Here is a 61613-nt window from a genome sequence, read left to right as displayed (position 1 = left end):
TCAGAAATCAGTGGCAGATGTGGTTTCAGTTTCATTTCTGGTGCACACTGCAGTCCTTGTAACCTTGTAACCAGGAGATTATAGTTCCTTTTCCACAGGGAGGGTTTTAGTGACAGGAACTCACATTGTTATTTTATTCTATATTTGCCCCCCCTCAGGGCACTGTCTGATGGAGGATGTGAGGACAGCATTAAATGGCAAAGATGGCATTTAGTCGCCTCTTGTGATCAGTGTTAAATGTGACCCGGACGCTCTTTGTCCCCGGACACAGGCGTCCAGAGGCACTTCTGTGGGTTTGTGCTGAGCTTCCATGCTCATTCTGACCATGTTGTGTGACACACACTCTCGCCCTCATCCAGTTATTGCTGCACACTCAGCTCTTTATGCCATCAGCTCTCTCCAGATTCCCTCCACCTGCCTTGGCCCATTTCCTCCCCTCTCTGTCATTTTCACACCTGAAGACCTTCCTCCTGGACCGTACCTACGTTACCTCCTCCCCCCCCCCCCCCCCCCCGCTCAGTGTCAGGCTCCACCAATCTTAAGCACTCCCTCTAAAAGGACAGGCTCTGACTCTCGCTGCCTATAAAAAAGATAATAATTTGGTCACTCAATCCATGACTGTTTGTGGGACGCTGCTGTACACAATTGGCTGCCACATTGCGCCCACAAATATGCAGTCTTCCAATATATGCACTTTACAGTGTATTCTGTGAAGTGCTTTGAGACGTCTCGAAGACGTGATAAGGCTCTGTATCAAATGCAAGGATTATAGATTACTATAGACCGAGAGGAAGTTCTGAAAAGATTGACTGGGCTCAAAATTGATAAGTCACCAGGACCAGATGGGTTTCACCCAAGGTGCTGTGGGAGATACGGGTTCAAATAGCGGAGGCTTTGGCCATTATATTTCAATCGTCATTGGACACAGGAGTGGTGCCAAGAGACTGGAAAGTTGCTAATGTTACCCCACTCTACAAAAAGGGGAAGAAGGACAACTCGGAAATTACTGGCCAGTCAGCCTAACTCTGGTAATAGGAAAGCTACTGGAGACCGTAATCCGGGACAAAATAAATCTCTAGTTAGAGGAACACGAGGTAATTAGAGACCCCCAACATGGATTTGTTAAAGGCAAATCTTGCCTAACAAATCTAATAGAATTTTTTGAAGAGGTGACTGCGAGGGTTGATGAGGGAAATGCGGTGGACATTATTTACATGGATTTTAAAAAGGCTTTTGACACAGTACCGCATAAGAGGTTAATAAAAAAACTGGAGGCCCACGGTATTAAGGGGACAGTAGCCGTTTGGATTAGGAACTGACTGAGTGACAGAGCAGAGGGTGGTGGTTAATGGGTGTTTCTCGCAATGGAAGGAGGTGTGCAGCGGTGTCCCCCAGGGATCGGTATTGGGACCACTGCTCTTTCTAATATATTAATGATCTGGACTTGGGCATAGGAGCACTATTTCCAAGTTTGCAGATGATACCAAGTTAGGTCGGGTAGTAAATAGTGAAGAAGATTGTGACGGACTGCAGGCAGACATACACAGAATGGTGGAATGGGCTGACATGTGGCAGATGGATTTCAATGTGGATAAGTGTGAGTGATACAATTAGGTGGGAAAAATGATAGGAGGCAATATAGACTTGGAGCTCAATCTTAAGGGGGTGAACGTACAGAGAGATCTGGGCGTTCAAGTAAGCGAATCATTAAAGGTAGTGGGACAGGTAGATAAGGCAGTAAAAAAGGCATTTGGTGTACTGAGCTTCATTAGTAGGGCATAGAGTATAAGAGTATAGGGGTTATGGTTAATCTATACAAAACACTGGTTAGGCCTCAGCTGGAGTACTGCGTCCAGTTCTGGGCACCTTACCTCAGGAAGGATATTAAGGCACTGGAAAGGGTGCAGAGGAGATTCACGAGAATGATACCAGGAATGGGGAACCTTAGCTATGGACAGGCTGGAAAAGTTAGGACTTTTCCTATTAGTGCAGAGAAGGTTACGCGGGGACCTGATAGAGGTCTTCAAGATCATGAAAGGTTTTGACAGGTGAGATAGGGAAAAGCTGTTTCCGCTGGTAGGTGTGTCTGTGACTCGTGGTCACAGTCTGAAGATATCTACCAAAAGAAGCAGAGGGGAGGTTAGAAGAAATGTTTTCACTCAGTGAGTTGTTAGAATTTGGAATGATCCGCCCGAAAGGGCAGTAAAGTCCTATTCGATAACAGCTTTTAAGAGAGAACTGGACAGGTATCTGGAGAAGACAGGTTTGCAGGGTTATGGGGAGAAAGCTGGTGAGTGGGGTTAATAAGTCAGTTGCTCTGTCAAAGAGCCGCACAGACTCGATGGGCCGAATGGCCTCCTTGTGCCGTAACATTCTCTGATTCTATGAGTCTATGTTTATTATTATTATCCACCTTTCACTACGCCACGCCCCGTATCTCCCACAGCACCTTGGGTGAAACCCATCTGGTCCTGGTGACTTATCAATTTTGAGCCCAGTCAATCTTTTCAGAACTTCCTCTCGGTCTATAGTAATCTATAATCCTTGCATTTGATACAGAGCCTTATCACGTCTTCGAGACGTCTCAAAGCACTTCACAGAATACACTGTAAAGTGCATATATTGGAAGACTGCATATTTGAGGGCGCAATGTGGCAGCCAATTGTGTACAGCAGCGTCCCACAAACAGTCATGGATTGAGTGACCAAATTATTATCTTCAAGCAGTTGATGGGCAGCTCACAGCTGGAGCCTCAGAGATCCCCTCAGGCCGCCTGGGTGTAAGCAGGAGCGGAGACAGGACCCTGAACCTGTGCAATCGCATGTGGCTCCAAGCGGATCCAGTGATCAGATTTACACAGTCACTACACTTTACAGACATTGTAAAATACGCCACTATATTAAATATAAGGGTTAATACAATAAAGAAAAATCCTTACATTTAATACAGAGCCTTATCGTGTCTTCTGGACATCTCAGAGCACTTCACAGAATATACTGTAAAGTGAATTGACTATATTTTGTGGGCGAACGCAGCAGCCAATTGCGCACAGCAGCGTCCCACAAACAATGGTCGAAGGGTTTATCATCTCCAGGAAAACGATCCGCCAACGGAATGTCAACAAGGTTCCTACTTACTACTACATCAACAGAGGTGTGTGGAGGAAGGAAACCTGCCCAACGTTTAGCCTTGTGTGGGAATTGAACCAGGTCTTCTCGCTTGCGAGGCGAGTTCTCTAACCACTAAGCTACAGGACTCCATTATTTTATTTGAAATAATTCTGACAATCAGAGAATTGATGAAAAAGGTGGAAGCATTCTTAAACTGTGCTGAGTGACAAGGAACTCAGAACAGAAGGAACCATTTAATGTGTGTGTAACCCTGCACTTAGTGGTATAAAATCCAAAAGTCCAGGAGATAAACACACTCTTAAAGTGCAGTGAAAACGTTGACTTGAGCAACACAATGGGAGGTATAAAGCTTTAATTCCATGAAAAGCATACCAATACAATGATTCCGTACTTTGATTGGAAGCGTTACAAGAACACTTTCCTAAATCCTTTTGAAGACCTTGATCACAAACAATCATTGAGCTCTGTATATCATTCACAAAGCAAACCCAAGCAAAAGTCCTGAAAGAAGAAAAAGTCCACACAGTCAAGATGATCTTCAACGTCAAACACAAAACACAAAACCTCAAGTAAGCTTGCAGTTCCTTGATCAGCCATTGTGCACAGTGTGACCTGTTAGAATTGGAAAGATGTACACCTGGTCATTCCTGTAATGTGTAAATGTAGCTTTACGCAGTCACTCCACTTTACAATATATTCTGTGAAGCGCTTTGAGACGTCTCAACGATGTGATAAGGCGCTATATCAAATGCAAGGATTGTCGTTATTTCTGTTGGGAGTGCAGGAGTAACGTTGACATTAGACTTAGCAACTCCATATAATGGGATCGGATGATTGGCTTTGCAACATAATACAAATTTGCATTTATATACCACCTTTCACATCAGGGGGACGTCCCAAAGCGCTGGAGAGTTGAGGGGTTGCCCCCGAGGTGAGGGTTGGTTGGTGGGTGTGGGGGACGGAGGAGGGGGCAACAAGGAATGTGTTTAGACGGCCCTTAAAGGAGGTGAGGGAAGGGGTGAGGCTGAGGGACTGCGAGATGGAGTTCCAGAGAGTGGGGCAGACACGCTGACTGCTGATGGTGGGGTGCGTGGGGATGTGAAGCAGGCCGGTACCTGCTGAGCGGAGGGAGCGACCAGGTTAGTACTGTTTGTTGTCGTGTGAAAAGCTTGAATATCAACATCTAAATTCCCAAATAGCAATCAGAGGCAGTTATAGGTGAAGCTTGACATTTACAGCCACACTGGAATGTCACTTTTATCCCAATCACAAGGAACAGAGTCACTGCTCAATGGTGACTCGAGAACAACCAGGAATACAAGTTACATCTCAGTCTCTGTGCTGTATTCTTTACAACGATTTAAGATTCTTTAGTCACTGTCAAAAGCCTTTTTAATACCGTAGCCAGTCGCAGCCCCTACTGTCCCGACCACAGCACTGCCAGCAGCTGAGAGTCCAGCCGCTCCTTCAGGGGGAGAAAGAAGAAAAAATCGACTTTTTAGTGATAATTTATCAATTCCAATAAAGTTAATACTTTCCCTCAATTCATTTCTAAACTTAGCTAAAATGAGGGGTGTAGGCACAAGCCCCACGTCGAGACTCTCAAGTTGTGTCTAGGCTTAGGCTCTTGTTCAGAACGGGGGACTGGATACCTGACCAGTTGAAAATGGTTCTACTGGAGGGGTATATAAATGGGAGACTTGTGTGAGCCTCACTCGTGCAGAGAGCCCAACGGAGTGAGGGCTGAACAACAGGTGAGAGTAGGAATTCAATGCCGAGGGGAAGGAGGTGCAGTGTAGACGCCTTTCATGTCGGGAGAACGTCCCAACGCGCTCCACATCTTCTCTCTGAAATCACTCTCCTCCCCCATTCCTGTCTCACCTCCTCTCTCTCTCTCTCTCTCTCTCTCAAACCCTTATTTATCAGGCTGGATCTGTCGAACCTGATGAATTAGACTCTGAGCGCTATCCCCTCTCTCTCCCCCGGAGCTGTCTCTCCCAGTCCCCTCCATGCCCTGCTAATCGCTCCCTCCAGGTCTCTCGGCGTACGCATTTTGGCTGCCGCCCCCCAATTCGAAATCCGCCCTTAAAATGACCACATTTCTCCTCCCCCCACCCACCCACTAGTCGACCTCTGTCGTTCTCTCCCACCACCCTCCTCGCACACTCCTCTCTCTTAGACTCTCTGCCATCGGCCTCCGAAATGTCCGCTTCCTCTCAAACGAAGACCTCGCCATCCATGACCTCATCCTGGATTGAGGATATCGACATCCTAGAGTTCACAGAAACCTGGCTGTCCCCCGATGACCTGTCCCCTCATCGAAGCCTCATCCCCTCCCCCACCGGCTACACTTTCCCCGACACCCCGCCTCAACTATCGCGGTGATGGGGTGGCGCTCATCTCTAAACCTCCTTTGTTCTATCCCCCTACTCCTCCCGCGCCTAAAGACCTTTTCGATCATGCTGAAGGATACCTCCCCCCGCCCCTCCCTCTCCCCTTGGCTCGTTGTCAGACTCCGCCACTGTGAAGCGCCCCCATGAAGGGCGCAATATAAATGTAAGTTGTTGTTGTCTAAGCTGATGCTCCAATGCAGCGCTGGGCGCAGGTTGCATTGTCGGAAGTTCCGTCCTTTGGATGAGGCGTTAAACCTGGTCTTCACCTTCAAAGGCTTCCATGATCTTGCTCCCCACTCTGTGACCCACTACCACCCTGCTTGCTCCCTCTGCTCAGTGGACTCCGGCCTGCTTCACATCCCCGCCTCGCCCACCCCCTATTGAAAGGCGCTAGATCAAATGCAAGAATTATTATTATTACCTGCAGACTGTAGGACAGCCACCAAACCACCTGCTGCTATTCCTCCTCCATTGGCTATGGCAGCCGCTGACATGGTTTTCGCTGCTATGGATCCTGCTACAATTCCAGCACCAGTGAAGCCAGCAGCACCGAGCACCACTGGAGCAGCCACCACTGCAACAACTGTGTGAGAGAGAGAGAGAGAGAGAGAGATATAGAGAGAGGAGAACAAGAGTAGAGAGAGAAAGAAGCAAGAGTAAAGAGAGTGAGTGACAATATAGCACTTTCACGTCTTCTAGATGTCTCAAAGTGCTTCACAGAATATGCAGTAAAGTGAATTGACAGAATACTTTGGGTGAAAGAGAGCGAGACAAGGCTTGTACAAGGGATAGACTGGGACAATAATAAAAAATAACCCTTATATTTGATACAGGGCCTTTCACATCAGGAGGACATCTCGACCCCCGAGATTATCAGCTGAACAGAGCATTAAGGCTTCACCTGTCTATGCCTCCCAGGATCAACAGTCAGTAATTTGGTTAATGGCTGTATTACTGGCTGTGCCTTCTAACGAAGCCAACCAGGAGATGTTCACCTACTGCCAGGAGTTGTGCATCCATGCTTGCACACTCCACCTTCTAAGCCAGTCTGGAACCTTGACATCTCGCTGGACCCCCAACTTTCCTTCCTACCCCACATCCATGCCATGTGCCGCTCTGCCTTCCCCCACCTCCATGACATTGCCCGGCTCCACCACTGTCTCACACCACAGGCCCCAAAACTCTCATACACATATTCATAACATCCAGGCTCAACTACACAAACTCACTGCTTGTCGGCCCCCAATTCCTCCCTCCATAGGCTGCAGATCATCCAGACTCTGCACGCCCGTGTCCTCTCCCGCACCAGGCTCAGCGACCCTATCACCCCCAACTCGCCCGACTCCACCGGCTTCCCATCACACAGAGGATACCGTTCAACATTCTTGGTCTTGCTTCCCCTACCTCTGAGATCTTCTATCCCCCCACCAGCCTGTTGTTTCCTCTGCTCAGCAGGTTCTGGCCTGCTTCACGTCGCCCGCCTCACTTGCCCGAAGATTGACCTTCTGCCACTCTGCCCCCATCCTCTGGAACTCCATCCTGCAGTCCCTCCGCCTCGCCCCCTCCCTTGCCTCCTTCAACACCAGTCTAAAGATCCTCCTCTTCGACTGTGCCTTCGATCATCCTCCTTTCCCCCTACCCTCCACCCTCCCCGATCCCGACCCCCAGCTCGGGTCTGAACTTGAACACTGATTGTCCTCACAGAGCTGTTGGGATGTGGTTAGGGCAACAACCTACATTTGAATAATGCCCTTCACGTCGGGAGGACGTCCCAAGGTGCTGGACCGTCAGGGTTTGAACCCGAGCAGGGGTTGGGATCAGGGAGCGGTGGAGGGTGGCTGAAGGCACGGTCAAACGGGAGGGTCTTGAGATGTAATTTGAAGGAGGTAACGGAGGGAGCAAGGTGAAGGGACTGTGGGATGGAGTTCCAAAGGGTGGAGGCAGAGAGGCAAAAGGCCCGACCATCTACGTTAGCTTTCAGGCGGAAACGGATAGACGGGGGTGGAGAGGCAGGTACACGGGACAGCGGGAAGCAATCTTTGGGGAGACAGTGCAGACACGATGCGCCGAGCGGCCTGATTCTGCGCTGTGGATATCTGTGGTGACGGTTAATATCCTACCTGCTCCTCCTGCAGTCCACAGAGCTGTAGCGCTCCAAAGTGCGGATCCTGGGGACAATAAAAAGACTTTCAACTCATCTGATGTTAAGCAACAGAGCGATTGAATCGGCAGCAGTCAAAATTAAACATTTTATCGTGCCAATCAGGATGTTATTAAGTGGAGTTTGCTCTTTGCTCTCAGTCAAGACAGCATAACTTTGTATCGCTATTTATATAAACCGTTTATTATTAAAGAGTTGACTATTTCCATCCTGGAATCCCTCCACTCGCTCACTCACTCCATCCTGCATTCAAACACCATCTCAAGACTTATTGTCGACCGCACCTTTCATCATCTTTCCCCTGACCACCCTCCTTACTGCCCTCCCCAGCTCGGCTGCCAACTCCTCCAATCATCCCGGTTCCTAAAGTGTGCGGGAACCTCAGATGCTGGGAATGGCTGCTGGCTTCCTCAGGTCTCCAGGCCTCACCTGTGTGGAAGCAAGCGGACACGATGAGCAGGATGTAGACCCGGTGCCACATTTTTCAGTCCTTTCAAGAAGTGGTTCAGTGAGATCTGGTCGAGGCTGTGACCACACGACCTGCACAAACAGCAGCAATGATTTCAGGCTGACATTACCAGCAAAGACCCAAACCAGCTCCTCAAGCACTCATCCCACCACTGGCTTTGTAACCTCTGCTGAGTTGGAGAAGCATTAGTTAGTACTCCAAGTACTCCATTGTTCCCCTCCCCACTCCAACCGTTTGAAAACCTCAAGGGGCGTATGAGTGTCATTGCTGTCTGTCACGCGCAAGAATTCTGTTTTTCAAGCTTCACAATAAATTGCCAACATTCTTATGTATTGAAGCTAAATGTCACTGGCAGAGCTGGTTTTGATTCTGTGACGTGAAGAAACCAAAACTGAAACACAAGGGTTTGTTCAGGAAAGAAAACACATACAAATGCTGTTTTTGTTTTTGGAGTTGTATCTTGTATTGTTGCAGTTCTTCTATTCTTTTATTTTGCTTTTTGCCTTTTCCGATATTGCTGGAATGTCACGAACCTTGGAACAGTCGAGGCTAAATGTTCTGAGCCACAGAGCAAGAGAAGAGATACCCTCACTCTCACCAGCTCAGCCAAACACTCAGACGAGCAACTCTGACTGAACACAGTGTAACTTAGCGACACCTCTATTATAATTGTCTTTTTGTTAAACATCAGGATGGTCCGTGCGAGTCTGTACGTTCTCACCCACCTGAGAGCTGTTTTCAGGCTGGTTTAAACAAGCTTGGCCTTGGCCTTGAGTATGTGACCCATCAGCTGATTCTAACTAAAATAGGAGCATTACATCAACAACTAACAAGAAAGCTGGTGCTGTAACAAACACACTGCTTACTGCTGAACCAATTTAACTCTTGTTTCTAAGAAGTTCCCCGTCAGTTGCTGATCTCAGTCGGGAAGGTATTAAGAGGTGCTAGTGGGAGTCCAGACATTGCCTCACACAGGGGAGTAACAGAGAGAGAATGAGCCTGGGATTATCAAGTTCCTCGTCAGTTGCACTTGTTTGAAAACTTCAAGGAGCGCATGAGTATCATTGCTGTCTGTCACGCGGCAACGGGCAGAGAGCCCAACAGAGCAAGCGGGGACCGGAGTGAGCTGGGAACGGGGTGAGGCCTATTTAACAGGAATTTGGAGAGAGTGGGAATTTAGTAGTAAAATAGTACAGAATCTCTTCACTTATTGTTTTCTAATGTGTTTCTCATCAACAGGAATTAGGCCAGGTGAAAATTGTTAGGTGACCAGTTGAAACTGGTTCTGTCTGGGAATTATATGAAGGGGAGTCTTGGTAGAGCTTCACTCAAGCAGGGAGCCCACCAGAGCAAGCAGCGACCGAAGTGAGCCCTCTACAACAGGAATTTGGTGAGAGTGGGAATTCGGTGCAGAGAGGGAAGGAGGTGCAGTATGGATGCCATTCAGGTCGGGAGGATGTCCCAACGTGCTTCATGTCTTCTTGCTGAAATCTTCCTCCTTTTCTCCCATTCCTCTCTCACCTCTCTTTTTCTCTTCACTCTCTCTCAAACCCTTGTTTATTAGGCTGGGGCTCTGTAAATCCTAATAAATAAGACTCTGAGTGCTATCCCCCCTCTCTCCCCACAGCGCTGTCTCCTCTAGCCTCCTCCATGCCCCATTGATTGATTGCTCCAAGTCTTGGCATGCGCATTTTGACTGTCCCCCCGATTCTGAGCCAACCCCCTCAAAATGCCCCCATTTCCACTCCTCACCCTCTGCTACTCGACCTCTGTCCTTCTGTCCCACCGCCCTCCTCGCCTTCTCTCTCCTGGACTCCTCCACTGCCTCCCTCTGTTCCAACCTCTGCCATGCTCACGGCAGCATGCATTAATGGTTGACCCAACCTGACGGCCCCATTGCCCACTCTCTCCGCAACACCCTCCCCCACCTCTCCTCCCTACTCAAACCATGGTCATTTACCCCCACAATCTGCAACTCTCCCCTAACCCTTTGCCCCTCAGCCCCTCCAACCTCTTCCATCAGTACCCATACCCAGATCGGCCTCCAAAACGTTCACTCCCTCTCAAACAAAGCCTTCACCATCCAAGACTTCATCCTGGATTGAAGATATCGACATCCTAGGGTTCACAGAAACCTGGCTGCCCCCCAGTGACCCGTCCCCTCATTGAAGCCAGCCTCGCCCCCCCGGACACACTTTCCCCCACAACCCCCGCCTCCCTGGTGATGGGGTGGCGCTCATCTCTCAAACCTCCCTTGGTGTATAACCCTACTCCTCTGACTGTTTTCCCTCATTTGAGCACCTTACCCTGTACCATCCCTCCTCTCTCTCCCTCAAAATTCTCCTAGTTTTACCACCCCCATCCACCCAAACCTCCTGGCTTCTTCCTCAAGGATATCGCTTGTCTCCTTTCATCGCTGTCCCTCTGCACTGAATCATTGCTCGCACATCTCCCTTCACTCCCTACTCCAGTCCAATTTCCCTGCCCACAGCACAGAGACAGCGCTCGTCAAAGTAACAAATGACGTCCTCTTTCTTCAGTTATCAGAGAGGTAGAGAAGTGAGGATTATTGTCCTTAGAGCAGAGAAGGTTAGAGGAGACTTGATAGAAGTTTTCAAAATGATGAGGGGATTCGATAGGGTGAACAGGAGAAATATTCCCACTGGCGGGTGGGTCGGTGACCCGAGGACACCGATTTAAAATGGTTGTTAAAAGAAACAGAGGGAGGTGAGGAGAAATGTTTTCACACAGCGAGTTGTTGGGATCTGGAATGCATTGCCTGAGAGGCTGGGGGAAGCCGATTCGGTAATTACTTTTTAAAGAGAGAAATAGATAATTATTTGTGGAGGACAAGTTTGCAGAGCTATGGGGAGAGCGCGGGGGAGTGGTGTTGATTTGGAAGCTCTTTTCAAAGAGCCGACACAGACACGATGGGCCGAATGGCCTCCTTCTGTGCTGTACAAATCTATGATTCTGTGGCCAGGGCTCCCTCTGCCTTCTCATCTGCCTGGACCTCTACTGCATTCGATAAAGGTGATCACACCATCCTCCTCCACCGCCTCTCTTCCCTCATCCACCTTCGAAGGACCGCACCCACATGGTTTGAATCCTATTTAACTAACCGCCAACATTACATTTTGGCAAATTGTTTTACCCCCCCCCGCCCGGTCACCTGCGGGGTACCCCAAGACTGCATCCTTGGCCTCCTTTTCCTAATCTACACGCTCCCTCTCGGCGATGTCATCCGCAGACATGGGGTCAACTTCCACATGTATGTGGATGACACCCAACTCTACTTCCCCTCCAGCTACGACTCCCAATCTTCTGATGTCCTGTCGGTTTGTTTAACGGACATCAAGGCCTGGATGAAGCCACATTTTCTCACAACAAAAGCAGCTGAAACCCTCGTCCACGCCTTTGTCACTTCCCGGCTGGACTATTCCAATACCCTCCTCACTGGTCTCCCCAGCTCCACATTACCCCAAATTCAAGTAAGTCAGAACTCCACCGTGCGGATTCTCATGCGCACAAACTCCATACCCTCTTCACACCAGTCCTTGCCAGGCTTCAATGCAAGATTGTTGTTGAAATCTAGCTTCACATCTACAGAACAAGAGGATAGAGTTTGGAGTTGCAAAGAAGTCATTTCGAGACAGACTTCCTTTACCCAAAGGGAATTAACAATTGGAGCATTTGTCAAGCAGAGTGCACTTGGGGTAAGGAAGGGGACTGGGCTGGACTCCTCTCCCACCTCGACTACTCAAATGCCCTCCTCTCTGGTCTCCCCAATGCCACCATCCATAAAATCCAGCTTATCCCAAACTCTGCATACTACTCACTCACCCACATTAAACCATCACCCACACCCTCACCCACTCCCCCACCCTCACCCACTCCCCCACCCTCACCCACTCCCTCACCATCACCCACTCCCCCACCCTCACCATCACCACTCCCCCACTCCTCACCATCATCCAATCCCTCACCATCATCCACTCCCCACCCTCACCCACTCCCCACCCTCACCCACTCCCCCACCCTCACCCACTCCCTCACCATCACCCACTCCCTCACCATCACCCACTCCGTCACCATCATCCAATCCCTCACCATCATCCACTCCCCACCCTCACCATCACCCACTCCGTCACCATCATCCAATCCCTCACCATCATCCACTCCCCCACCCTCACCATCACCCACTCCCCCACCCTCACCATCACCCACTCCCCCACCATCACCACTTCCCCCACCCACACCCACTCCCCCACCATCACCATCACCCACTCCCCCACCCTCACCCACTCCCCCACCCGCACCCACTCCCCCACCATCACCATCACCCACTCCCCCACCCTCACCCACTCCCCCTCCATCACCATCACCCACTCCCCACCCTCACCATCACCCACTCCCCCACCCTCACCCACTCCCCACCCTCACCCACTCCCCCACCATCACCCTCACCCACTCCCCACCCCCACCCACTCCCTCACCATATAATACATATATAATATCCACACAATGTAAGTGTATAATACATATATAATAATATTCGCACTATGTGAGTGTACACTATCCGCACTATGTGAGTGTACACTATCCGCACTATGTGAGTGTTCACTATCCGCACTATGTGAGTGTACACTATCCGCACTATGTGAGTGTACACTATCTGCACTATGTGAGTGTACACTATCCGCACTATGTGAGTGTATACCACACAGTGTACAATGTGCTGTGATGAGGAGCCCATTACCTGCAGCAGTCGCTGTGCTGATGGACACGTCGGGAGGACGTCCCAAAGCGCTTCACAGAACACACTGTAAAGTGAATTGACTGTATATTTGTGAGCGACAAGCATTGTTTCAGGCAGTATTTCCACCGCAGTTCCATGTATTAGAAATCCAAACATGTGAAACCCATCACTGTATTCCATTTGGATTATTGTAGTGATTATTAGTAGTTAAACACTAATGGTGTGTGTGAGGTGGTGGTGAGGCAGAGGTTGGCGTGTGGTGATGGTGAGGCTGGGGTGTGGGTGATGGTGAGGCTGGGGTGTGGGTGATGGTGAGGTGGGGAATGGGTGATGGTGAGTCTGGGGTGTGGGTGATGTGAGGCTGGGGTGTGGGTGATGGTGAGGGTGGGGAATGGGTGATGGTGAGGGAATGGGTGATGGTGAGGGTGGGGAAGTGGGTGATGGTGAGGGTGGGGGAGTGGGTGATGGTGAGGCTGGGGGAGGGTATGGGTGAGGCTGGGGGAGTGGGTGATGCTGATGGTGAGGGTGGGGAAGTGTGTGATGGTAGAGGTGAGGGTGGGGGAGTGGGTGATGGTGAGGGGGGGAGTGGGTCACGGTGAGGGTGGGGGAGCGGGTGATGGTGAGGCTGTGTGAGTGGGTGATGGTGAGGGTTGGGGCGTGGGTGATGGTGAGGGTGGGGGAGTGGGAGAGGGTGGGGAGTGGGTGATGGTGAGGGTGGGGAGTGGGTGATGGTGAGGGTGGGGGAGTGGGTGATGGTGAGGGTGGGGAAGTGGGTGATGGTGAGAGGGGAGTGGGTGATGGTGAGTGGGTGAGGGTGGGGGAGTGGGTGATGGTGAGAGTGGGGAGTGGGTGAGGGTGGGGGAGTGGGTGAGGTGGGGGAGTGGGTGAGGGGGAGTGGGTGATGGTGAGGGTGGGGAAGTGGGTGATGGTGAGAGTGGGGAGTGGGTGATGTGAGGGAGTGGGTGGGGGGGGAGTGGGGATGGTGAGAGTGGGCGAGTGGGTGAGGGTGGGGAGTGGGTGAGGGTGGGGGAGTGGGTGAGGGTGGGGAGTGAGTGATGGTGGGGAGTGGGTGAGGGTGGGGAGTGGGTGATGGTGAGGGTGGGTGGGTGAGGGTGGGGGAGTGGGTGAGGTGGAGTGGGTGAGTGGGGTGGTGATGGTGAGGGAGTGGGTGAGGGTGAGGGTGAGTGGGTGAGGGTGGGGAGTGGGTGATGGTGAAGGTGGGGAGTGGGTGATGGTGAGGGTGGGGCGTGGGTGATGGTGAGGGTGGGGAGTGGGTGATGTGAGGGTGGGGGAGTGGGTGATGGTGAGGGTGGGGGAGTGGGTGATGGTGAGGGTGGGGAGTGGGAGAGGGTGGGGGAGTGGGTGATGGTGAGGGTGGGGAGTGGGTGATGGTGAGGGTGGGGAGTGGGTGATGGTGAGGGTGGGGGAGTGGGTGATGGTGAGGGTGGGGAGTGGGTGATGGTGAGGGTGGGGAGTGGGTGATGGTGAGGGTGGGGGAGTGGGTGATGGTGAGGTGGGGAGTGGGTGATGGTGAGGGTGGGGGAGTGGGTGATGGTGAGGGTGGGGAGTGGGTGATGGTGAGGGTGGGGGAGTGGGTGATGGTGAGGGTGGGGGAGTGGGTGATGGTGAGTGGGGGAGTGGGTGATGGTGAGGGTGGGAGTGGTGATGGTGAGGGTGGGAGTGGTGATGGTGAGGGGACAATTGTCTGTTGTTGTATAAATGGAGCTTTAGAGTTTTGTTTCTTCAGAAATCAGTGGCAGATGTGGTTTCAGTTTCATTTCTGGTGCACACTGCAGTCCTTGTAACTCCCCACCATCACCATCACCCACTCCCCCACCATCACCCACTCCCCCACCCTCACCATCACCACTCCCCCACCATCACCATCACCCACTCCCCCACCATCACCATCACCCACTCCCCCACCTCACCCACTCCCCCACCATCACCCACTCCCCCACCCTCACCCACTCCCCACCATCACCCACTCCCCCACCCTCACCCACTCCCCCACCCACTCCCTCACCATATAATACATATATAATATCCACACAATGTAAGTGTATAATACATATATAATAATATCCGCACTATGTGAGTGTACACTATCCGCACTATGTGAGTGTACACTATCCGCACTATGTGAGTGTACACTATCCGCACTATGTAGTGTACACTATCCGCACTATGTGAGTGTACACTATCCGCACTATGTGAGTGTACACTATCCGCACTATGTGAGTGTACACTATCCGCACTATGTGAGTGTACACCACACAGTGCACAATGTGCTGTGATGAGGAGCCCATTACCTGCAGCAGTCGCTGTGCTGATGGACACAGACACTCACTGTCCGCGGCTCCGCTCTTTATACCGCAGTCCCGCGGGCTCCCGGGTCCTAGCGCTCCACACCGCTCTGTTCCCCCAATATAATAATAATAATAAATAATAATAATAATAATCCTGGCCTTTCATAGAGCGCCTTTCACATCGTCCATCGTCCAGGTGTCCCCAAGCACTTTACTGTAAAGTGTAGTGACTGTGTATTTTGTGAGCGATGCTTGTAAAACGGTTAAGACTTTCGGTTTGCAGTAGAATGATTGGGAGCAGAACAAACATAAAAACAAAACAAACATAAAAACAGAACACAAATATTAAAATACGTCCCTGGGAACACTCAAGAGGACGGGCACCGTCTATACATTCAGAACCGGTCTTGTGGAGCTCTTTGAGACGTCCCGCCCGACGTGATAGGATCTGTATTAAATCAAAGGATTATTATTGTCAATGATCATAATGTTTATTTCACTGATACTCTCCTGACCTGCTATCTAACAGAGATGGGCTGAATGAGGCGAGACAACATTTGGGGACAATAATAATAATAATAATAATCCTTCCATTTGATAGAGCGCTTTTCACGTCGGGAGGACGTCCCAAAGCGCTTCACAGAACACACTGTAAAGTGAATTGACTGTATATTTGTGAGCGACAAGCATTGTTTCAGCAGTATTTCCACCGCAGTTCCATGTATTAGAATCAAACATGTGAAACCCATCACTGTATTCCATTTGGATTATTGTAGTGATTATTAGTAGTGAAACACTAATGGTGTGTGTGAGGTGGCGGTGAGGCAGAGGTTGGCGTGTGGGTGATGGTGAGGCTGGGTGTGGGTGATGGTGAGGGTGGGTGATGGTGAGGGTGGGGGAGTGGGAGAGGTGGGGGAGTGGGTGATGGTGAGTGGGGGAGTGGGTGATGGTGAGGGTGGGGGAGTGGTGGGTGGAGGGTGGGGGGGGAGGTGGGGTGATGGTATGGTGAGGGTGGGGGAAGTGGGTGATGGTGAGGGTGGGGGAGTGGGTGATGGTGAGGGGGGAGTGGGGTGGAGGGTGGGGGAGTGGGGTGATGGGTGGAGGGTGATGGTAGGTGGGGTGGATGGGTGAGGTGAGGGTGGGGACAATTGTCTGTTGTTGTATAAATGGAGCTTTAGAGTTTTGTTTCTTCAGAAATCAGTGGCAGATGTGGTTTCAGTTTCATTTCTGGTGCACACTGCAGTCCTTGTAACCTTGTAACCAGGAGATTATAGTTCCTTTTCCACAGGGAGGGTTTTAGTGACAGGAACTCACATTGTTATTTTATTCTATATTTGCCCCCCCCTCAGGGCACTGTCTGATGGAGGATGTGAGGACAGCATTAAATGGCAAAGATGGCATTTAGTCGCCTCTTGTGATCAGTGTTAAATGTGACCGGACGCTCTTTGTCCCCGGACACAGGCGTCCAGAGGCACTTCTGTGGGTTTGTGCTGAGCTTCCATGCTCATTCTGACCATGTTGTGTGACACACACTCTCGCCCTCATCCAGTTATGCTGCACACTCAGCTCTTTATGCCATCAGCTCTCTCCAGATTCCCTCCACCTGCCTTGGCCCATTTCCTCCCTCTCTGTCATTTTCACACCTGAAGACCTTCCTCCTGGACCGTACCTACGTTACCTCCTCCCTCCCCCCCCCCCCCCCCCCCCCCGCTCAGTGTCAGGCTCCACCAATCTTAAGCACTCCCTCTAAAAGGACAGGCTCTGACTCTCGCTGCCTATAAAAAAGATAATAATTTGGTCACTCAATCCATGACTGTTTGTGGGACGCTGCTGTACACAATTGGCTGCCACATTGCGCCCACAAATATGCAGTCTTCCAATATATGCACTTTACAGTGTATTCTGTGAAGTGCTTTGAGACGTCTCGAAGAGTGATAAGGCTCTGTATCAAATGCAAGTATTATAGATTACTATAGACCGAGAGGAAGTTCTGAAAAGATTGACTGGGCTCAAAATTGATAAGTCACCAGGACCAGATGGGTTTCACCCAAGGTGCTGTGGGAGATACGGGTTCAAATAGCGGAGGCTTTGGCCATTATATTTCAATCGTCATTGGACACAGGAGTGGTGCCAAGAGACTGGAGAGTGGCTAATGTTACCCCACTCTACAAAAAGGGGCAGAAAGACAAGCCCGGAAATTACAGGCCAGTCAGCCTAACCTCGGTAATAGGAAAGCTACTGGAGACCGTAATCCGGGACAAAATAAATCTCTACTTAGAGGAACACGAGGTAATTAGAGACCCCCAACATGGATTTGTTAAAGGCAAATCTTACCTAACAAATCTAATAGAATTTTTTGAAGAGGTGACTGCGAGGGTTGACGAGGGAAATGCGGTGGACATTATTTACATGGATTTTAAAAAGACTTTTGACACAGTACCGCATAAGAGGTTAATAAAAAAACTGGCGGCCCACGGTATTAAGGGGACAGTAGCCGTTTGGTTTAGGAACTGACTGAGTGACAGAGAGCAGAGGGTGGTAGTTAATGGGTGTTTCTCGCAATGGAAGGAGGTGTGCAGCGGTGTCCCCCAGGGATCGGTATTGGGACCACTGCTCTTTCTAATATATTAATGATCTGGACTTGGGCACAGGGAGCACTATTTCCAAGTTTGCAGATGATACCAAGTTAGGTCGGGTAGTAAATAGTGAAGAAGATTGTGACGGACTGCAGGCAGACATACACAGAATGGTGGAATGGGCTGACATGTGGCAGATGGATTTCAATGTGGATAAGTGTGAGTTGATACACTTAGGTAGGAAAAATGATAGGAGGCAATATAGACTTGGAGCTCAATCTTAAGGGGGTGAACGTACAGAGAGATCTGGGCGTTCAAGTAAGCGAATCATTAAAGGTAGTGGGACAGGTAGATAAGGCAGTAAAAAAGGCATTTGGTGTACTGAGCTTCATTAGTAGGGCATAGAGTATAAGAGTATAGGGGTTATGGTTAATCTATACAAAACACTGGTTAGGCCTCAGCTGGAGTACTGCGTCCAGTTCTGGGCACCTCACCTCAGGAAGGATATTAAGGCACTGGAAAGGGTGCAGAGGAGATTCACGAGAATGATACCAGGAATGGGGAACCTTAGCTATGAGCACAGGCTGGAAAAGTTAGGACTTTTCCTATTAGTGCAGAGAAGGTTACGCGGGGACCTGATAGAGGTCTTCAAGATCATGAAAGGTTTTGACAGGTGAGATAGGGAAAAGCTGTTTCCGCTGGTAGGTGTGTCTGTGACTCGTGGTCACAGTCTGAAGATATCTACCAAAAGAAGCAGAGGGGAGGTTAGAAGAAATGTTTTCACTCAGTGAGTTGTTAGAATTTGGAATGATCCGCCCGAAAGGGCAGTAAAGTCCTATTCGATAACAGCTTTTAAGAGAGAACTGGACAGGTATCTGGAGAAGACAGGTTTGCAGGGTTATGGGGAGAAAGCTGGTGAGTGGGGTTAATAAGTCAGTTGCTCTGTCAAAGAGCCGCACAGACTCGATGGGCCGAATGGCCTCCTTGTGCCGTAACATTCTCTGATTCTATGAGTCTATGTTTATTATTATTATCCACCTTTCACTACGCCACGCCCCGTATCTCCCACAGCACCTTGGGTGAAACCCATCTGGTCCTGGTGACTTATCAATTTTGAGCCCAGTCAATCTTTTCAGAACTTCCTCTCGGTCTATAGTAATCTATAATCCTTGCATTTGATACAGAGCCTTATCACGTCTTCGAGACGTCTCAAAGCACTTCACAGAATACACTGTAAAGTGCATATATTGGAAGACTGCATATTTGAGGGCGCAATGTGGCAGCCAATTGTGTACAGCAGCGTCCCACAAACAGTCATGGATTGAGTGACCAAATTATTATCTTCAAGCAGTTGATGGGCAGCTCACAGCTGGAGCCTCAGAGATCCCCTCAGGCCGCCTGGGTGTAAGCAGGAGCGGAGACAGGACCCTGAACCTGTGCAATCGCATGTGGCTCCAAGCGGATCCAGTGATCAGATTTACACAGTCACTACACTTTACAGACATTGTAAAATACGCCACTATATTAAATATAAGGGTTAATACAATAAAGAAAAATCCTTACATTTAATACAGAGCCTTATCGTGTCTTCTGGACATCTCAGAGCACTTCACAGAATATACTGTAAAGTGAATTGACTATATTTTGTGGGCGAACGCAGCAGCCAATTGCGCACAGCAGCGTCCCACAAACAATGGTCGAAGGGTTTATCATCTCCAGGAAAACGATCCGCCAACGGAATGTCAACAAGGTTCCTACTTACTACTACATCAACAGAGGTGTGTGGAGGAAGGAAACCTGCCCAACGTTTAGCCTTGTGTGGGAATTGAACCAGGTCTTCTCGCTTGCGAGGCGAGTTCTCTAACCACTAAGCTACAGGACTCCATTATTTTATTTGAAATAATTCTGACAATCAGAGAATTGATGAAAAAGGTGGAAGCATTCTTAAACTGTGCTGAGTGACAAGGAACTCAGAACAGAAGGAACCATTTAATGTGTGTGTAACCCTGCACTTAGTGGTATAAAATCCAAAAGTCCAGGAGATAAACACACTCTTAAAGTGCAGTGAAAACGTTGACTTGAGCAACACAATGGGAGGTATAAAGCTTTAATTCCATGAAAAGCATACCAATACAATGATTCCGTACTTTGATTGGAAGCGTTACAAGAACACTTTCCTAAATCCTTTTGAAGACCTTGATCACAAACAATCATTGAGCTCTGTATATCATTCACAAAGCAAACCCAAGCAAAAGTCCTGAAAGAAGAAAAAGTCCACACAGTCAAGATGATCTTCAACGTCAAACACAAAACACAAAACCTCAAGTAAGCTTGCAGTTCCTTGATCAGCCATTGTGCACAGTGTGACCTGTTAGAATTGGAAAGATGTACACCTGGTCATTCCTGTAATGTGTAAATGTAGCTTTACGCAGTCACTCCACTTTACAATATATTCTGTGAAGCGCTTTGAGACGTCTCAACGATGTGATAAGGCGCTATATCAAATGCAAGGATTGTCGTTATTTCTGTTGGGAGTGCAGGAGTAACGTTGACATTAGACTTAGCAACTCCATATAATGGGATCGGATGATTGGCTTTGCAACATAATACAAATTTGCATTTATATACCACCTTTCACATCAGGGGGACGTCCCAAAGCGCTGGAGAGTTGAGGGGTTGCCCCCGAGGTGAGGGTTGGTTGGTGGGTGTGGGGGACGGAGGAGGGGGCAACAAGGAATGTGTTTAGACGGCCCTTAAAGGAGGTGAGGGAAGGGGTGAGGCTGAGGGACTGCGAGATGGAGTTCCAGAGAGTGGGGCAGACACGCTGACTGCTGATGGTGGGGTGCGTGGGGATGTGAAGCAGGCCGGTACCTGCTGAGCGGAGGGAGCGACCAGGTTAGTACTGTTTGTTGTCGTGTGAAAAGCTTGAATATCAACATCTAAATTCCCAAATAGCAATCAGAGGCAGTTATAGGTGAAGCTTGACATTTACAGCCACACTGGAATGTCACTTTTATCCCAATCACAAGGAACAGAGTCACTGCTCAATGGTGACTCGAGAACAACCAGGAATACAAGTTACATCTCAGTCTCTGTGCTGTATTCTTTACAACGATTTAAGATTCTTTAGTCACTGTCAAAAGCCTTTTTAATACCGTAGCCAGTCGCAGCCCCTACTGTCCCGACCACAGCACTGCCAGCAGCTGAGAGTCCAGCCGCTCCTTCAGGGGGAGAAAGAAGAAAAAATCGACTTTTTAGTGATAATTTATCAATTCCAATAAAGTTAATACTTTCCCTCAATTCATTTCTAAACTTAGCTAAAATGAGGGGTGTAGGCACAAGCCCCACGTCGAGACTCTCAAGTTGTGTCTAGGCTTAGGCTCTTGTTCAGAACGGGGGACTGGATACCTGACCAGTTGAAAATGGTTCTACTGGAGGGGTATATAAATGGGAGACTTGTGTGAGCCTCACTCGTGCAGAGAGCCCAACGGAGTGAGGGCTGAACAACAGGTGAGAGTAGGAATTCAATGCCGAGGGGGAAGGAGGTGCAGTGTAGACGCCTTTCATGTCGGGAGAACGTCCCAACGCGCTCCACATCTTCTCTCTGAAATCACTCTCCTCCCCCATTCCTGTCTCACCTCCTCTCTCTCTCTCTCTCTCAAACCCTTATTTATCAGGCTGGATCTGTCGAACCTGATGAATTAGACTCTGAGCGCTATCCCCTCTCTCTCCCCCCGGAGCTGTCTCTCCCAGTCCCCTCCATGCCCTGCTAATCGCTCCCTCCAGGTCTCTCGGCGTACGCATTTTGGCTGCCGCCCCCCAATTCGAAATCCGCCCTTAAAATGACCACATTTCTCCTCCCCCACCCACCCACTAGTCGACCTCTGTCCTTCTCTCCCACCACCCTCCTCGCACACTCCTCTCTCTTAGACTCTCTGCCATCGGCCTCCGAAATGTCCGCTTCCTCTCAAACGAAGCCCTCGCCATCCATGACCTCATCCTGGATTGAGGATATCGACATCCTAGAGTTCACAGAAACCTGGCTGTCCCCCGATGACCTGTCCCCTCATCGAAGCCTCACCCCCTCCCCCACCGGCTACACTTTCCCCGACACCCCCGCCTCAACTGTCGCGGTGATGGGGTGGCGCTCATCTCTAAACCTCCTTTGTTCTATCCCCCTACTCCTCCCGCGCCTAAAGACCTTTTCGATCATGCTGAAGGATACCTCCCCCCGCCCCCTCCCTCTCCCCTTGGCTCGTTGTCAGACTCCGCCACTGTGAAGCGCCCCCATGAAGGGCGCAATATAAATGTAAGTTGTTGTTGTCTAAGCTGATGCTCCAATGCAGCGCTGGGCGCAGGTTGCATTATCGGACGTACCGTCCTTTGGATGAGGCGTTAAACCTGGTCTTCACCTTCAAAGGCTTCCATGATCTTGCTCCCCACTCTGTGACCCCCTACCACCCTGTTTGCTCCCTCTGCTCAGTGGGCTCCGGCCTGCTTCACATCTCCCGCCTCGCCCACCCCCTATTGGCAGGCGGGCCTTCAGCCACTCTGCCCCCACCCTCTGGAACTCCATCCCGCAGTCCCTCTGCCTCGCCGCACTCCATTTCCTCCTTCAGGTCTCGTATCAAGACCCTCCTCTTCGACCATCCCTTCGGTCACCCTCCTTCTCCCCTGCCCTCCCATATCCGATCCCGACTCCCAGCTCGGGTCTGAAACACCTATTGTCCAGCACCTTGGGACATCCTCCCAACGTGGAAGGTGCTCTACAAATGTAATTTTGTTGTTGTTTTAGGGCTTGTTTGCAACTGCTAAACTTCCAACAAGAGACCTTGGTGAATTATGAGTATGGCTTCCTGAACGACTCTGCTAAAAACAGCTCCATGGTAATTCTGACATAACTCACACCACTTTTCAGGTAAAACTAGCAAACTCTGCACTATAATGGCAATGTTAGCCATCCCCACACCTGATGTAAACCGAGGTCCGATCTGTCTGTTCAGGTGGACATTAAAGATCCTGTGGCACTATTTGAAAAGAGAAGGGAGTTTCTTCCGGTGTCCGGTGTCCTGGCCAACAATGCCCCAAATAAAATTGGTCACTCACTCCACGGCTGTTTGTGGAACACTGTTGTGCACAAATGGCTGCCGCGTTTTGCCCACAAATTACAATCAATGCATTTTCCAGTGTGTTCTGTGAAGTGCTTTGACACGTCTCGATGATTTGAAAGGCGCTAGATCAAATGCAAGAATTATTATTATTACCTGCAGACTGTAGGACAGCCACCAAACCACCTGCTGCTATTCCTCCTCCATTGGCTATGGCAGCCGCTGACATGGTTTTCGCTGCTATGGATCCTGCTACAATTCCAGCACCAGTGAAGCCAGCAGCACCGAGCACCACTGGAGCAGCCACCACTGCAACAACTGTGTGAGAGAGAGAGAGAGAGAGAGAGAGAGATATAGAGAGAGGAGAACAAGAGTAGAGAGAGAAAGAAGCAAGAGTAAAGAGAGTGAGTGACAATATAGCACTTTCACGTCTTCTAGATGTCTCAAAGTGCTTCACAGAATATGCAGTAAAGTGAATTGACAGAATACTTTGGGTGAAAGAGAGCGAGACAAGGCTTGTACAAGGGATAGACTGGGACAATAATAAAAAATAACCCTTATATTTGATACAGGGCCTTTCACATCAGGAGGACATCTCGACCCCCGAGATTATCAGCTGAACAGAGCATTAAGGCTTCACCTGTCTATGCCTCCCAGGATCAACAGTCAGTAATTTGGTTAATGGCTGTATTACTGGCTGTGCCTTCTAACGAAGCCAACCAGGAGATGTTCACCTACTGCCAGGAGTTGTGCATCCATGCTTGCACACTCCACCTTCTAAGCCAGTCTGGAACCTTGACATCTCGCTGGACCCCCAACTTTCCTTCCTACCCCACATCCATGCCATGTGCCGCTCTGCCTTCCCCCACCTCCATGACATTGCCCGGCTCCACCACTGTCTCACACCACAGGCCCCAAGACTCTCATACACATATTCATAACATCCAGGCTCGACTACACAAACTCACCGCTTGTCGGCCTCCCCAATTCCTCCCTCCATAGGCTGCAAATCATCCAGAACTCTGCAACCCGTGTCCTCTCCCGCACCAGGCTCAGCGACCCTATCACCCCCAACCTCGCCCGACTCCACCGGCTTCCCATCACACAGAGGATACAGTTCAACATCTTGGTCTTGCTTCCCCTACCTCTGAGATCTTCTATCCCCCACCAGCCTGTTGTTTCCTCTGCTCAGCGGGTTCTGGCCTGCTTCACGTCACCAGCCTCACTTGCCCGAAGATTGACCTTCTGCCACTCTGCCCCCATCCTCTGGAACTCCATCCTGCAGTCCCTCCGCCTCGCCCCCTCCCTTGCCTCCTTCAACACCAGTCTAAAGATCCTCCTCTTCGACTGTGCCTTCGATCATCCTCCTTTCCCCCCTACCCTCCACCCTCCCCGATCCCGACCCCCAGCTCGGGTCTGAACTTGAACACTGATTGTCCAGTGCCTTGGGACATCCTCCTGACATGAGAGGCATAATACAAATGTAATTCTGTTTTGCTTGTGAACTTATAGACTTTGACATTGTCATTACAGTAATATTGCTGTACATGAGCATTATAGCAAATGTAGTTTATTGTAGTCCTACCCGTTGTAACTATGGTATTGAACTAACAATTTTTTTCTGTGGTATTAAGTAACAAGCTTTAAAATATAAAATGCAAGTGATTTTGGCTCCTCACGGGTTCCTGATATAAATTTTGGCTAACAGAACAAGCTGCTGTTTTCCAGTCACAGCTGTGTCCCAGATGATAACAGTGAGGTTAACTCCACTACTAACCGTACCTTCCAATCCAACACCCCTTCTCACACATCTTTTCAGTTGCCCTCTGGATTCTGTCCCAACCACTGCTCCTGGAAGCTGACGCGTTAGCCAAGACTAAACGAGAACCTACAATCCTCTGACTCATGCAGTGAGAGTGCTCCCACTGAGCCAGACCAATAGCTAGTGAGCTGCTGTTGCAGGTTTATAAAGCGATTCCCCATTACATTAATACGTCACTGAAAAAGATACTTCGGTTAACATCCCTCAGGGAATAAAATGTTTTAAACCGCCCAACGATGACATGTGACTGGCAGGAATAGTGGTCGGTCAAACCCCAGTTGGAAGGGTTTGTATCTGATGCCGAGGGTCAAGATTGGAAAAATGTTCTTTTCCCCACATCTGGAAAAGGACAAAGATCCATTTAGATAAAAATGCCATATCTTTGTGCCAACTTTCTCTGTGTTCAGTGAGGAAATCAAAACAACCCCAAATTATACGATTTTGAAGCCAAAAGCTACACAATGCCTGAGGTTGCATTGGATGTACGTGTTGGTAACCAGCAAATGGGGAGATTCAGAGAATATTCTTTCCTCACAGAGCTGTTGGGATGTGGTTAGGGCAACAACCTACATTTGAATAATGCCCTTCACGTCGGGAGGACGTCCCAAGGTGCTGGACCGTCAGGGATTTGAACCCGAGCAGGGGGTTGGGATCAGGGAGCGGTGGAGGGTGGCTGAAGGCACGGTCAAACGGGAGGGTCTTGAGATGTACTTTGAAGGAGGTAACGGAGGGAGCAAGGTGAAGGGACTGTGGGATGGAGTTCCAAAGGGTGGAGGCAGAGAGGCAAAAGGCCCGACCATCTACGTTAGCTTTCAGGCGGAAACGGATAGACGTGGGGGTGGAGAGGCAGGTACACGGGACAGCGGGAAGCAATCTTTGGGGAGACAGTGCAGACACGATGCGCCGAGCGGCCTGATTCTGCGCTGTGGATATCTGTGGTGACGGTTAATATCCTACCTGCTCCTCCTGCAGTCCACAGAGCTGTAGCGCTCCAAAGTGCGGATCCTGGGGACAATAAAAAGACTTTCAACTCATCTGATGTTAAGCAACAGAGCGATTGAATCGGCAGCAGTCAAAATTAAACATTTTATCGTGCCAATCAGGATGTTATTAAGTGGAGTTTGCTCTTTGCTCTCAGTCAAGACAGCATAACTTTGTATCGCTATTTATATAAACCGTTTATTATTAAAGAGTTGACTATTTCCATCCTGGAATCCCTCCACTCGCTCACTCACTCCATCCTGCATTCAAACACCATCTCAAGACTTATTGTCGACCGCACCTTTCATCATCTTTCCCCTGACCACCCTCCTTACTGCCCTCCCCAGCTCGGCTGCCAACTCCTCCAATCATCCCGGTTCCTAAAGTGTGCGGGAACCTCAGATGCTGGGAATGGCTGCTGGCTTCCTCAGGTCTCCAGGCCTCACCTGTGTGGAAGCAAGCGGACACGATGAGCAGGATGTAGACCCGGTGCCACATTTTTCAGTCCTTTCAAGAAGTGGTTCAGTGAGATCTGGTCGAGGCTGTGACCACACGACCTGCACAAACAGCAGCAATGATTTCAGGCTGACATTACCAGCAAAGACCCAAACCAGCTCCTCAAGCACTCATCCCACCACTGGCTTTGTAACCTCTGCTGAGTTGGAGAAGCATTAGTTAGTACTCCAAGTACTCCATTGTTCCCCTCCCCACTCCAACCGTTTGAAAACCTCAAGGGGCGTATGAGTGTCATTGCTGTCTGTCACGCGCAAGAATTCTGTTTTTCAAGCTTCACAATAAATTGCCAACATTCTTATGTATTGAAGCTAAATGTCACTGGCAGAGCTGGTTTTGATTCTGTGACGTGAAGAAACCAAAACTGAAACACAAGGGTTTGTTCAGGAAAGAAAACACGCTATACAAATGCTGTTTTTGTTTTTGGAGTTGTATCTTGTATTGTTGCAGTTCTTCTATTCTTTTATTTTGCTTTTTGCCTTTTCCGATATTGCTGGAATGTCACGAACCTTGGAACAGTCGAGGCTAAATGTTCTGAGCCACAGAGCAAGAGAAGAGATACCCTCACTCTCACCAGCTCAGCCAAACACTCAGACGAGCAACTCTGACTGAACACAGTGTAACTTAGCGACACCTCTATTATAATTGTCTTTTTGTTAAACATCAGGATGGTCCGTGCGAGTCTGTACGTTCTCACCCACCTGAGAGCTGTTTTCAGGCTGGTTTAAACAAGCTTGGCCTTGGCCTTGAGTACTATCGGTGGTCGGGCCTTCAGCCTCTCAGCCCCCAGGCTCTGGAACTCCATCCCCCAGTGCCTTCGCCTTGCTTCCTCCCTTTCCTCCTTCAAGGCCGGTCTCAAAACCTTTCTCTTTGACCGTGCCTTCAGCTCCCCTCTCGACTCTCTTCCTCCTCCTCGCTCCCTCCCTTCCCTCCCCTCACCCTGACCATTTCCCCCTCCTCTCTCCCTCCCTTCCCTCCCCTCACCCTGACCATTTCCCCCCAATGCTCGGGTCATGACCCAACTGTGCAGCGCCTTGGGACGTCCTCCTGACGTGAAAGGCGCTCTATAAATGGAATCTTGTTGTTGTTGTTGTTGTTGAGTATGTGACCCATCAGCTGATTCTAACTAAAATAGGAGCATTACATCAACAACTAACAAGAAAGCTGGTGCTGTAACAAACACACTGCTTACTGCTGAACCAATTTAACTCTTGTTTCTAAGAAGTTCCCCGTCAGTTGCTGATCTCAGTCGGGAAGGTATTAAGAGGTGCTAGTGGGAGTCCAGACATTGCCTCACACAGGGGAGTAACAGAGAGAGAATGAGCCTGGGATTATCAACCCACACACCCGGAGGCCAGTCACTGAGGCCAGTCAGGATCAAGTCACCATTTGGGCCAGATATTGCCCAGAGAGAGAAAATACAAATGGCTAAAATTGAGAGGCTCCCGACTTGGACAAGGGCTTCGGCTGCATTTGGGGCAAGGTACAGTTGGAGACGGGCAATGTGGGAGAGGTGGAGGAAGACTGTCCTGGTCAGGGACTGCATGTGGGGAGGGAAGGACAACTGAGGGTCTAAACGGATGCCTAGATTGTGCACTGGTTTGGTGAGTGTGAGGAGGAGCCCAGGGAGGTTGAGGAGTTCAGATCTGCAGGAGTGAAGACGTTGACGGGAGCCAAGGAGTATGGCTTCCGTCTTGTCGACATTCAGCTGCAGGAAGTTCATCCAGGCCCTGATGTCTGCCAGACAAGCTGATGAACATCGGGGGGACCTGGAGCTGGTGCTGGAGGAGGCAAAGTAGATTTGTGTGTCACCGCAAACATGTGAAGTTTACCGTGTCTGTGGATAACATCACCCAGAGGGAGCATGGAGATAAGGAAAAGAAGAGGCCAAGGATGGAGCCCTGCGGTTGTGAGCGAGAGAGTGTGTGTGGGTGAGAGAAGGAGAGAGAGAGGGCCTGAGAGAGAGAGTGTCTTCCCCCATCTTCCTCTCTGTCTCCCCCCCGACCTGCCTCTCTTTCTCTGCCACTCACCCCTTCTCTTTCCCCTTTTTCGTCCCCTTTCCCCCTCTTTCTGCTACTCCCTCTTTCCTACTCCGCTCCGTACTCTTCCCCACCACCTCCTCTCCCTCCTTCACTTTTCCGCTCCCCTCTCCCCCCCTCACCCTTCTCCCCCCCTCACCCTTCTCCCCCCTCATCCCTCTCTCCCCCCCTCATCCCTCTCTCCCCCACTCCCCCCTCTCTCCCCGACTCCCCCCTCTCTCCCCCACTCCCCTCTCTCCCACTCCCCCCTCTCTCCCCTCACCCCCCTCTCCCCCCACTCCCCCGACTCCGCCCTCACCCCCCTCCTCCTCTCCCCTCTCTCTCCCCCACTCTCCCCTCACCCCCAGTCCCCCTCACCCCCCTCATCCCCCATTCCCCCCTCACCCCCCTCCTCCTCTCTCCCGCCACTCCCCCACTCTCCCCTCTCTCCCCCCTCACCCCCACTCCCCCCTCACCCCTCTCCCCCCCCCTCCCTCTTCTGTTTTCATTCTATGACGAGAGGAAAATAAAACTGAAACTCGATGGTTTGCTCAGGAATGAAAACACTCAATGGTTTGTTTTGGCTCATGTTACACCACTCAGTGAGTATATAACCCTGAGCTCACAGCCCACATCTGCTCTCTGACACCGCACACATCGACAGCCACCCCAGGGAGGATTGCCCACCGCTTCAAGGTACGCAGTCACTACACCTTCTAGTGAATCCTGGGATGTGATTTAAGAGGTGCACCTAGACACTGTATCAAATGTAAATTTATTATTTTTACTTACAACTTAGCAGCAATCACTGACGTGTGCATATTACGGTAAAGTTAGTGACATTTATCGAAAATCACAGCAAAAAAATGAACTTATCCACATCTCGGTTCAGCTCAGCCCAGCTCAGCCCAGCTCAGCTCAGCTCAGCTCAACCCAGCTCAGCTCAACCCAGCTCAGCCCAGCTCAGCCCAGCTCAGCCCAGCTCAGCTCAACCCAGCTCAGCTCAGCTCAGCCCAGCCCAGCTCAGCCCAGCCCAGCTCAGCCCAGCTCAGCCCAGCTCAGCCCAGCTCAGCCCAGCTCAGCTCAGCCCAGCTCAGCCCAGCTCAGCCCAGCTCAGCTCAGCCCAGCTCAGCCCAGCTCAGCTCAACCCAGCTCAGCTCAGCTCAGCTCAACCCAGCTCAGCTCAGCCCAGCTCAGCCCAGCTCAGCCCAGCTCAGCTCAGCTCAGCCCAGCTCAGCTCAACTCAGCTCAGCCCAGCTCAGCCCAGCTCAGCTCAGCTCAGCCCAGCTCAACCCAGCTCAGCTCAGCTCAGCCCAGCTCAACCCAGCTCAGCTCAGCTCAACCCAGCTCAGCTCAGCCCAGCCCAGCTCAGCTCAGCTCAACCCAGCTCAGCCCAGCTCAGCTCAGCCCAGCTCAGCTCAGCTCAACCCAGCTCAGCCCAGCTCAGCCCTGGCTCAACCCAGCTCAGCTCAGCTCAGCCCAGCTCAGCTCAGCCCTGGCTCAGCTCAACTCAGAGGGTGGGGGGTTGATGGATGCTGTGTGGAGGGGGGTCGCTGGGGGATCCTGGATTTACAATGCTTGCTGCACTCCCACTACCCCCTCTCTCCGCCTCAGTACACAGTGTGAATGTGATGAGACTGAGAGCGGACACTCACCGGCTCTGCCCCCGGCTCACACACCAGGTCCAGAGAGGACAGGAGATGATTCTGGAGGGCAAACCCCCCCAGAGGCTGGAGTGTGTTTAGTGAAGGGAGTTTCTCTGTGTGTCCGACCCCCACGGAAAATCAGTCATTCTCTTTATAACTATTTACTGGACATTGCTGCCACATTCACCTACAAGATACATACCTTCCTATAAATATTGTAAAGCACTTTGAGACATCCGGCTAACGTGAAAGGTGCAGTATCACATATGAGGATTATTAATATTATATTTTACAGAAAGGATCGTTAGTGTGTGCAGGGCGAGAGGGAAAGATTCCCTGTAATAGTATTCACCTGCCTCCAGAATGGCCCAGCAAGCACTCAGCCTCTTTATTATGTATCTCCTATTTTCATCCACATTTGCAAAGGCAGGTAAGTGGATCGTTCTCTATTAAATATGACAGGATTAATGTGCTTTATCAACTGTTGATAGCAATCAGATAAATGGACAGAGCAACGGAAACCCAGCAGTGATCTGGAGCTGTCATTGAGGTAAGGACTAGATTGCCCAGAGAGACTATGAAGCACCACAGTGAGGTGTGACCAGGTCATCTACACTGTTTGAGCCACTGAGAGGCTGTTAGCCTTTGGGAACAATCAAACAGAGCTTCTTTCTTTAATTATTCCTGTGGTCTTTTGTCAGGAAAATTATTCCGGTCACACTTTGGTTGTGGCTTTGTATCTGACCTCTCCTCCCTCTCTCTCTCCTACTTCTCCCCCCAACCCCACTTGTCACCCAGCTGGGGTTTGCACTCTGTGAAACACTTTGAGACAGAGCTGCCATGTGTATCATAGAATCTTGCAGCACAGAACGAGGTCATTTGGCCCATTGTGCCTGTACCTGACTCTTTGAAAGAGCTACCAACTAGTCCCAGTCCCCTGCTCTTACCCCATAGCCCTGCATATTTTTCTTTTCAAGTTACCTGTCCAATTCCCTTTTGAAAGCTATTATCAAATCTGCTTCCACCAGCCTTTCAGGCAGTACCATCCAGACCATAACAACTCTCTGAGTAAAAAAAACTTCTCCTTGTCTTCCCTCTGGTTCTTTTGCAACTGTAAGTTTTTGATGTAAACTTGAAATGTATTATAATGTTACCAGCTAACAGGAATACAACCTTCAAGCACGGGTACTGAACCCTTCTTTAGTGATTTACAAATGAAGGAGGTATGTGAGCAGCATCTCAAGGTAGAGGATGACAGTAACCCTGCACCAACATCTCCCCACCACAGCGGGGGCGACAGTGAGATTGACTGACCTGAAAACCTCTCCAATGTAATAAATGAATGAGAAAAATAATAATAATCCTGGCATTTGATACAGCGCCTCATCACGTCTTCGAGATGTCTCAAAGGATATGCTGTAAAGTGAATTGCTCCCAGCAGTGTCCCACAAACAGTATAACGGATGGCTTGTCAGAGGGCAGCCTGCTTGTGGCTTACAAAATCTACTTTCTCTCATTTTACAGAAGAGGATGAAGAAGGCTCCTGTGGGATAATGGATGCCCTTCCATATATGGTCATTGGCGCAGGTACAAACTTCATCCCCTCCTGTGGTTGTCGTGGTGATAAAGATGGATGTGAGGTTCATTCTGAAAGTAAACCACAGGAACATGTACACAAGCAAAACCAAACCCCATCTGGTCAATTATTGCCCCGGGTTTGTAATGAGTCTCCATGTTCTGTGCATGTGATACTTTGACAAAACATGAGTGCTTCACAGGCTATCACCGTCAGGCTGTAGAATCAAAGAATCATAGAATTATATAGCACAGAGGGAGGCCATCGGCCCATCGTGTCTGTGTCGGCTCATTGAAAAGAACTTCCAAATCAACCCCACTCCCCCTCTCTCTCCCCATAGCTCTGCAAACTTGTCCTCCCCAAATAATTATCTTAGGCTGTGCCCACAACTATGGATTTGTAAGAAAATTCAGCAGCCAATTTGCATACAGTAAGGCACCTATACAGCCAGGAGGCAAATGATACATTTATCTGGCAGTTTCTTGGCCCGAACACTGGGAGAAACTCCCTGATCCACAGGATCTGTTAGTATCCACCTGAACCTTGGTTGAAACAACAAAACAATGGCAGCCAGGGCAATGCAGAGCTCCTGCAGCACCGCACTGGAGTCTTAGCCTGGACCGCGGTTCAAGTCTCAACATGAAGCTTGAACCCAGAGCTGACAATTTGTAACTATATTGGAAAGAAAGAACAATCTGTCAGCCTGGCTCAGTGTGTGTGTCAACAACAACAACATGGATTTATATAGCGCCCTCCACGCCTGACAGCGTCTCAGAGCGCTTTACAGTAACGGATCCCGGGGCCGAGCCAGGGGGAGGGGCCGGGGGGAGGGGCCAGGGGGAGGAGCCAGGGGGAGGGGCCAGGGGGAGGAGCCAGGGGGAGGGGGAGGAAGGTCGAAGAGAAAGGTCTTCAGCAGAGACCTAAAAATGGGAATGGAGGGAACGAGACGAAGGGAGTGAAGAAGGGAGTTCCAGAGCCTCGGGGCATAATGGCTGAAGGCACGGCCGCCGAGGGTGGAGCGGATGACTCGGGGGTACGAGGAGGAGGCCAGACCCGGAGGAACGAAGGCAATGGGTACTGTTTTGAGGAGAGAGGAGGTCAGAGAGGTCGGGGGGTGCAGAGGAGTGCAGGGCCTTGAATACAAGGGTGAGGATCTTGAAGTCGATCCTCTCTGGGACAGGCAGCCAGTGCAGTCTGACCAGGACTGGGGGATCGGGGAGTGGGGTTTGGGTGTGGGGGTGGGGGAGGGCCAGGACTGGGGGGATTGGGGAGTGGAGTTTGGTGCGGGTGAGAATGTGGGCGGCAGAGTTCTGAATGAGTTGGATTTTATGGATGGTAGTGGAGGGGAGGCCGGCGAGGAGTAGTCCAGCCGAGAGGTGACAAAGGCCTGGACCAGGGTTTCAGCAGCTTTCGGAGAAAGGTATTGGCGGAGGCGGGTGATGCGTTGGATGTGGAAGAAAGCGGTGCTGGTGAGGGACCGGATGTGGGGGAGGAAGGATAACCTGAAGCCTAGATTGCATACGGGTTTGGAGAGATTTAGGGGGAGGTCGGGTTGGTGGAGGCGATGAGAGCCGTGAGATTTTAGACGTTGGCAAGAGCCAAAGAGTATGGCTTCCATCTTGTCAACATTCACCTGAAGGAAATTTGCGCTCATCCAGCTACTGAGGTCTGACAGGCAGCTGACAGAACATCAGGGGACTGGGGGTCGCAAAGAGAGGTGGAAAAGTAGAGGTTGGGTGTCGTCCGCGTACATGTGGAAGTGTACCTCATGTCTGTGGATGACATCCCCAAGAGGGAGCATATAGATTAGGAAGAGAAGGGCCCCAAGGATGGATCCAGATGAGAGTTAGAGGAAAAGCCGTTTGTGGAGATGTACTGCTGGCGGTTTGTGAGGTAGGACTGAGGCGGATGATGGAGGAAAAGCAGTGGAGGAGGATGGCGTGATCGACTGTGTCGAAAGCGGCGGAGAGGTCCAGGAGGACAAGGAGGCAAACGGAGCCCTGGTCACAGATAGAGAGGATGTCGTTTGAGAGTTTCACAAGCGCAGTCTCTGTACTGTGGGCAGTGCGGGAAACCGGACTAGAAGGGGTCGAAGAGGGAATGGGAGGAGAGGTGAGCGTGGAGTTGATTGGCAACAACGAGTTCTAGGACTTTGGCGAGGAAGGGGAAGTTTGAAATAGGGTGGCAGTGGCTGGGGTTTGAGGGTTCTAGGGAGGGTGATGACAGCAGTTTTGAGGGGGCAGGGACTGATCCAGAGGAGAGGGACTGATTGATGACATCAGCCAGTAGTGGGCAGAGGAGGGGGAGCTGGTTGACCAGCAAGATGGTGGGGAGGGGGGGTCGAGGCAGCAGATGGTGGGTTTCATCGAAGTGATGGTGGGTGAGAGAGAGGAGGGAGAGATGGGGAGGCAGGAATGTAGGATAGGGGTCATGGTAGGAGCTGATGATGGGGCGGGTGAGGGGGACGGAGAGGGTGTGGTGGTGGGTGACAAGACGCAGGAGGATGAGGCTGCCTGGTGGATGTTATGTATTTTGGATGAAAAGAAGTCCATGACCTCCTCGCACGTGGCATTTGATGTGAAGATTGAGGTGGCCTGAGGGGGCGCATGGAGGAGGTAGTGGGTCGTGGGGGAAAAAAAGACTTTAGGGTTCTTTTTTGCCTCCAGATGATGTTGGAGTAGAAGGCCGTTTTTGCACGCGTCAAAGAACAGCGGTCGCTGTGGAGATGCTCGAGCCACAGTTGGTGGTGAACTGTCAGGCCAGTTTTCTGCCATCTGCGCTCGAGCAGCCGGGTTTGGGTTTTTAGGGAGTGGAGATGACTGTTGTACCGGGGGATCGGGTGAGTTTGGAGATGGTCCTGGATTTCAGGAGGACGAGAGAGTTGAAGGTGGAGGAGAGACGATCATGGAGCAGCTGGACGGCCTCTTCAGGATCTCTGTGGGTGGAAGGACAGGGGGATAGGATATCGGAGGATGTGAGGGCCTTTATGAGGGTCTCAGGGGGTAACCTTTTCCATGGGTGGTAGAGAATGGTTGAGCGCTTGGTGGAGGAGAGAGGAGAGAGGGATGTGAGAGGAGAAGGAGATGAGGAAGCAGTCTGAGATGGTCTTGTCCATTATGCTCAGATTGGAAATGTCTAGGCCATGGATGATGACAAGGTCGAGGACATAGCCATGGTTGTGGGTCAGTGAACTTATGTGAAGGGTGAGGTTTAGGGAGGAGAGGAGGACAGTGAAGTCAGAAGATGTGGTGCAAGGGGAGTTTAGGTGGAGGTTGAAATTGCCCATTATAGGTAGTGGTTCGGAGCAGAGGGACAGGGAAGAGAAGAGAATAGATATGTCAGAGAGGAAGGAGCCAGGGGGCTTAGGGGAGGTAGACCAGACGGATTTTCAGTGGGATAGAGGGATGGAAGAGAGTGAGGTGCTCAAAAGAGGGGAAGCAGCCAGAAGAATAAGGGGAATAATGACCAAGGGAAGTTTTGGAGATGAGGGCCACCCTACTGCCACGTTGGTTTGGATGGGGGGTGTGGTGGAAGATATAGCCTGGAGGGGAGGCTTCAACTAGGGGGACGGAGTCATTGGGAAAGAGCCAGGTTTCTATGAGCTGAAGAATGTTGAGGTGCTCATCCAGGATGAGGTCATGGATGGTGTGAGATTTGTTTGTGAGGGAACGGACATTTTGCAGGGAAATGCAGGTGGTTTTGCTGGTGGGAGGAGAGGGAGGAGAGAGTGATACGAAGAGGATTTTGGGATGTACAGAAGAGATGGCTGTGGAGAGTGGGGGGAGTGGAGAGTTGGGGAAGGTACGTATGAGGGAGGGGGAAGTTGGGTTTGCCTTAAGAAGGCGGTTTGAGTGGAGGGAGTGAATGATGGGGCATTTGGGGTCGCTGCTCTGGGACAGCCAGTGCCGGGAGCCACGAGGGGCCCAGCGGAGGATGCCCAGGCTGGAGCAGAGGGAAGTGGTGATGGGGTCCAGGAGAGAGAGAAGGTGGGGAGGGCGGGGGGGAGAGAAAGACAGAGGGGGAGTAGCCGATAGTGGGGGGTGGGAGGAGAGACATTTAGAGTGGAGGGGAAGGCTCGGGTTGGGTGGCAGCACGCAGAGACCGGGAGCGAGCGATCAGTGGGACGGCATCAGCCCATAGGGTGTGTGGTCATGGCTAACATGTCAGTGACGGGGCGGCCAGGACATTTTCTCCTGAACCACTTTCACTGTGGATTAGTTTTTTTTAAGCTTTTCTAAGTGTCAGTTCAGTGCTGTTAGTGTTGGTGTTCAGTGCTGTTCGTGTTGGTGTTCAGTGCTGTTCGTGTTGATCATTCACTCCATGGCTGTGGGATGTTGCTGTGGGCAAATTAGCTGCGCATTAGCCGACAAAATACACTCTCCACTTAGATTCATAGATTCACAGATTCTTAGAATGTTACGGCACAGAAGGAGGCCATTCGGCCCATCGAGTCTGTGCGGCTCTTGGCAGAGCGTCACTTTCACTAACCCCACTCACCAGCTTTCTCCCCATAACCCTGCAAACCCAGATACCTGTCCAGTTATCTCTTAAAAGCTGTTATCGAATCGGACTTCACTGCCCTTTCGGGCGGATCATTCCAAATTCTAACAACTCGCTGAGTGAAAACATTTCTTCTAACCTCCCCTCTGCTTCTTTTGGTAGATATCTTCAGACTGTGACCACGAGTCACAGACACACCTACCAGCGGAAACAGCTTTTCCCTATCTCACCTGTCAAAACCTTTCATGATCTTGAAGACCTCTATCAGGACCCCACATAACCTTCTCTGCACTAATAGGAAAAGTCCTAACTTTTCCAGCCTGTCCTCATAGCTAAGGTTCCCCATTCCTGGTATCATTCTCGTGAATCTCCTCTGCACCCTTTCCAGTGCCTTAATATCCTTCCTGAGGTGAGGTGCCCAGAACTGGACGCAGTACTCCAGCTGAGGCCTAACCAGTGTTTTGTACAGATTAACCATAACCCCTATACTCTTATACTCTATGCCCTACTAATGAAGCTCAGTACACCAAATGCCTTTTTACTGACCTAACTTGGTATCATCTACAAACTTGGAAATAGTGCTCCCTGTGCCCAAGTCCAGATCATTAATATATTAGAAAGAGCAGTGGTCCCAATACCGATCCCTGGGGGACACCGCTGCACACCTCCTTCCATTGCGAGAAACACCCATTAACCACCAACCTCTGCTTTCTGTTACTCAGTCAGTTCCTAATCCAAACACCTACTGTCCCCTTAATACCGTGGGCCTCAATTTTTTTATTAATCTCTTATACGGAGATATATCTTATATCTCTTATAATCTCTTATCTCTTATATTAATCTCTTATACTGTGTCAAAAGCCTCTTTGAAATCCATGTAAATAACGTCCACCGCATTTCCCTCATCAACCCTCGCAGTCACTTCTTCAAAAAAATTCTATTAGATTTGTGAGGTAAGATTTGCCTTTAACAAATCCATGTTGGAGGTCTCTAATTACCTCGTGTTCCTCTAAATAGAGATTTATTCTGTCCCGGATTACGGTCTCCAGTAGCTTTCCTATTACCGAGGTTAGGCTGACTGGCCTGTAATTTCCGGGCTTGTCTTTCTGCCCCTTTTTGTAGAGTGGGGTAACATTAGCCACTCTCCAGTCTCTTGGCACCACTCCTGTGTCCAATGACGATTGAAGTATAATGGCCAAAGCCTCCGCTATTTGAACCCGTATCTCCCACAGCACCTTGGGTGAAACCCATCTGGTCCTGGTGACTTATCAATTTTGAGCCCAGTCAATCTTTTCAGAACTTCCTCTCTGTCTATAGTAATCTGATCTATGTCCTCTGCCCTCTCATCCAATACTGCGGCATTTGGGGCATCCGTTTCCGTTGTGAAGACAGATGCAAAGTACTCGTTTAGTACATCAGCCATCCCTCTGCCTCCACAACAAGATTGCCGTCATTGTCTTTGATTGACCCCACCCTACCTTTAACTAACCTTTCTTCCTTTATGTGCTTATAAAATATTTTAGGATTCCCCTTTATGTTACCCGCTAACCTCTTCTCGTGATCTTTTAGCCTGTCTTATCGCTCCTGCATTCTCTATAATGTGCTTTGCTATCCTCAGTGTCTTGCGTCTTCCAATTGTCGTACGCCATCTTCTTCTTTTTCATCCTAGACAGAATATCCCTGGTCATCCAGGTTGGCTTGGTTCTCGCACATTTCCCTTTTGTGGGAATATATCTATTTAGACCCTGAGCTATCGTATCTTTGAAGATCTCCCATTGCTCATGAGTCGTTTTACCTGCTAGTCTTACTTGCCAGTCCACCAACTCTCAGTCCCTCTTTAGCCCATCAAAATTAGCTCTTTTCCAGTCAAGCATTTTCACCCTTGACTGTACTTTGTCCCTGTTCATGAGTAATCTAAATCTAATAATATTATGGTCACTGTTACCTCGATGCTCCCCTACCGAAACCTGTTCAACCTGACCTACTTCATTCGCCAGGACTAGATCCAGCAATGCTTCCTTCCTTGTAGGACTGGAGACATACTGCTCAAGAAAATTTTCCTGTGCACAGTCTATGAATCTTTCTCCGGCCTTTCCCTTAGCGCTGCTATTTTGCCAGTCTATATTGGGATAATTGAAATCCCCCATTATCTGCGATCTGGTTGCAGATCTGCTCCTCTATCTCCTTCCCGCTGTCTGGTGGTCTATAGTAAACCTCTATCAGTGTAACCACTCCTTTCTTATTTCTTATCTCTAACCAGATGGATTCTGTTGTCGGGCCCTCCAGAGCCTCGTTCACAGTGAATCTTGTAGACTAACTGAATAGCCAGTGCTACACTTGAAATGTTAGTTTATATGGAAGGAAAATAATTGAGAGGTTATAACAATGTTTATAACCTGTGGAACACTCCCTCAATCCCTCCGTCTTGCCCACTCTCCCCTTTTTCCAATCTCACCTGAAAACCTTCCTCTTTGACCATGCTTACTGTCATCTCCTCCCTCCCCCCCACCCCTAGTTTGGAATCAGGCTCCACCACTGTTAAGTGCTCTGAGATACTCCTCTACGTGGAGAGCGCTATATAAGTGCAAGTTGTTGTTGTTTATAAACTCAACTGCCCAAAGCTGCAATATTTGGATTGGCTAAACCAGGCCTCATGGACCTTCTTGCACAGAGAGATTATTGCCGTACACAACTGTTGTTCCACAGCAGCTTGAAGTCCACCCTGTACCGTTTTGAGGAAATCGGCCATGACCCAGAAGGGAATTAACAATGGGCACAGGTTGCTAGGAAGAGTGGTTGAGGCCAGGATACTGACCCATTTTTACAAAACAACCTGATGCTGTGATGATAATAATAATAATAATAATGATAATAATCGTTGCACTTGATGTAGCGCCTCATCACATCTTTGAGACGTCTCAAAGCACTTCACAGAACATACTGTAAAGTGAATTGACTGTTTATTTTATTTTGTGAGTGAAACACGGCAGCCAATTGCGCACAGCAGCGTCCCACAAAACAGTCGTGGATTGAAGTGACCATATTATTATTATTATTTATTTATTTTTTATTATTTGATGAGACCGAAGGGTCTTTTTCATCTAAACCAATCTTGTGCTCTTGTTGTTGTGACATGGCTTTTTTTTCGATGCACTGCAGGAGCAGCTGCGTACGGAGGCCCTCTGATCGTTGGAGCCCTGGGGTTCACTGGGAAGGGAATAGCAGCAAAATCCTTTGCCAGTGTCATGATGAAAGTGTCTGCTACATTAGGTGGCGGAGGAGTGGCTAGAGGAGGAATGGTGGCAATTCTTCAAAGCCTTGGTATGTGCTGAGGTTGTACTGTACCCACGTGTGATGGGATAGAGCAGCTAACATGGCTGACTGAAGCTGCGATGTAACACACACTCTCCGCTACACAGATACTTATCGCTTCTGCTAACGTAACGCTACATCTCCTCCAGTGCCCACAGTACATAACATTACGTTTGAACATCCTCGGCTGTGATCAAAGTCAGGGTTACAGTGACACTGGGCTGTGTGTGCGTGTGAGTGTGTGACATTTACTGTGAACTGTGTCTGTAACTGTTACAGTGTGTAACGGTTGCAGTGTGTGTGTGTAACGGTTACAGTGAGTGTGTGTGTGTAACGGTTGCAGTGTGTGTGTGTGTGTAACGGTTGCAGTGTGTGTGTGTGTGTAACGGTTACAGTGTGTGTGTGTGTGTGTGTGTAACGGTTGCAGTGTGTGTGTGTGTAACGGTTACAGTGTGTGTGTGTGTGTGTGTGTAACGGTTGCAGTGTGTGTGTGTGTGTAACGGTTGCAGTGTGTGTGTGTGTGTGTGTAACGGTTGCAGTGTGTGTGTGTGTGTGTGTGTAACGGTTGCAGTGTGTGTGTGTAACGGTTGCAGTGTGTGTGTGTGTGTGTAACGGTTGCAGTGTGTGTGTGTGTAACGGTTGCAGTGTGTGTGTGTGTAACGGTTGCAGTGTGTGTGTGTGTGTGTGTGTAACGGTTGCAGTGTGTGTGTGTGTGTGTGTGTAACGGTTGCAGTGTGTGTGTGTGTGTAACGGTTGCAGTGTGTGTGTGTGTGTGTAACGGTTGCAGTGTGTGTGTGTGTGTAACGGTTGCAGTGTGTGTGTGTGTGTGTGTAACGGTTGCAGTGTGTGTGTGTGTGTGTGTAACGGTTGCAGTGTGTGTGTGTGTGTGTGTGTAACGGTTGCAGTGTGTGTGTGTGTGTGTGTAACGGTTGCAGTGTGTGTGTGTGTGTAACGGTTGCAGTGTGTGTGTGTAACGGTTGCAGTGTGTGTGTGTGTGTAACGGTTGCAGTGTGTGTGTGTGTGTAACGGTTGCAGTGTGTGTGTGTAACGGTTGCAGTGTGTGTGTGTGTGTGTAACGGTTGCAGTGTGTGTGTGTGTAACGGTTGCAGTGTGTGTGTGTGTGTGTAACGGTTGCAGTGTGTGTGTGTGTGTGTGTGTAACGGTTGCAGTGTGTGTGTGTGTGTGTAACGGTTGCAGTGTGTGTGTGTGTGTGTAACGGTTGCAGTGAGTGTGTGTGTGTAACGGTTGCAGTGTGTGTGTGTGTGTGTAACGGTTGCAGTGTGTGTGTGTGTGTGTGTGTAACGGTTGCAGTGTGTGTGTGTGTGTGTGTGTAACGGTTGCAGTGTGTGTGTGTGTGTAACGGTTGCAGTGTGTGTGTGTGTGTAACGGTTGCAGTGTGTGTGTGTGTGTGTAACGGTTGCAGTGTGTGCTTTTGTCAGTGTTACAGTGTCAAGCTTCACCGTTAAACGCCCTGAGGCGGTGCCACCGACACTACACACACTGACACCGACACTACACACACTGACACTACACACATTGACACCGACACTACACGCACCGACACTACACACACTGACACTACACACACTGACGCTCCGCACCCCGCTACTGCGCACATGAGTGCAGAGGGAGAAGGGGCAGAGGAAGAGGGGAAGAGAGGATGGGGGATAGAAAGGAGGTGAGAAACAGGGAAGGGAGAGAGGATGGGGACAAGGAGTGGGAAGAGGGGGTGTTAGGCGCTTGTGTGGAGGGGGAGAAGGGGAGAGCTCGGAAGACGGAGGGAGAGAAAGAAGGGGGAGGGGACGAAGAAGGGGAAAGAGAAGGGGTGAGTGGCAGAGAAAGAGAGGCAGGTCGGGGGGGAGACAGAGAGGAAGATGGGGGAAGACACTCTCTCTCTCAGGCCCTCTCTCTCTCCTTCTCTCACCCACACACACTCTCTCGCTCACAACCGCAGGGCTCCATCCTTGGCCTCTTCTTTTCCTTATCTCCATGCTCCCTCTGGGTGATGTTATCCACAGACACGGTAAACTTCACATGTTTGCGGTGACACACAAATCTACTTTGCCTCCTCCAGCACCAGCTCCAGGTCCCCCCGATGTTCATCAGCTTGTCTGGCAGACATCAGGGCCTGGATGAACTTCCTGCAGCTGAATGTGGACAAGACGGAAGCCATACTCCTTGGCTCCCGTCAACGTCTTCACTCCTGCAGATCTGAACTCCTCAACCTCCCTGGGCTCCTCCTCACACTCACCAAACCAGTGCACAATCTAGGCATCCGTTTAGACCCTCAGTTGTCCTTCCCTCCCCACATGCAGTCCCTGACCAGGACAGTCTTCCTCCACCTCTCCCACATTGCCCGCCTCCAACTGTACCTTGCCCCAAATGCAGCTGAAATCCTCGTACATGCGTCTGTCACCTCCCACTTGGATTACTCAAACACTCTCCTTGCCGGCCTTGTCGTGACTCTCAGTTTCAGAATTCTTTTGTATAACTCAGCTCACTGATAAACCAGCAGTGATCGATCTATTTTTCATTCGTTATTCACAATTACCAACAACAATGTGCATTTATAGAGCACCATCACACGGGCAGTGTCTCAGATCGAGTAGCAGTGGCTTGATATCCTAAAACAACGAGCAACAACAGACGTTCCTCTGCTTCTCTCTGTTTGACAGGAGCGACCGGCAGCACTTACGGATGGCTGGGGACTGGAGCCCAAAGTGGATACCAAATCTTCCAGCGATTCTTCTGTAGAGGAAATGAAAAGTCAAAGAAACCAAGCTCTTCTTATTCTAGTGATTAAAATGGCAAAATCAATAGTTTTAAGGAAGGTAATCAATATAATGATTCAATTACAATCCTATATTGCACATCCCTGTACAGTTATCATTTCTGTTTCTTAATTTCTTACCGTCCGTCAAATGTAGCCTCAGGTGAGGAGCGGTGGCTTTAAGCTGCTGTGAAACAACACAAATCAAGTTGTGTTTAAAGTTAAAATAAAAGTGCTTATCTGACCCCGAAAAGCAGCAAACAGGTAAAGCCTCTAATCTTTCTATAACTCCTGTCTAATAAACTCTCTCTTTGACGGTGCTCCCCTTCATCCACAACATTGGTCCGGCCAACTTTACTTGTGAATTGTATGAAATATACATAGGTATTACTTTTGATTGATTAACTGATTGTAACTTGCATAATCTTACTAATTTGTATTAATAAATATCATTTGATTGATAAGTTTGTGTTGGTCCTCACTTCACTCCAGTGAATGAAGTAAGTAGAATCCTTTGATTCTATAGATAATTATTTGGGGAGAACAAGTTTGCAGGGCTATGGGGAGAGAGCGGGGGAGTGGTGTTGAATTGGAAGCTCTTTTCAAAGAGCTGACACAGACCGAATGGCCTCCTTCTGTGCTGTATAATTCCACAAAGTAAGGAATCCCTACAGCCCTCTTGTGATCATTGGTTTCTCTTTAGTTTCATTTCACTCAGCTAGCATGTGACCTCTGAAGAAATAAATCAAAAATGAAACTCAGCGGCTATTGAAAGTGCTGAGCAGCTCCCACCCACAGTTCAGGTTCCCAGCCATAGGTGTGAAGAGCTCCTGACTCGTAAACCGTGTAAAACAAAGGCAGAAATCACTGAGCAGCAAACAGCCCAACAGATTGGTGCCATTACAAGAATTCACAAGGGTTGAGTAAGTAAATGCTTAATTAACTGAGTAATCCCAATGGACAATTTATCTGCCACACTCAGTCCCAGACTCACACACTATAGTGCTTGGTAACTGTAATCAATGTTAATAATAATCCTTACATTTTATATAGCACTCACAATGTCATAACATGTTAAAACACATCACAGATAACTGCTGAGCAGTTTAGTGACTCTTGTTCAGCAATGAATTTGCACTCAGCAACGTCTCCTTAGCAGCCACAAGGGGAATGATTAATTTGTCTGGAGGATTGTTCTTCTATTGGGAGACACTCCCCAATATTTTAGAAATTCAGATTATTGTTACGGGATCTGTAATGTCCAGCTGAACTGCTCCTCCTGTAATGAGTTGGTGTCAGCCATGAATCAGCAAAGTTCAGCACCACCATAAAAGCTTTTTATCAGACAGAAAATGACTCGCGTCTTTCTCTTCCTCCCTGCAGGTCAGAGTTTGGTCATAACAAGCCTTGAATACCTATTGGAACTGTGAAGGAAAGCCACAATGCGGTGTCTGGTGATGCTGACTGTGGTGCTCTGCTCTTTCTGCACTGGTGAGACAACACTCTCTGGCTCCTCAGTGAGCAAACAGGGGAATTGCACCTTTGTCTTCACACAACACTGTTCCATCCATTGTCAACAACAAGCTATCCAGTTGGTTAGACTCCAGCAGTTACCCCAACGCACACTCTCAGGTCTCCAAGCCTTGGTTCTTGTCAACCTGCGCCTAATACTTTCCGGAATTAGGTTAGCAGGATGTGTCCCTCCAAGGAAAGAATGTGCATGCCATTCCAATAATCTATCTCTGGGATTTATATGTGTAGGTGAGATACATGGAAATGCCAGCTTGGTTAGGATACTCTTAAGCATGGTAATGACTTTCCGTATGTGTCTGACACCTGACTCACCCCCAAAAATTCCATTGTGTATGAACCCTGCCACAAACTGTGCCTTTGCTCTCTGGCAAACAATTTTCCCTTTCTCCACAAGTGGGATACTCACCATCAGATCTCCTAATTGTGACTTGAGATCCTGCTTTGTGTCCATCCTTTGTGGGGGAAACAACACAAAGCAAACCACTGACAATTTGTTACAATTGGTATTTTATAATAATAATCCTTGCATTTGATATAGCGCCTTATCACGTCTCTGAGACGTCTCAAAGGGCTTCAAAGAATATACTATAAAGTGAATTGACTGAATATTTTTGTGGGTGAAACACGCAGTCAATTGTGCCACAGCAATATCCCACAAACAGTTGTGGATTGAGTGACCAAATTATTTTTTTCAAAATGGATTATTACCCCTGGAAAAGTGATCCGCCAATCAACTAACAACCGAGGTACCGCTAGGTAAACAGAGGCGTGTGGAATAAGGACACTTGCCTAACGTTTCACCCTGCCCGGGAATTGAACCAAGGTCCTCTCGCTTACAGCCTGATAAAATGTCACTCATGTATTTCCAAGAATTATTATTATTATTATATGTTTCTATAGCATGGCCTGGTTTGAATTATTCTCGTGTGAGAAAAAAAACTTTACTTGTGGGTGGGGCTGGACTGTGTACACATGTGCCTGCTTCCCGAGAACGGTTTGATTTAAAAAAAAGATTGCAACTGAAGGGCGGTAAATTTGCAGAAACACTGTTTCAGTGAGCAATAAATTTATGGAATAGGCTGCCTAGGGAGATGGTGGAATCAGAAAATGTTGTTTGTTTCAAGAACAAATTAGAGATGTCTGCTAGAAAATAATAACTCGGGATACAGTGTATAGTTTGGGACACGACATATCAAGCGACTGCCAGCATGCTGGAAGGCCAACTAAATAGACCTTGGTTTTCTTTCGCCAGCAAATTCTTCTATTCTCATTAAAAAAAACCTTACTCATGAGAGCGAGAAACTACTGGTTTATGCGCACGCGTGACCCAGCCTCGGGGAAGTTGTGGAAACGTGCACAGCCCAGCCGATTCCATTGCTCACAGGTTTTTTTTATTGCGTCCCACTTTAGCCAGTTCATTGGGAGGTCTGAAATTATGTATTTGATTTATTTTTGAATGTCTGAACTTTCCAGCACTCAATCACAAGTGGTGGAGCAGTGCATCGACAGTGCAGGCCGGCAGGCCAGCGATACTCTGTGAATGGACCCGAGTGTCTGGTTTGAGAAACTGTGGCAAGGCCTGTGTATCCCACGCTGACTTCACCCACTGTCAGCTCAGCGCCTTGGGACGTCCTCCCAACATGAAAGGCATTATACAAATGTAATTTTGTGTTGTAACACAAACAGATTTCATATTGCACCTCCCTGTTGCACCACTGGGCTGTCACCATTTTGACTCACAAAATGCCAGCATATTTCAGTGTTATAATAATCCTTGCATTTGGTAAAGTGCCTTATTATGTTATCGAGAAATCTCCACGTGCTTCACAGGATATACTGTTCTTGCAGGCAGCAGTCAATTTGTGCACAGCAATATCCACAACCTTCTCATGTCTTCGATACGTCTCAAAGCTCTTCAGTGAATATACTGTAAAGTGGATTGACTGTGTATTTTGTGGGTGAAATGCAACAACCAATTGCACACAAAATATGAGTGATCGATTTTATTCGGAGGTTTGTTGGTCAGCACACCTGGAGAAACTCCCTTCTCCCTTTGCAAATAGTGCCATGGGATTTTATTTTCAACGTTCACTGGAACAAGCAGAAGGCGATCTCGGTTTAGCATCTCATTTGAAGGACGGCACCTCCAACAATGCAGCACACACCCAGCACTGCCCTGAAGAGTCATCTTAGACTGTCATCAATCAAAATATTGTCACAAGTACAGCTCTCAGTCTTTCTTTTATTTCTCCAAAAGGTTATGTGCAGTAGAGATGTTCTAAATGTCAACTTTTCTTTGTTTACAGTGGAGGCTATATCTCGCTCCAAGGCCTTGCTGATGAGTGTGGGTGCAGGTAATGCTGTCACTTATCTTTCATTATCCATTTAGTTTATGTCATTACCTTTATTTAGTGATATTTATTTAAAAATCCAAGTTCCATGTGTGGTGTGTATTGTTAATGGATCAGCAGCGCTGTGAAATCACGTGAAAATCGAATGGGAAGTGAGGTATTTTCAATAAAAATGTAGTTGTGCCTCTGAATTATAGCGGTCAGAAAAGCCTAAGCTCAAAGCAGGTGAGGTAAGGGAGAAACCTTTTGCTGTTGATTACTGACTGTATGGAAACCCTTGCTAAATGTTTACACAAGTGGGCAAGGTGAAGGCCATGGTCATGTTCCACTGTGACGATGCCAAGGCTGCCAGTAACCATACTGAAAGAACCATTCTGAAAGGTTTAGAAAGGGACATAACTGCCAAAGGAAGCACGCTCCACTGAACCTTCATCTTCAGTAGGTGATGATGTGGAGGGAGAAAAAAGGGAAGAATCAGAGGGTAAAACGTCTGTAAATAGTTGAATGTGAATCAATGAAACTCTGGCTTTTTCAGGTGGTGCTATAGTTGGTGCGAGGAGTTGCATTACTGCACTGGGCTTCACCAGTTCTGGCATAAAATCCGGCTCCTGGGCCTCAACATTAATGTCCACAGTCACATATCTCAATGGAGGAAGAATACCACCTGGAAGCTTTGTAACTACACTTGAATCTATTGGTAATTTGTTTTTCTTTCTTTTTCCAATTCTCCTTCTTCCTGGGGAGCTGCTTCCAAACCTATACCGCCTGTCAGGAGGGTCTCACAGTCCAGGCTTAGGAGATACAGAGACTCCCATCAAAATTACTTCCTGCCCAACCCATCAGCAATGCTTGAACAGTGCCCCTCTCCCCTAGAATAGTGTTCTATTTGCCTCAGCTTGAATCTCACCTTCCGAGGCGTATATTTCACCCATAAAATATAGTTAATTCACTCTGCAGTACATTCTGTGAAGTGCTTTGAGACATCTCAAAGATGTCATTATTGATTTATTATCCATTAGGACTAAAAAGCAGAGACAAATTTTCTGGAGGGGTGAGCGACCAAATATATATTATTTTTCAAATAAGTGAAACTGTATTGCTCTTTTAGCAAATTACCAATTTAATTTTAAATGCATACAAAATGCAAATGTTCAACTTTTGTAACTTGAAAACAGTGGAGGGGAAAAAAGTTCCAACATTCTAAAATTTGGTACACTTTATAGTAAATCCTATGAAACATTTGGAGAAGCTCTGTCGAAATGAAAGGTGCTAAACAGATGCAAGAATTATTATTATTATTACATTTCTCCTCTTGTTGTTTTCTTTAAAGGAACTTCAGGATTCTCCATTGAAACCAAAATAATCTTGGGATTCATCGGTGGGATCTTGGCCATTTTCATCACCAATAAGTTGAATATTTTTTGAACAATTACTGCTGTCGTGTTCTGCCAGGACCATAGATAAATGTGATGGGAATATATTGTTCTGTCAAGATATATTTACCAAAGGTAAATATGGTGAGAAAATATATGTGAGACATTCTCTTTATTTAAGGACAATAAAATTTTAACATGTACTGGATTTCTACTGAAATCAATATGACTGTGATAAATCTTTCTGAGTGTTGTGGTTTTGCAGGTGAAACAAGCCTGTAAGCACGGTCGAAAAGGAAGGTTTCTCAGGCGGGACTTGAAAAATGGGAGAGAGGGGGCAAGGCAGAGGGATTGAGAGTGTTCCAGAATTTCAGGCGTAGTGGTTGAAAGCGCGACCTCCGATGGTGGGGAGAAGGGTGTGAGGGACGAGCAGAAGGCTGGTGCCAGTTGAGTGGCAGGGATTTGGAGGGATTTGAACACGAGAGTGAGGATCTTGAAGTCAATTCATTCAGTGATGGGGAGCCAGTGGAGCCTGGGCCAGAGCTGGTGAGATGTGGAGACGGAGTTTGGTTCGGGTCAGTATGTGGACAGCTGGGGGTAAAACCGGATGCCTAGGTTGCGCACTGGTTCAGTGAATGTGAGGGGGAGCCCAGGGAGGTTAATGAGTTCAGATTCACAGGAGTGAAGACGTTGATGGGAGCCAAGGAGTATGGCTTCCGTCTTGTCCACATATATAAACAATCAAATAATCATCCCAAAGAACTGAAGGGCTAACCAGAAAGATTTAGAAATGATATAGAACTAGCAGTCAGAAGACATATATGTCACGGTATTAATAATAATAATAATAATAATATGCACAGTATTGTACATATATTGCATACTTGGGGTTCCAAACAAATGCACAAACTGCTCACTGTCTGAATCTCTTAACAGTACTAACCTCAAGCCAACACCGGGCTGGTGTGTTATTAGCATCAAATGAAGGGAGGCAAGACATTACACTATTCTTGTTGTTGAGTTTATTACTTACCTGTAAACTAGATGAATCAGAACCTTGAAACACTGCTGCCTGTGTTACTCTGGTACGTGTTGCTGGGGAGGTCAGGGGAGAATTCTATTACAATTTCAGCCACTTTTTGCTTTTCTATTTGGGAGTGCCTTGGCAGACAGTGATGGATTTATCAGAGGGCAATTCTACAGCCCTTCTGACATCAACTATAGTCGTGCATGACAGTACCAATCTGTATGGCTCATCAGGGACCTCAACCAATATATGTTTACCCCATGTCTGTGGATGAAGTCACCAAAGGGGAACATGGTAGATATTAAAGAGAGGACCAAGTACAGAGCCTCAAATCCATTGACAGAGGCTCAAGAACCTCAGGTCCGGGATGAGAGCTAACTTTCTCCAGTTGAATGTCAATGGGACATGGCTCCCGTCAGCACCTCCACACCTCAGGAGCTGACAGCATCACCATCAATGGTTCAAATTTTACCTTTTCCACTGTCTCCACTTTAGTGTCTCTACGAATAGCTTCTCCTCCAGCCCTGCACTGTTTCATATAGCGTTCTTCAGGGCTCTGTCCGTGGTCCCCTCCTCTTCAATATCTATATGCTCCCTCATGGTGACATCATCCGCAGATAGGGGGTCAACTTCCACATGTATGCGGATGACACCCAACTCTATCTCTCTGCCTCCACCCTCAACTCTGGAACCATTCTTGATATATTGTCTGTCAGACATCAAGTCCTGGATGAAAGCTAAGTTTCTCCAGGTGAATGTCAACAAGACCAAGGCCCTCCTGCTTTGGTTCCGTCAGTGCCTCCGAGTCTCGACCAATGCAGACAATCCTGCTCATGTGTAAATGATCTAGGGTTAAAAAGTCTTGAATTTCACATGAGCAACATGGATTCAATGTCTACAAAATGGGCTGTAAAGGCAGTTTCTCTCTATTAGATGTGGGCCTGGCAGAATGAATATCCAGAGCAGTCTTGGATATGTAAAGTTTTCCTTTACATATGATTAAAATGAAAGTAGATCTCAAACATCAAGTGTACATTTGGAGCTGATGTGGGCCCACAGTGATTACTGCTCCAGGAAACAGAACGTTTCCTGCCTCAGCCTCTATCCCAGGACAAATCCACCAAATCTGAAATGCTTGAATAAAGCAACTGTCTTTATTCAACAGAATCATAAACTTTGTCAAAACCTATAGATCCCAACTGGAATACATTACAAATCAGTGCAATTAGGATATTAACCAACAAGCATTGAGACGTTTCATTCATAAGGTCATATAGGCAAAATTAAGAGCATCACAATGAGGGAAAGTGAATGTGGGCAGGATTGTGTACACAGTGAGCCACATCAGGGAGTTTTCAGTGTTACTAATATTATGAACAAGATTCTGGAAGTGCAGTTTATTAGAATATTACTGAACTGCCAGCAATGTTTCTTCAAGTAAGCCCGACTTTTAAACCTCTGATGTACAGTCCAACCACACTCAATTTAAATAAATGTTCAAACTCCGACACAGGTCACAGCTTCATTCTTTCAGGTCTCAGGTGCAGGTGCTAACTACTACTGGCCTTGTCTGGCTGGTTCTTGTTTAGCACCGCTTTGGGAGTGAACTCCAGTTTATCTTTTAGGCTCAGCACCTCTGTACAATCTTTACCAATGAGCTCAGTGAGTTTTCTCTCTTCACGCATCTCAAAAATGCTTTTCTCTTCAATTGGTTGTTGCAGATCTCCACGGATAAACCATTCTAAATTATAGCCCACTGCACCTACCACAAAGGCCACAGGAAATGTTATGTAGGGAGCATATGCACGCAAAGCGGTCCATAAGACAGGCCACATGATGTCTGGGAAAAAAAGAATATAATTTGAACTCAGAGCTCTTATATATCATCCTGTGCCTTCAGTCCTTACACAATACGGTACCAGATTCTGGGAGTCGCTGAGACTCTATAACAACACAGATTGGGCACTGTACCCATCCAGAATGACTTTATAGCTAGCTCAAAGGTTTCTCATGCTGGTTGGCTTACAGCGGCAAATAGTGTTCTAAAGTTTCGCCCACAAAATATACAGTCAATTCTCTTTACAATATATTCTATGAAGCGCTTTGAGACATCTCGAAGAAGTGATGAGGCTTTGTATCAAATGCAAGGATTATTATTATTAAATTCTTACTGTCTGTCTGTCTGTCTGTCTATCAAGTCCCTCCATGGCTTTGCCCCCGTCTACCTCTCCGACCTGCTAACCGCTTATCAACCTGTCCGCTCCCTCCACTCAGCAGGCCGTGGCCTTCAGCCTCTTTGCCCCCACCTCTGGAACTCCATCCCACATTCCCTTCACCTCGGTCTCTCCCTTTCCTCCTTCAGGGCACGCCTCAAGACCCTCCTCTTTGACTGTGCTTTTGGACCACCCTCTCTGCCCTCTACCCTCCCTGATCCCTCCTACACTTGGGTCCTAATCCCTGACTGTTCAGCGCATTGGGATGCCCTCCCGAAGTGAAAGGGGCTTTACAAATGTAATTTTGTACTGTAGTATTATTAATTTGAAGAGGTCTCCAGATCACGCTGAAAACACGCAGGCTTGCAACAAATTTCTCTGGCTTCTCATTATTTTTTTTTAAAAATTGAGGTTTATTGTGTTTTAGGCCTTATTTGCAACTCTTAAACTTCCAACAAGAGACTTTTACAGAAAAATTTGTAAATGTGCCCTTTAATCGTGTACATTTGTTCTGGAATTTGTGATCTCATAGCTATGAAGCGGAGTCCATTGGCAGCTCGGAACCCCACACAGCTTTGGACTTCAGCTGCAAACATTTATCAAAATATTTGTTCTGGAGAATGTACTTATTTATATAATAATATAATGTCAATTGATATAACACCTTATTAAGTTATTGAGACATCTCAAAGCATGTCATAGAAGATATTGTAAAGTGAATTGACTGTATGGGGAGGGGGGGATAATAATAATAATAATAATAATAATAATCCTTGCATTTGATATAGCGCTCTTCACGTCGGGAGGACGTCCCAAAGCGCTTCACAGAACACACTGTAAAGTGAATTGACTGTATATTTGTGGGCGAACGCGGCAGCCAATTGCACACAGCAATGTCCCACAAACAGTCCTGGATTCATATTTTTGGGGGGTGGGGGGGGGGGGAAGGATTATTATCCCTGGAAAGTGATCCACCAATCGACTAACAACCAGGTTCCTACTAACTGTCGGGTGATTAGGCCATGTGGAGTAAGGAAATGTGTAAGGTTTTGTCCTGCCTGGGGATCGACCCCAGGTCCCCTCGCTTGCGTACCGAGGGCTCTGACCATTATTCTACTTCACCACTTCTCTTCCAAACTAAAACCTTGTTTTAATATATCTGGGCTAACCCAAGAGTATCATAAAGATTTATCCAGGGAATAACTGCCATCTTGAGGAGGCTTTCAAATTCGTGTCCAGTTTATTGTGTTTCAGGGCTTTGTCGGTGTGGGTCGGCGGGGAGTCAGCGCACTCAGCTCGTTACTCCGCAACCCCTACTGGGTACTGTGATCCCAGCAGGAAAGGCAGTGGGAAACCGTGTCCGACAGCAACATGTGTGTGGCTTCAGCTGATGGCAGACAGACAGACAGACAGACACACAGACAGACACACAGACAGACAGACACACAGACAGACACACAGACAGACAGACACACAGACACACAGACAGACAGACACACAGACAGACAGACACACAGACACACAGACAGACAGACAGACAGACACACAGACAGACAGACACACAGACAGACACCCAGACAGACACACAGACACACAGACACACAGACAGACACACAGACACACAGACAGACAGACACACAGACACACAGACAGACAACAGACACACAGACAGACAGACAGACACACAGACAGACAGACACACAGACACACAGACAGACAGACACACAGACAGACACACAGACAGACAGACAGACACACAGACAGACAGACACACAGACAGACACACAGACACACAGACAGACACACAGACAGACACACAGACACACAGACAGACAGACAGACACACAGACAGACAGACACACAGACAGACACACAGACACACAGACAGACTCGGGCCGCAGCGCTCCAGGGGTTCCATTCCATTCCCACAACCGCTCTCTGGGATTTCCAGGTGGAGGTGAATTCCAACTGTTTCTCCAACTTGGACCCCCCCCTCCCCCACCCCCCGGGCCCCACCCCCCTCCCCCACCCCCCTCCCCCACCCCCCTCCCCCACCCCCCGGGCCCCACCCCCCTCCCCCACCCCCCTCCCCCACCCCCCCTCCCCCACCCCGCTCCCCCACCCCCCGGGCCCCACCCCCCTCCCCCACCCCCCGGGCCCTCACCCCCCTCCCCCACCCCCCGGGCCCTCACCCCCCCTCCCCCCACCCCCCCTCCCCCACCCCCCGGGCCCTCACCCCCCCTCCCCCACCCCCCGGGCCCGGGCCCCACCCCCCCTCCCCCACCCCCGGGCCCTCATCCTCGGCCTTCACCTCCGGGCCTCACCTCAGTCCAGGCGCCGCTGCGGTCTGTATTCCCGCCTGTCAGGGCCCCTCAGCCCCGCCCCTCCCGCCTGTCAGGGCCCCTCAGCCCCGCCCCTCCCGCCTGTCAGGGCCCCTCAGCCCCGCCCCTCCCGCCTGTCAGGGCCCCTCAGCCCCGCCCCTCCCGCCTGTCAGGGCCCCTCAGCCCCGCCCCTCCCGCCTGTCAGGGCCCCTCAGCCCCGCCCCTCCCGCCTGTCAGGGCCCCTCAGCCCCGCCCCTCCCGCCTGTCAGGGCCCCTCAGCCCCGCCCCTCCCGCCTGTCAGAGCCCCTCAGCCCCGCCCCTCCCGCCTGTCAGGGAGGGGGGGGGAGGGGGAGATCGATTGCACGGTCAAAGAGGAGGGTCCTGAAGGTGGTGCGGGAGGGGGCGAGGCTGAGGGACTGCGCGATGGAGCTCCAGAGGGTGGGGGCAGAGTGGCGGAAGGCCCACCCACTGATCGTGGGGGGCGAGCGAGGCCGGGGACGAGAAGCAGGGGCCGCGGGGCGGAGAGAGCGGGCAGCGTGGGGGGGGGGTTAGGAGGTCAGAGAGGTGGGGGGAGAGAGACTGTGGAGGGCTCTGAAGGTGAGGACCAGGATCTTGAACAGTGTCCTCTGTGTGATGGGAAGCCGGTGGGGTCGGGCGAGGATGGGGGTGATAGGGTCACGAAGCCCGGTGTGGGAGAGGACACGGGCTGCAGAGTTCTGGATGATCTGCAGCCTATGGAGAGAGGAGTTGGGGGCCGACAAGCAGTGAGATTGCATAGTGAAGCCTGGATGTTATGAAGGTGTGTGTGAGGGTCTCGGGGGCTGCGGTGTGTGACAGTGGCGGAGCCGGGTGATGTTGTGGAGGTGGGGAAGGCAGAGCGGGTCATGGCGCAGATGTGGGGTAGAAAGGATAGTTGAGGGTCAATCAAGACCCCAAGGTTCCTGCCCGGCTCAGTGAGGGGGAGTGAGCCCCATGGATGGTGATGCTGTCAGCGCCTGAGGTGAGAACGCGCTGACGGGAGCCAATCAGGAGCCTCGGTCTTGTTGACGTTCAACTGAAGAAAGTTCACTCTCATCCAGGACTTGACGTCTGACAGACATTCTGTCAGGACAGCAGTGGGTCCTGGAGTCGAGGGTGGAGGCAGAGAGATAGAGTTGGGTGTCATTCGCGTACATGTGGAAGTTGACCCCATGTCTGTGGATGATGTCACCAAGAGGGACATATAGATATTGAAGAGGAGGGGAACAAGGACAGAGCCCTGAGGAACACCGCACGAGACGGTGCGGGGACTGGAGGGGAAAATGTTTGTGTAGATAAAGTGGAGACGGTGTGAGAGGTACGATCTGAATCAGTCAATGACAGAACTGTGAAGGTTGAGGTGAACGGAGAGGCGGTGGGTGAGGATAAAGTGGTCGACGATGTTGAAGGCAGCAGACAAGGAGGCAGAGGGAGCCCTGGTCGCAGATGGACAAAATGTCATTTGTCACTTTGACCAGGGCTGTTTCTGTGCTGTGGGCGGCACGGAAACCTGATTGGAGGGGTTCGTGAAGGGAGTGGTGGGAGAGTAAGGAGCAAAGCTGTGAAGCTCGTTCCAGGACCTTGGAGTGGAAAAGGAGATTGGAGATGGGGCAGTAATTTGAGAGTAGAGATGGGTCCAGGGAGGGCTTTTTAAGGATAGGAGCAATGACGGCGGTTTTTAATGGGGTGGGACCAGTACCAGAGGACAGGGAGAGGTTTATGATGTCTGTGAGTATTGGGGCAAGGAGGTGGAGCTGGGAGGAAAGGAGAGGGTTAGGGATGGGGTCGAGGGAGCAGGTGATCGGTTTCATGCGGGTTATAGTGGTGGTGAGAGAATGGGAGACAGGTTCGAAGGTGTGAAGGGAGGGATGGGTAGGGACAAGGGTGGGAGGGGGAATGTGAGAGGGTAGCAGACAGAAGGGCAGAGGCAGCTGAGTGTATCCCTGCAACGTTGGACTTGAGGAAGTCCAACATCGCCTCGCACTGAATCCTGTGAAGTGCTTTGACTCGGTCTGTCTGCTCGTGTGAAAGGCGCTGTGTCAAATGCAAGGATTATTATTATTATAATCTGAGGCAATGCAGCGCTGGACTGAATTATCAACTTTGTAATGAGCTCAAGTCCCGATGGGGGCTGGGAACAACAACCTGACTGATTGGGACCAACTGAGCTCAGGGGATGTCAGAGTTCAGGAAAGAAAATAAGTTGTAAGCATTTAGATGAAGATTCCGGCCGGCTTCATGTCCCCCTCCTCACCCGCCCCGCCATTGGCCACTCTGCTCTCACCCTCTGGAACTTCATCCCGCAGTGCCTCAGCCTCGCCCCCTCCCATGCCTCCTTCAAGACCCTCCTCTTCGACTGTGCCTTTGGACACCCTCCTTTCCTCCCTGCCCTTCACTCTCCCCCGTCCCCCATCTCGGGTCCGAAACACTGACTGTCCAATGCCTTGGGGCGTCCTCCTGACGTGAAAGGCACTATACAAATGTAATTTTGTTGTTGTTGTTGAATTGGGCTGTGAGGATCCTGACATTAATCTGATGAAAAGTGTGTTTTCAAGAAAGCAAGAATGAGACCGGAATTCATTTAAAATAGTATTATAATAGAAAATGTTTACAACATCAACTGTATTACATCCTTATGAAATAAAACACATCACAGTGTACATTGTCCAGAGTCTGCAATAGCTTACATTTAGAGTATTTAACCATACAACTGAAAATTCAAAGAAAATGAATCAATATATCCTATTTCAGAATATGTTTGAAAATATTACCTGTAAAGTGATCCTGTTTTTGTTTTTGGAATACAGAGGTACAGTTTGAAGAAAAATATTACAGTGGTGCCGGTGTTTGAGGCAACAACCATTCTAGTCACAGTTTATTTGTTCCCCAACGAGAAAAGGAGGAAGGATAGAAAGATACTTACAAGAAGCTTAATACTGCTGGTTCTACGATTAAACAGGATCACTGATCGAAGCCATAGACTAACACTGTTAAGACAGCATTTCTGGAATATTTTTTGAAGCATATTTCTCTTGGATTTTCTTTACATTATAAATAATTTCATTGTTTATGTTTACACTTTCAGAAAAAAAGTCCTTTTCGTTTTCTTAATTAGAATTTGTTCAAAGAGTTGATAAAATGGCTATTTACAGTTGAGCTCTATGCCTTTTATATTGCAACACACACGCAAGCAGGAGAACATCTGTTCAGAAAAAACACAATTCAGGGCAGCAGGCAACCTCTCAGCTCCTGGCAGAGTGACACAGAAGGCTGATAGAGGAGCTTCTTTCTTGTGGAAAGCTTGTGTGCTTTCAATCCTGGTGAAGTTGAAAGTTAAATTATAAAGCTTTGCTAGTGAGTGAAGTCCAATAACTAAGAAATATAAAGTTTTTTTTAAAAGTAAAGCTTGGCCAACCGACTAGACAGCATTCTCTGTCAATGTTTTATACGCATGCGTTTAAGTAGCATTTTATAAAAGCTAAGAGAACATTACAAGGAGCATTATCTGGCGGAAATATACTTTTGAACAACCTTTTTCTGATATTTTCTCCAGTTCTAGCTGAGTATTTATCCGACATGTAATAAAATATTTTTGTAATCCGGTAATTTGCTTTTTTTAAGATACACACACTTTCTGTTACTCTGTGTCGTGTATGTTATATATTGTTTTAATCACAACAAGTGGACCCCTCAAGGCACATGAATAGTTTAAAAGCCTCGATGCAATGGGCTTACCTTTAAATGTGCACGAAGCATCAGGAAAAAGGGCCTGAAAATGTCAAAACTATTTGATTGGGTATAAATTAAAAATAACAATTGAAATCCCTTCTTAACAGTCTGGTTCTTGCTCAGCAGAGCTGGACATAGATAGTCAGTTTGGCTCCATCATCCCGAGGGATGATGACCTGGGTTGTCGCTTCCAACTTGCCTTTCCCACTCGGTTACAGACACTCCCCAGAGGCAGGAAGGAGATTTTTAGTTGGTTTAAACCTTTTTTTACAAAAAATCTCTTCAACTATTTTGAAGTTGTGATCCCATTGCATTGAGGTGTTCATTCTCACCTGCTGCTCAGTGAGGAACTGAACAAAGGCTTGTAGATGAGCACTTCTGTCAGCCTGTCCTCAGCCTTTTGTCTAATCCACATCTCTGTGTAACAGGCAGCGCTGGGGATGCTGGTAAGCGAGGACCTTGTGCACTCTGGGGATATATTTGTCATCGGGTGAACTTTTATATTGAAAAAAACACATTTGTTGGTAAATTTGGTTTTATGCTTTTTGAGGCAAGAGATTGTCTGCTTCTGGCCTCACCTAGTGTAAGCCTCACTGGTCTGAGAGCACACACAGCCTGGTGAGATGAGGAACACAGGAACACTGAGTCAACCTCTATAATAATAATAATAATAATAATAATCCTTGCATTTGAAATAGCGCTTTTCACGTTGGAAGGACGTCCCAAAGCGCTTCACAGAACACACTGTAAAGTGAATTGACTGTATATTTGTGGGCGAACGCGGCAGCCAATTGCGCACAGCAATGTCCCACAAACAGTCGTAGATTGAAAATGACCAATTTTTATTAGTTTGTGGTTTTTGGAGGATTATTATTAGGCTCTGTGTGGAGTAAGGAAACTTGCCCGAGGTTTCGCCCTCTGCCTGGAATTGAACTCAGGTCTCTCACTTGCAAAGCGAGTGCTCTAACCACTGAGCTACAGGACTCCAAACATTGACTCTACATTGACTCAGTGTGTCTCAAGCCTGTCTCAGTGAGATGGACCATTCAGTGTTATGGCCAGGACCTGGATTGAGACTCAGACGTTTCCAGCTGCTGTAGGAACTGGGTTGTATGGACTGGACTGAAAGTCATCTGCCAAAGGTGAAAGGAACAGGTTATTGAACAGAATTGTTCACATTTGTTCATGAGGGCAATCTGACATCAAAAGTAAAAATAATTATTGTATAGAATCTTAGGACGTCCTCCCGACATGAAGGGCGCAATAAAATGCAAACTATTGTTGGTCAGTGTGTAATTTAATAAGGGCAAGTTTGGATTTAAAAAAAACATAATGAGATGTTGGCAAACTGCACTATTCATTCAGCAGTTGGCCAGAATCCACTTTGATGACATTTATGAGTGACATTTGCAGTGTAAGCACATTGCCAACACATTTGGGATTCAAGAACCATGTTTTTCCAGCACTATTTGGCCAGGATGCTTCACTCGCGAATATTACTGTAATAAAATCAGATAATATGGAGACCTGCTGTAAACACACTATCAAACAGTGTTTCATTGTCATAAACTGAGTATCACATCCTGCTGGTGCGAGGGGTAACGACACCTTCATTATCTGCCCAAGACTTCATTTCTCTGTGACATTGGCAAGCAAGCTCCAAGTGCTTTAATTTGCAGCTGCTTTTCACCACATAAAACCTTAATAGATTAATAGTTATTCTATTAGCCACTCCCCACCATTGATCGCTGGAGAACATACCAAGTCACTCCTCAGAATGCCCTGGTCACTTGTGGGAGCTCAGGAGCAAACCTATTACAAAGAAGGTTTCTCTTGAAGCAATTAATAAAAGTACACAGAATCAGAAACTTACTGTGTCACAAAAGCTATCCTGTACATTGATTTTAAAGGTTTGTTGTACATAAGGCGATGATCAACATATCCATAAGTACTGCCTCTATTCTAATGGTTGGATCATATCAATATTACTATATTGTGCCATATTAATATTTTATAAAGTAATAACTCAATGCTACATTAGTTCCATTTTTGCTGATACTCTGGTTTCCCCAACTTTCAGTTTGGATCAATCATTATCCGTTACAATGCACTGATGGTCGGCCAGAGCTAGGGGGTCACATTTAAGTTCAGGTGTACAATTTTCCTCTTGAAGTGTGAAGACATCGCTTGTAAGTTACAATAAAACATAGTGTTTTTAATAAAAAGAGATTTTCATGGCAACATAATAACTGCAACGTAAAACTCTTTCGGTTTCTGTCAAAGTACATACAAGAATTCTGGCATTATATGTGCATTCACTTTCAGTCAGGCAACAGTTTGGTTAAGTTCTTGAAGAGCACCTTCCACCAGACAGTGCAAATAAAGGAATAGTTTGTGCGCTCATCAAAATGGTGATATTCTGTCTGGATAGATTTTACACCAGTAACAGCATTGGATACTCATAACTCCTGAAATCAACCTGAAGCAGCAAAGTAACATTCCCACCTCCTAAATGGCCTCTGACAGTGTGGTTGATAATTCAGTTGTGATTTATACAGTACACATTATGGTCATATTTGTGCTAATTCCTGAGGCCCCAAACTTTGCCTAGTCTTAGCCTTGAGACCATAGTCTTTAAATTTAATACTGTACAGGATTTGAGGAAATTGTAAAGTCAAGTAACTTGGAAGCCAGTTTATCTGCAGATCTTTTGGATGGCGATTTCCAAATTAAGACTGAAATGTAATAATTTTCCAAACACAATATTAATTTGAAAGGAAATGGTCTTAAGGCGAAGACTGTGAGAATCAGAGATTCCGAGATACCACAAACGGGCCTGAAACTGGCCACGTGTATTTAATGTTACAAGCTTACAGCCAGCACAGAGAGGAGACTTCTACGCCATCAATCTGAGCTGAAGCTGGTATTCTGGGGCAGTGTGCAATATCAAGCGACTGAACCAAAGAGTTTCTGACTTGGTTTGTAAAGAGCCACCGTAGTCAGAGTGACATATACACATGCACAACTTGTGGTGTACCACCAATCACTTTAACTCAAAAGGCTGTGAAATCGTATTGAAGCACAAGTGTGAGTACAGAAATGGGCATTTACTTTGTTTATAAATAAAGTTTAACAACATGGTGCTGCCCCTGTGCCTATCCTGATGGACATCCTGTTTCCCAAACACAGTGTGGGGTCACACTAGAAATCCTAAAGGGATACTCCAGCAGCCGCAGGCGCCAGGATTGGTAAGAAAATTCTTCTCAAACACTGGCTCGAGGTGAGCATATTTTGTAAACCAAATCCAGGGACACATATAAAAATATGGAACTCCCCATAAATGCTCATGTACTGGAAAATAGGGTTGGATTGATGGCTTTGTTTCTCTGAGAAGTATCTGGTTTAGAATCCTATTGTTCTTGCTCAGTTTGTTGCTGAACCCAAGATGGGCAAATTTAGGCAGGGAAACAATACCTCATTTCCCCAGAAATCAGGAACACATGGTCACCTTACTCTAGATTCACTTTTTTAAAATTGTCATGGGGAATTGTGTCTAACAGAAGCTGTTGGCTATTGCTAGCAAACATTTTGCTGAATGTATAGAAAGGGATTCCTCAAATTAGTGAATTAGACTTTACTGCACAGCATGTGACTAGGACTTAATATATCAATGTAATTTCCTACTGCTCACTGTTTTCAGAGGCAGGTTAATTTTTTTGAAGAAAATGTTAATGCAGAAATAATACTTCCCTGAATACAAAACAGACATTACACTTTAGTGTAAATCCTGTGAAGCGCTATGAGACATCCTCCCATTGTGAAAGGCGTTGTATCAAATGCAATGATCATTTATTGTTTATTAAAATAATATGATGAACAGATTTTTTTTGTCCTGGAGCATTCCTTTAGGGAGCTTGCCTTTTGTTGCGGTACCAACCATCATATAACAAGAGACTGTTAAGAGTCTGACAGCGAGGACACAATGAACAGGTTTGCAGCGTACAACAGAAGATGTCAACAGAAAAGGATCTGCTTCAAAATACTCCATTGTAATCAGAATAAATCTCTTATTTACACTGAGGGGCACAATTTACCTTCAGCAAACACACTAATGGTTAATATTAGTCAAATGGCTTCCCATTGGCCACACTCCTATCATTACAAACTTGCAAAGATCATGCACAGGTGCTTTGATGAAGGATGAGAGATGCGAATGGCAAACTGTGTGTTAATTATCAGAAATTCAAAATCAATAATATCTCCATAATATGCTGAATAATTCCAAACTGCACATTGATGAATAGAGCAAATTCGTCAATGCCCTATGTATACTGCACAGCTGGCATTGAATCAATGCTGAGAGTGCAATCGTAGACCATGATCTCATTCCGAGCCAAGCTCTCAAAACCACCACATGAATTGGTTTCAGGAAACAAACTTACCCGCACAACTTTTAACCTGAACAATATTATGTTTAAACTCTTTGCAGAAGCTTCCCCAATGGCCTAGTGGTACCTTGAGCCATACTTGCAAGAGCACCTTGGTTCCGATGCTAGTCTATGCTGATCTCAGCTAACTTTAGGAACTAAATTGGCTTTAATTCTGTCCTAGGGTAAGGAGAGCAGGTGGGTAAGATCCTGCTGGAGGGGCAGGTGCATGGGTATCGGCTGTCATGGAGCCTGCCCCACAACAGAGTAGAGTGATCTACCAACATTCACTGTCAAAACATGAAGAATGACTCCTTGAATTGAGGTACGTATCAGAGAGCAACCAGCACCATGGAACCGTACCCCAGTGGAAGAAAAAAGGAGTCTGAGATAATTAGGAGAAGAGGGAAGAAACTTGGAGAAGATAAATAAATAATTCAATAAATATAGCTTCTTGGCTTGTCCATCGCACAGTGCACAACTTGTCAGCTGAGAACATCTCTCAAATGAGATGAAAGCTTGACTGCTGTTGAGCACTGATTGCACAGCCCTGAGAGCTCTCCTCAGTCACGCAGTC

At 48.3% G+C, this 61613-nt stretch overlaps 5 protein-coding genes across 23 annotated transcripts in view; 2 read left to right on the top strand and 3 right to left on the bottom strand.

Moving 5' to 3' along the window:
• Positions 1-12977, bottom strand: part of LOC103172292 (spidroin-1-like) — an 85576-nt gene extending 72599 nt beyond the window's left edge. For 9 of the 19 annotated variants that reach the window (XM_042338883.1, XM_042338898.1, XM_042338882.1 and 6 more), the window contains exons 1-6: positions 12914-12977; positions 11695-11757; positions 8115-8225; positions 7645-7692; positions 5946-6107; positions 4510-4596 (exon numbers count right to left, since the gene is read on the bottom strand). In XM_042338883.1, coding sequence (XP_042194817.1) covers positions 4510-4596; positions 5946-6107; positions 7645-7692; positions 8115-8166 — 349 coding nt within the window. In that variant the 5' untranslated portion in view covers positions 8167-8225; positions 11695-11757; positions 12914-12977. Of the gene's footprint in view, positions 1-4509; positions 4597-5945; positions 6108-7644; positions 7693-8114; positions 8226-8879; positions 8904-11694; positions 11758-12913 lie in introns of those variants that run through there. The other 10 variants (XM_042338890.1, XM_042338891.1, XM_042338895.1 and 7 more) reach the window with 6 other exon arrangements.
• A 7792-nt stretch (positions 12978-20769) lies between these two features.
• LOC103172793 (interferon alpha-inducible protein 27-like protein 2A) lies at positions 20770-26437 on the bottom strand. Its single transcript, XM_042338901.1, has 4 exons — positions 26156-26437; positions 25686-25733; positions 23063-23224; positions 20770-21019 (listed from the first exon to the last, which is right to left on the bottom strand). The coding sequence occupies exons 1-4, from the start codon at positions 26205-26207 to the stop codon at positions 20925-20927; spliced, it is 357 nt and encodes a 118-aa protein (XP_042194835.1). The 5' UTR covers positions 26208-26437; the 3' UTR covers positions 20770-20924.
• Positions 26438-28869: 2432 nt separating this feature from the next.
• Positions 28870-42508, top strand: LOC103187081 (interferon alpha-inducible protein 27-like protein 2A). Its single transcript, XM_042338900.1, has 5 exons — positions 28870-28936; positions 30182-30316; positions 31411-31473; positions 39122-39283; positions 41950-42508. Exons 2-5 carry the CDS (start codon positions 30250-30252, stop codon positions 42075-42077), a joined length of 420 nt encoding a protein of 139 aa, XP_042194834.1. The 5' UTR covers positions 28870-28936; positions 30182-30249; the 3' UTR covers positions 42078-42508.
• Positions 42509-42781: 273 nt separating this feature from the next.
• LOC103187080 (interferon alpha-inducible protein 27, mitochondrial) lies at positions 42782-47521 on the top strand. The gene is made up of 5 exons (XM_007906425.2): positions 42782-42967; positions 43428-43535; positions 45884-45931; positions 46464-46625; positions 47259-47521. The coding sequence occupies exons 2-5, from the start codon at positions 43487-43489 to the stop codon at positions 47351-47353; spliced, it is 354 nt and encodes a 117-aa protein (XP_007904616.1). The 5' UTR covers positions 42782-42967; positions 43428-43486; the 3' UTR covers positions 47354-47521.
• Positions 47522-49460: 1939 nt separating this feature from the next.
• smim12 (small integral membrane protein 12) lies at positions 49461-52947 on the bottom strand. The gene is made up of 2 exons (XM_042338902.1): positions 52866-52947; positions 49461-50168 (listed from the first exon to the last, which is right to left on the bottom strand). Exon 2 carries the CDS (start codon positions 50161-50163, stop codon positions 49879-49881), a length of 285 nt encoding a protein of 94 aa, XP_042194836.1. The 5' UTR covers positions 50164-50168; positions 52866-52947; the 3' UTR covers positions 49461-49878.
• Between the last annotated feature and the right edge of the window lie 8666 nt (positions 52948-61613).

Source organism: Callorhinchus milii, unplaced genomic scaffold (assembly GCF_018977255.1).
Source record: "Callorhinchus milii isolate IMCB2004 unplaced genomic scaffold, IMCB_Cmil_1.0 Scaffold10, whole genome shotgun sequence".
In the NCBI taxonomy this organism is placed as follows: domain Eukaryota; kingdom Metazoa; phylum Chordata; class Chondrichthyes; order Chimaeriformes; family Callorhinchidae; genus Callorhinchus; species Callorhinchus milii.
Note: the sequence above shows the minus strand (reverse complement) of the source record. Positions and strands in the feature narration are given on the sequence as shown.

What these genes read in the sequence shown, in the direction of transcription:
- LOC103172793 (XM_042338901.1), bottom strand. Translation starts at nt 26,207, where the DNA reads ATGTGGCACCGGGTCTACATCCTGCTCATCGTGTCCGCTTGCTTCCAC. An exon ending in GTCCGCTTGCTTCCACACAG is followed by an intron (nt 25,734 to 26,155) that starts GTGAGGCCTGGA and finishes TATTGTCCCCAG; the next exon opens with GATCCGCACTTTGGAGCGCT. An exon ending in GTGGACTGCAGGAGGAGCAG is followed by an intron (nt 23,225 to 25,685) that starts GTAGGATATTAA and finishes TCTCTCACACAG; the next exon opens with TTGTTGCAGTGGTGGCTGCT.
- LOC103187081 (XM_042338900.1), top strand. Translation starts at nt 30,250, where the DNA reads ATGGCCCAGCAAGCACTCAGCCTCTTTATTATGTATCTCCTATTTTCA. An exon ending in ATCCACATTTGCAAAGGCAG is followed by an intron (nt 30,317 to 31,410) that starts GTAAGTGGATCG and finishes CTCATTTTACAG; the next exon opens with AAGAGGATGAAGAAGGCTCC. An exon ending in ATATATGGTCATTGGCGCAG is followed by an intron (nt 31,474 to 39,121) that starts GTACAAACTTCA and finishes GATGCACTGCAG; the next exon opens with GAGCAGCTGCGTACGGAGGC.
- LOC103187080 (XM_007906425.2), top strand. Translation starts at nt 43,487, where the DNA reads ATGCGGTGTCTGGTGATGCTGACTGTGGTGCTCTGCTCTTTCTGCACT. An exon ending in GCTCTGCTCTTTCTGCACTG is followed by an intron (nt 43,536 to 45,883) that starts GTGAGACAACAC and finishes CTTTGTTTACAG; the next exon opens with TGGAGGCTATATCTCGCTCC. An exon ending in GCTGATGAGTGTGGGTGCAG is followed by an intron (nt 45,932 to 46,463) that starts GTAATGCTGTCA and finishes TGGCTTTTTCAG; the next exon opens with GTGGTGCTATAGTTGGTGCG.
- smim12 (XM_042338902.1), bottom strand. Translation starts at nt 50,163, where the DNA reads ATGTGGCCTGTCTTATGGACCGCTTTGCGTGCATATGCTCCCTACATA.